The sequence below is a fragment of the Ptychodera flava genome, chromosome 19 (assembly GCF_041260155.1).
Source record: "Ptychodera flava strain L36383 chromosome 19, AS_Pfla_20210202, whole genome shotgun sequence".
In the NCBI taxonomy this organism is placed as follows: Eukaryota; Metazoa; Hemichordata; class Enteropneusta; family Ptychoderidae; genus Ptychodera; species Ptychodera flava.
Window position 1 is genome coordinate 39199682 of NC_091946.1, and position 70594 is coordinate 39270275.

The window sequence follows — 70594 nt, forward strand, 5'->3', positions numbered from 1 at the left end:
CTAAAATATTCAAATAAAACTTATGGAGGTTATTCACACAGACAACGGTAATTACAGAAGTTTCAGCGTTAAATAATTATGACAAATTTTAATCGTATTAATATTTTACTGTAGAGTGACGATTCGACGTTCAACAGAGAGCAGTTATTGCCACACTGTTCGATATCAGTCTGGAATTGCATAAATATAAATTAATCAGTCAGAGAACCAGCAAATCAATCAATCAGTCAATTAACCAACAATCCGATCAATCGATCGGTCAATCAAACAGTTTAGCCGAAACGACGCCTCAAGTCTTGTCACGTAAGCCTTTTTGTGTTCTCTTGGTCCTTAATGCCTCATATATAGATAGATAGATAGATAGATAGATAGATAGATAGATAGAGTGATAGATAGAGTGATTAATTGATTGACTGATCGATCGATCGGTACGTCGATAGATGCATAGATACATGGATAGGGAAGAGGTGTAGGCCCATGTAGGCCCTATTATGCGAGTAAAAATATTTCAGTCGTAACTCGACAACACTCTAGATTAATGCACAGTGATATATTGCCATATATTATTATGTGTTTGAAAGCATTACATGTAATGAAAGTACTAGTCCTCAAACTTTATACGGACAGCAGGACATGCAGCGAGGCTAACGTGCAACGATGCAAGGCTAATCACAACCGTGCCAACGATGATGGCGCTGTGCACTCATCGCTGACGTGAGCGGGTACGCGTACGTCAGCAATCAGCTGCCGTGTGCAGACTTCGTCTGCAGTCTGTGCCAACACACAACATGATCAGCGATAAGGTCGCTATATTGTATCACGTGGTTTGGGGAAAACCCTGACACACAACCTCCAGTCTGACATTTCGACTCAGTTACAGCATTTGCCCCTTCAGTTCTTGTTCGTGTTTCACCAGAAAAGGTAAGCGGACATCTTTATTCCGATCGTTCCACGCAGGCAGCGACAGATTCATGTGACCAAAGCCAATCAGGGTAAAGCCTACAGGGGTCTACGCTATGCCTGGTTTGACATTTATTGTCGTCTGTGTTCACCGAGTTTCTGTTATTTCTTGTTCTTTGGTTGTATCATCGACTGGAAAGAGCCGGGGTTAAACATCGCTAGAATTTATCTCTGTTTCGATTTGATTTGAATAATATGATCGAATCCAAATACTAAAATGATATATCCATTGTCTATTCATATTTCACATCTTTAAGACACCAACTTCTGGTAAATTGTGTGTATTTTGCCTATAGGTCGAAGTTCAACTGCAATGGGATTCTCCCGAGTTATTTGTCGTCTTGTTCACATACTCCGCTGTCTAAATAATTGGCGGCCCACTGATCACAATTATCCAGGAAAAGATCAGCTTTGTACAGTATTTATGAAATATGAGGATTAATAAGAAAATCAGATTTGTATATCGTAACAACAGCGTTAATTACATGATTAGATGATATGTCATGTCCTGTAGCGGAAGTGCAACCTTTGTGCTGATATGGGACGCCGGACGGCAGAACTGTCACGATAGAGGTATAATTGTTATTGTATAAAATGGTAATTTTAATTACTATTTAATTGTTAATCTTTCATTATTATTTTATCAAAAGGAGAGCTAAGAATCGAGTCACTATGAAGACATGGCAAGAAAGAATGAACAAAGAGGAGTACAAAAACTGGCTGAAAGTAAGTCAAGCATTGCTGTTATTGTGTCAAGGCGTTGAAAAATTGACTACAGAGGTCGTTGACAAGTTCCATGGAGAACTCGTCAAGCAATGCGCCAGTGGTAGCCAGTCTATATGTACTGATGTATCATGCAAGAAGTCTAAACAAAATCAACGGCCATCCTGCGGTTTTTGCAAAAAGTTTGAACGGGAAATCGTTGCTGAACACAAGAACAAAGGCAGTATACACTGGAATAATTTTGACTGGAAGAAGTGGCCAGTAGTGGCCTGGGAAGTTGCGAAGGTCTACATGCCTGGAGGTCAGAAAGCGGCTGTTTGTACAGCGTCTGAGACGGACTCATCTGCATTGCTAAATTTGATGTCAAATTGTAAGAAGTTTCACAGTCATATTGATAAGAATAAACCAGGAAAGGTATGTAAGCACATTAAGCATCCTAAAACAAACTTTTGGTCAAGTACATATCAGTCTGTATAAGATAGCAATGTGCAAGAAATTTTATGGTCAGTTACATCTCAGGATGTCAATATTATTTAAATTTCACCACCATGGTTGTCCCAAATCCATTGTTTTCTATGGTAAAGTTGGACCTGTATACAGGGAACTGGGGGTGAAAGGGTTAAATTTTCAATCACAATGAAGCCATTTTGAAAAGCAGTGTTTTTCTGATAGAACTGCCATTGCACATTCTGAAATTTTTAATTTTTTCTTTTATTTTCAATCATTTAAGTTACATGGTTTAGTTCACTAGGTTGTTTCACTATTTCATTTCAATGTCAGGGAGTGCATCATTAGGTCATTTCAGTTTCATTTCAATGTCAGTGTCTCATTAGGTTGTTCATTGTTTCATTGAAGGTTATTGTATCATGAGGTTGTTTCACTGTTTCATTTCAATGTCAGTGTGTCAGTAGGTATTTTGTCGCGTCTTATTTCAGAGTTATTTATCATTCACTGAGACCTTTATTGAAATCCAGATTCCTCAAGGGATGAGATCTCAATAAAGGAATACATTACATTGCGTGTCATTGCATTGCATTGTGTTACTTTATGTTACATTACGTTACATTATATTACCTCTATCCCTCTAGAGGGGCTGTGACATTACATTGCATTACATTACATTACATTGCATTGCATTGCATTACATTAAATTACATTACATTATATTACCTCTATCCCTCTAGAGGGGCTGTGACATGGCATTGCATTATATTGCATTGCATTACATTACCTTACATTATGTTATATTACAATACATTACATTACATCACATCACATTAAATATCATTACATTGCATTATACTACATTACATGATAAGTAATCGCTTTGTATTCAATGTACCATAGACCGTCAGAGTGACTGGTCAGAGGTTCAACGCAATTGAAAAATATTGTCTGTTTGTTTTAGGTTGTACAGTTGAAAGATATCTGTTTGTTTCAGGTTATACAGTTGAACGATAATATCTGTGTTTTTAAGTTATACAGTTGAAAGATATCATCTGTAAGTTTTAGGCAATACAGTTGAAAGCTATCATCGTTTTGTTTTAGGTTATACAAGTGAGAAACAAGACAATGCACTCAGCTCAGATGGAATTTACAAATCATGAAATGAAAGATCACATTAAAGTCATACTTGACCTTGTACATGAACTCAAGAACCGACCTGAAGCTAAGCAAGCTGCCAAGACAATATCTAAGGTAAAATGACAACTATGCAGTGTTGATCTCAATCTTTTTGAGGCATTGTATATTTTGTAGATCATCCACTTTTTCTAAGCAGGAGGAGAGGTGACTAATATCAAGGGTAACAATGTCTTAAGATTAATCCACTACTATTTTACTGCAGTCGGAGGAGGAATATGATTTTAATTTTTCACTACCAGTAATACTTTACGTATAGAGAACACAGAATAGTATAGTATAAAAAAAGACTGTTATCATAACTTCAGCCTGTACATTTTCTGTTAAATGCAAAGTCAAACATTGGAAAAGCAACTTCACATCAACTTAATATGGTAAAAGCTTTATCATATCGATTTTCAAATTGGGTCTTCCAGTATTCTATGATTTAATATTGAGAGACATTAGACTTTTGAGGGACATCAGTGTTTTGAGGGACATGAGATTTTTCAGGGACATCAAAGTTTTGAGGGACATCAGAGCCTTTAGCGACTTCTGAGTTTTGACGTACATCAACAGTTTGAGGGACAGAGCTTGTAGGGACATCAGAGTTCTGAGGGACATCAAACCTTTTAGGGACATTAGTGTTTGAGGGACATCAGAGGTTTGAGGAACATCAGAGTGAATTGAGGTTCATATCTCTGAAATGAATATCAGTTCCTGCAACCAGAATTTCTTGACTGCTTTAAACTTGTAGTTCTAGAAAATTTGAGAAATAAAATCATCAGTGATTCATTACCACAGGAAATGAGATTGCTTTTCACATCTCCCAAGGCAGAGTCAATGTACCAGACAAGTCAAGAAATTCTGGCTCTGCAGTCATTATAAACACAAATTTCACAAAGAGATTTGAATACCAATGTAACATGCTACCATCATAGCTAGAAATTTTGCTGCAAGTCAATTTGAATTTTTCACGTCATGCTTGCTAACAATTCGTGCTGTCAAATTTTTGATTGGTGTCTTCATTCATAGCTTAGAGATGGAAGCTTTGTCATCACACAAGAAGTGGAAAATGAAATCTTGAAAGACAGATTTGAAGAGTTTGAACGACGTCTAGGGGTACTTGAAGAGAAATTATCATCAGAGGTCAGTTTTAGGAAATTGTAACTATTTTACATGTCTTGTAAATAGTTACTGTTTTACATGTGTCCTTACACGTGTTTTCACTTTAGCTTACTTGTAATTAAACTAATCAGAAAATAATTAAATTAAACTGAGTTTGAAGTCTCTATTTGCTTCGTATGTTTTGCACTGTTATCTAAAATTGGAATATGAACCATAATGGACCCAGCCCAGTATTAAGTAATTCATTGTCATGTCTTCTTCATTTCTAAATGTGTAACTGTATTCAGGAAAAGACTGCATTCTGGATTGTTGTAAGCCTGTATCAGGGATAGTTTTGGCTTTATACCAAGTAGAACCTGATAAACAAAGGCACTTTTTGATAACTTACCAATCATCTCAGGTTTCAAAACTGATTTGATATTAATTTTTTATTACTGACTGTTATAGTTTCCTTCAATAACAAAAAACAGTACATGTTTCCAGTCAGTACAAATTTATGACTCAGATTTTTATCAAAAAGTTGTTTATCTTCGGCTTGAATGCACTTTTTACTCACTTGAATCATGTAGTCTTGTGAAAAATATTTCACAATAATAGCGGTATTCATTTATTATTTTGAATTTGTAAACACAACATAAACAAGGCAAGGGCAAGTCTAAGTAAACACTGATGTAATTCAAGAACAGACTGTTTTCAAATTTTTGATTAATCTCAAAAAGATTTTTAACTTTAGAAGATAACTTTTAGCAGATTGAAAGGAATTTTAAAAATGCCCAAACAAGAGGATATGGACTTTTCTAACAAGACATTGATTGTTTCTTAGTGATATCATTCAATTGATTGCCTGCCCTCAGTGGATAATTGCCCTTGCATTGAGAGTTATCTACTACTAACAACATAACAGTATTAGGAGCTGCTGACAACATTTTAATTTAAAGAGAAAGTATCGAGAAAAAGTAAATTTTGATAAAAGGTTCACGTATATAGAGTGCTTTAATAAGATCTTAAACCTGTTGATACAATTTACCAAGTATGTACCTCATCATGAACAGACTCCTATCTGTTTCTCGCTGTTATCTTCACGATACTTTGTCTTTACCAGTAACATTGAAAAGGGCAAGTAACAACATTGAAAAGGGCAAGTAACAACATTGATGAGGGCAAGTAACAACATTGATCAGGGCAAGTAACAATTAATTGATCAGGGCGAGTAACATTGCGTAAAAATAACTTAGATCTTCACAATTATGATGCAAGATACATTTAGTTAAAGACTGGCCTTTGTCATTGCCGAGATGGAACTACATTTTTGAACTTCAGAAATGAGTGACAAATGGTCTTCTTTTTTCACATTTCAGATGCAAGAAGCCATTGAGAAGTTTCAGAATTTCATCAATGGAAACTCTGATTTGAAAGAAATATTTGGGACTGATTTGAGTTCACTTGAGAATAGGGTGAAAGATCTGGAACACACAGTGCAAAACCTAGATGAAAGACTTTCAAAAGTAGAGAAAGGTATGTCATTTAAAGGTTATAGGTTGAGACGTTAAAGGTTTCACAATGGTTAAATTATACACAGGATGAAAAGTTTAAGTTGTGGATATAGATTAGGTAGATCGCTATTCATTGCACTGTATTCAATGTCTAAAGAAAATCTAAATGTTACAAAAAGGTAGGTACAACAAAAAAATGTTTCTCTCAAGTTTACAATGACCAAAACAATTTAAAACTCAAAATTTGCATTTGATGTAAATGTTCTACTGTTATAAAGTCATACTCATTAGCAAACTTCATTTTATCACCAGAAGAAGACTTGTTGATTTGCACCTGTGTGGCTGTACAATACCTCTCCAACACTAAGACATACACACAGACACCTCCCAACACTCAGACATATATACAGACACCTCCCAACACACAGACACCTCCCAACACTCAGACATATATACAGACACCTCCCAACACACAGACACCTCCCAACACTCAGACACACAGACACCTCCCAACACTCAGACACACAGACACCTCCCAACACTCAGACATATATACAGACACCTCCCAACACACAGACACCTCCCAACACTCAGACACACAGACACCTCCCAACACTCAGACACACAGACACCTCCCAACACTCAGATACACAGACACCTCCCAACACTCAGACATATATACAGACACCTCCCAACACTTAGACATACATACAGACACCTCCCAACACTCAGACACACATAGACACCTCCCAACACTCAGACGCACAGACACCTCCCAACACTCAGACATATATACAGACACCTCCCAACACTCAGACATATATACAGACACCTCCCAACACTCAGACACACACAGACACCTCCCAACACTCAGACACACACACACAGACACCTCCCAACACTCAGACACACAGACACACAGACACCTCCCAACACTCAGACATACATACAACACCTCCCAACACTCAGACACATATACAGACACCTCCCAACACTCAGACATATACACAGACACCTCCCAACACTCAGACATATATACAGACACCTCCCAACACTTAGACATACATACAGACACCTCCCAACACACAAACACACAGACACCTGCCAACACTCAGACGCACAGACACCTCCCAACACTCAGACATATATACAGACACCTCCCAACACTCAGACATATACAGACACCTCCCAACACTCAGACACACACAGACACCTCCCAACACTCAGACACACACACACAGACACCTCCCAACACTCAGACACACACACACACAGACACCTCCCAACACTCAGAGATACATAAACACCTCCCAACACTCAGACACATATACAGACACCTCCCAACACTGAATATGTGCACTTCACAACTTTATTTTTCCTTGCACATTGATTGACTCAATTGTTTGTATTTTTTCCTAATATTATAATTATTATGTTTTCATGATAGGTGGCAAAAGAGCAGCGCCGTTGCCATCAATGTTCAAGAATCATCTACAGCAGTATTGCCAGGAGAATAAAATAAACCTACCTGAGTATGAATCAATACCAGCTGAAAATGGTAAGACATTTGATCATGTTCCGATCTCACAAAGGTCATAAAGTCTCTGCATAAAGCATGTACATATGAGTAAATGTGAATTCACATGCGGTAATATTCCAAGAAAGAACTCAACAGTACATCATTTAAATTCTCTTGAAAACCATAAAATACTATCCTGAATTTCACATACTTTGATTTAAACAAACTGAAAAATATCCACACGTCATTCCATTGTTGAAATAGAGTCTTTGAAGTAATTCGAGGGTCATTTCAGTCTTGTAACTGCTATTGTGACTACTATTTTGTCTGTTTTCCATGAAAATAGTTTCATATCAAGTTTATTCCTGAAAGTAAAAGAATATAAATGGAGAAATATATGAATGTATTGCATAACTTTACCACAACTTTACAACTTTAGTGGTATTGATAAATTAATGTATACATCCTTGAAGGCCATACATATGATGAAAAACAGGAATTATGTAGATGAACAAAAGCACATGAAAGGGAAATTACAAGCACAATGATTATTGTATCATTTTAAAGTTCTTCTCAGTAGTTTAGATTTCAAAGAAAGCAATACATAAAGTAGCAATGAAGATGCTGTGTTGTATCAGTTTAGGTACGGTCACCACACTGTCTCAGTAATGTGACAGTACAGGGCTGCTATTATCTGGTGAGGTCATTCCAGGTCACACCCACTTCCATTTGCAGTGCACTGTGTTAGAAATGTGGCAGTTTATTTTTGAAATGCGACATGAAGTTGGAAAGAAAGATCAGTTTGTTCATGAACTTTTCTTTTAATGTTTGCATTTTTGAAGCTGATTGAGTGGCACAGATTGGTGTGGGTGTATAAATTGTAGATACAGTACAGGAGTTGTTGTACAGGTACTGGAGCCAAGCCTAGCTGACCTTTGATTGACCTTGTCTCAAACAGTAGCCTATTACCATAATGCTGCTAATTCATGGCTGTATTCAATTCAGACACAAATGTAAATATAAAGCAGTTTCAACTTTTGGAAACTAATGTATGCTCTTAACCCTTTGCACCCTGACCCCCTGGTACTCTATGACGTCATCGGACATTTCTGTCCGAGCCGGGTTCAAAGGGTTAAATCATCCACAAAAGAATGAAGTTAAACTTTGATCCTTCAAAACTGAATCCTTTTACCATTATGATGTGACTGAGACACCACAGTGTTATCATTGGTTAGTGTGGTCATATTTACAGAACATAACAGATAAACAGGTCAAACAATATCAAGCCTCCATAACTGTACCTTGTTACAATTCACACTTTATGATGTTGTCATACCAACATACATGTCTGAATGTTATTGTGTGTCTGTTGGTGCCATACATCAGCATTAGGTTCATCAGATTGGAAGCAAATCTGGGACATTGATTCTGAATGGTATATGGCATCAAGTGATCAGAATCGTGATTTGGCTTGAATGATAAATGCTACTTGATAATATTCAAGAACTCGGGTATTGTCAGAATTACTGACCACATGTAACAAATCTTGCTACAGATATCAGTCATACAAATATTTGTCAGTTTTCAAGGTCATTCAGCAGTTTCATGTTAATTATTCATTTTTATGTCCAACGAACTTATGTGAAATGTATCATTTTAAAATATTGACACTGGAATTTGATGAAACTTGTTATATATATTGATGATACAAAGATGTGACAAATTTGACTAAACTCTGTACAGGTCTCTGATGTGTCTGCATTATAATAGTAACTGTGCAACTCATCAAAATACAGACACATCACTTTAATACAATGCAATGTTGACCAAACTTAGTGTAATAAAGTTTGTATCATACATGCATACTTTGGTGATGACTGTTTTCCGAGGGACATTCAAAAATTAGAGGCAACATGGATACAACCTTACTTACTCGACCTTACTTGCTCCTCACTGTAATCAGGGAAAGTTGGTTGCTAAGGAGTGATGACAACCGTATCACTTGTTGATATCATTCTTAAGTGTTGTAAAATTCAGATAGAGACATGAATTCAGCTGTCAACAATTCTTTAAGGTGTAGTTTGAATCCAGACCAATAAACTGTAGTTGATTGCAAGATACTGAGAAAAATATCCGGTATCTCATCCCCTTGAACATTTCTCTTAGATTGCCATCTTACTTCAAGAAACATAGTTACGTAGTCTAATAATTTTGCTAAACTAAATGCAGGGTCTGGTAATATCATAGAACAAAAAAGCGTTAATGATAAAGGTCAACCAAAATCTGGCCAAGTTCAATAAATTTTTCAGTTCTGTAATTTGAACATTCTGTAACAGGTTTCTACAGCAAGGTCACTGTTGATGGGAAAACTTACAAGAGTAAAGAATTACGAACAACCAAAGTGGACTCTGAACAGGATGCAGCAAGGGAGGCACTCAGATCTCTGGGCAGGTTAGACCAGGAAGAGGGCGCTACATCTGATGGAAATGCTAAGCTGCCTTTTGACGGTAAGAACTTTTCAATAGCCTCTGATGTATTCTTATTTACAACAGATTCATCTGATGTGCACCATACAGGTTAATAATCTTTTATCTATACTCTACCAAGATGATATTGTCCACACAGCATTTGCCCTGACCATTAAATGCTGGAGATTGAGGGCACAAGATTACCTTTTACCCTTTGAACTTGAACTAAAAATGTTTTCCAGGGGTATGTAGCCATGTTCCGAACCATAACCCAGACATTTAACGTTTCCAGTCACTGATGTGAAATGCTGTCTGTATGCTGAGTTTAAACTGACCAATTAGTGTACACATAGATAGCTGTGCTGTCAGTGACACAGAGCTCATCAGATATTTTCTCCAAATCATGTGGTCTGAAAACATTTAGTCATTTGGGATGATCTGTCTTTGAGTAGATCAAAGCATGTTGAAATTTGTCATGCCTATGCCAATTCTGGGGGCAATTTTCACATGTTTGGTAAAAATATCTTCTCTGATTCTGCTAAGCTGATAGCTTATAAATTTAATAACAAGAGGTTGATCTTGTTCAGATATGCAAAGATTTGCATAAATTTGCACGTGGACACTGTAAAAGTGAATCAATTATAGTGTGTCACCACCTGGTGAAATAATGGATGAGAAATCTGAACTACATGTATGATGATTGAGTACAGTACAGGTATATCAACCACTGGGTAGCTAGTTTAATTTTACCTCAAGTAAACATGCAGTTTTTACTACATAATTAAGGCAATATGCTTGTATGTGAGGGAATCAAAATTTGTTCATAGTGGCTCAAAACCTTTCTTGTACTCATAAATGTAATATTTGAGTCGCAACGTTTCAATTGCTGTGCCCTCAGGGACCATTAATTCAACTGAAGTTTATTTCTATCACACAGAAGATACCAACTACATAGGAATTCTACAGGAACACTTTCAGAAGATTGGACTTTCAGTGCCTGACTATGAGTCTAACAAATGCAGTGATAATCCCGCCAAATTTACTGCATGGGTTGACGTCTCACAAAAAGATTCAAATACAAAAAAGCGTTATCAGAGTGAAGACATGCACAGTAATGCTAAGCGTGCTAAGCATGCTGCTGCTAAAACAGCTCTGGAAGCATTGAATATTCCACTGATCAAAAATACGAAGTCTGGCGATGAAAGTCCAAAGTGTCAACAAATCTCATCACCAAACAAGGAGAAGACTGCTACAGCAGTGACACTTCCTGATAAAACATCAACAATTTCACCAATAAGTAAGGACATTTCTCTATTAGGGAATAGAAGGTTTAGGGCAAAATCAAAGGGGATATGCAAATATACAGTGATATGAATGAAGATTGCCATTGTCGGTTTATCTTTTACATGAACACTACAATAAATATGCACCAGGTAAACATTTTGATTATCGTGTACAACTCCAAGCAGTCTTAAAATGGATGTGAGGTGAAACTTAAGGTAAAGGGCGACGAATTCGGACGCGCACACGCTTTAGAACATTTCTGCGCAGATTTAACTCCAGCCTGCCGCAAATGGGTTATTGTGTAGCGCATGTATTTAACATCACCTGTCATTGTTGAAATTGCGCTTTTACCTAATTTTTTGACCCAGTCTCTTAGAAATACATGTGACCTTTAACCTTGTCATATTTTGACCCCCTAGGAAGCTGGTTTTTATTCAATATGAGTGCAAAATTAACATTTCTCTCCCATTTACATGGCGCATATTACCCATTCACCTGGAGATATTGTAAAAAGTAGCGTGGTGACACCCTTTGATTAAAAGTGTAAACTAAATGGTATTATGTCTTGGAGTTATCCTGGATTCTGGTCTTACGATGTACCCTCATGTCAACAATATCTGCCGCTTAGCTATTTTTCACTTACGACGCATTGCAAATATTCGCAAATATCTCTCTAGATCAGACACGGAACAGTTGATTCATGCTTTTGTGACATCACGCATTGATTCATGTAATTCGCTTCTTTATGGTCTTCCGAAATATTCAATTGATCGCCTTCAACGTATCCAGAATGTAGCTGCCAGAATTGTAACTCGCTCAAGAGTCACTGAGCATATCACCCCGATTTTGTTTCAGTTGCATTGGCTGCCTGTGTCTCAACGTATTGTTTTTAAGATTCTTATCTTCACCTATAAATGTATCCATTCACTCGGTCCAACTTATCTATCTAGCATGGTTAATTTGTACGTACCAACCCGTAATCTAAGGTCCGCTGACCAATTTAAACTGTGTCAAAGCAGGTCGCGCACAAAGAAATATGGGGACCGTGCGTTCAGTATTGCCGCCCCCTTTTTATGGAACAATCTTCCAATTGAGGTTCGTCGCTCCCCAAGCCTGACAAGTTTTAAATCAAGTCTTAAAACATTTCTTTTTAATTCTGCTTTTAACTGATCTCATTCATTGTATTTTTTTGTTTTTGTTTTGTTTTTAATTCTTGTAACCTTTTTAAAATTGATTGTATTTTACCCAGCGTCTCTGATCACACTATTTGTGTGGATTTAGTCGCTTTATAAATGAATAAATTATTGTACTTGGGCCTCAGCCCAAGTACATTTGTTTTCATTCCGTGGGTTATTATGTCAGGATTTTATTCGCCAAGTTTGGTCAAAATGACACCATTCAAAGCGACAGGAAGAAAGTTCGAAAATTATGTAGTGATATAATCGATACTTATGTTAAAATTTCTTTACAAACATCATGAAAACTATACATTCGATAGATATGGATCGTAATTCTTGGTATTTATTAAAATTAACTCATTTGCTAAGCGTTTTATACTTGCTTTCTTTAGTTTAAGTGAATTATATCACTTTTATTTATTTCTAACGACTCCATTTTAACGTCTGTTTCCATGGAAACGAGTGTGGTGACCCCCATTTTTTATTTCATTTTTGCACTTGCACAACATCCAAGAATATTTGTGCAAATTTTCAAGAAAATGACACCACAACGTAATTTTGACGTAATTCGTAGTACTTCACCTTAATTGCAAGACAACGATTGTTTTGTTTAATTGTAATCTATTGCAATACAGTTTGCTTAAATTCAAAGAAGTTGGCTTGCTTGCTGTGGCCTGATCAACACTACAGAAAATGTACTATAAGTCTTTGTCACTGCTTCAGAATTGGAATTTCATATTTTTGATAATTATCGTACTACTACAAATACCAAAAATATATCTGTGAGATCCTGTTTATAGATACATTGAACAAAATACACATATTACTGTTTTCATGACATACAGAATTTTTCCTTGAATTCTCAGAATGTCATCCTCCAGCAGATGGTGTTAATTTCAAGGGAGCACTTCAGGAATTCATCAAAAAGCAAGGAATCACGGATGAACCAGTCTATGAAGATATATTAATAAAGGAACAGACCTACACAGCCAATGTCAAGTTTAAGACAAAGTTTGCCATCCAAAGTGACAGATGTTCTAAGAGTAAGAAAGAATCTGAGAGTCTATTGGCTCAGAGAATCTTGACAGAATTGAAGAAGCCACCATCTGAGAGTGCCAAGGCTAAACTCAATGAATTGGGTTCACCCAATCCAGTCTATGAAACCTATGAGGTTGACTGTCAGGCAAAAGTCAAAGAATTTATGAGCATTATGCTCTATGCAAAGATTACAAGCATAAATGAGATTACAATCAAGGGGAAGGAACAGTTTACAAAAAAGAAAGAAGCCCAACAAAATGCTGCCAAAAATGCCGTCACGTTGCTCCGAAAACTTCATTTTGAATAGTGCAGCAGGTGTGATTAACTCAATTGTCCTTTAGTCCATGTACAAGATCAATTGTTGATTACCTTAATCTTTATCTAGTGCATGTACATGATCCACTGTCTGTCTGCCTAAAGATATGTATGGCATTTTCTGAAAATATAATTGAGGCAAATGGTCTGAATGTGTTGTCTATTTACAAAAAAGTATACTTAATTATATTTAAAAGAAGTGGATATCGTATTTGGACATAGAAATACTGAATCGGAAACTTTCAATATGCAGAGCAGAAAAAGAAACTATTGTTTCCAGTGTTGCAACAACGCTAAGATGATGAAGAAATGTTTACATAACTACAGTAGACCTGTAAGTTGTCTCTCATATGTAACTACAGTAGACTTGTAATCTGTTTCTCACATGTACATAGATGAATAGATAGTTGGTGAGTACTTCCACAGAGAGAAGTTTCTGTCCTTGACATTGTAACTGTCATGTAATAACACCAACTGGGACTAGCTTCTAATAGTGGCATGAAATTTATGTGACACTTCCTTCCTGCAAGTCAATTTGCTTGTAAAACAGAAAAAACTTACATATCTTCTCACATGAAATGAGTTTTATTAAAAATGTCTATAAGTCCTATATTAATGTACCAGTGACCTCTGACCTCCATGTTGACTGTCTTTGTTTACAAAAGTTCTCAAAATGTCCCTGTGAGTTACCAACAATGATGTAATCCTCTAGATTTAACCAGTGGAAACTTTGTAGTAATTCCTTACCTCAGACTTTTCAAATATGTACATTGGTAATGTGATTTGATGTCTCTAAACTAATATTCTGACTTATAGGTCATGGTTATGAGTCATAACAATGTATTTGTAACTCACCTAAAAATCTTTCAAAGATATTTTCATTTTAATAATTTAGGACAATTGAATATTTCCAATGTCTTAAGTGATTTATAACAAGCATGTCTAAATTATTTGCATAGTAACTCAATCAGATTAAATGTAACATAAATCCATTTGAAATTCTATCCATTACATTGTCCTGCAATATGTGCTAAGTAATATATTTCCAATGAGAAGTGATGTTTGCAAGTTGTACTTAATGTGTGCTTTTAATATAGATTTGAAGTAAGTTACTGTGAACAAGGAGATAGAATTTGATATATTACATGGGTGATGCAATACATTGATGCGTATAGATAGTTGATGAACTTGTTACCTGCTTTTGCTAAGTAATAAAACCGAGATGTTCTGCTCAAGAGAAATTTCTTCTCCCTTCTTTTTAGCTTCACTGTCAGTGATGCGAAGCTTATCTAATAGGTGGATGTGTGATGGCGTCCAGCGTCTGTTGTTTGGCGTCTGTCAAATTATTACATTCCAGTCTTCTTCTTCAAAACAGCCAGTCTGATTCCTTTAATATTGTTAGTACAGGTCTCTAGGGGTGACTTTAATCAGATTAATCAATTGAATAAATTGTGATGAAATATGCAAATTTTTTAAAGGCAAGTTTTGTCATTTTTGGTCAAAAATTCTTTAAAAATCTTCTTCAAAACTGCCTATCAGAGAACTTTAATATTTTGGACATATGTTCCTAGGGATGAGTTTTTTTCAGATTTGTTCACATTGTGCAGACATATGCAAATTTGTGTTTTTAAGGCATTTTTGTCATTTTTGGTCAACAATTTTTTCACCAAAATACAACTTTAATATGTAGTACACAGGTTCATAGGGATCATCTACATGTGATATATTGAAATTATGATGAAATCTGCAATTTTTTATTTTTAGGGCAATTTTAGCCATTATTGGTCAAAAAATTTGTTTCTCCAACACTGTTCACAAAGTACAAACTTCTATGGATAGAAAGCAAACCATTTCCAATTACCTATCCTATTTTCACTTAGTTTGGTTTTAGGATAATACGTGCTGCTGAACAAAAAGGAACAATGTTTTCTTCATTAATTACTTTCTGCCCCAAAATAAACCAGGAACTGATGTAAGTGAGTATAATACATTAAACTCTGAGCTACTCATGTGGCTTGGTGACTTGGTGACTGGGAGTCTGTCTCTGTCCAGATTACAAAAATGAACCAAAGATAGGATTTGAAAAAACATTAACAAAAGCCCTGGCTGTCAACACTCCAGACTCTCAGGCACTGAGAATTTAGGGATTTGACAAATTTGAACTTTGACAATAGAAATGTGTTAAGATATATCTCTGTACTAACATAAAGCCTAGCGAAAAACTCACAAAAATGTCTTGGTACAAAGCTGTAAATGGAGGCATGTATTTACTTTGTTTACCTGTCTGACATTTACTTTGTTTACCTGTCTAACAATGGCCTTGAAAAGCCACTGATATAGTTTTACATACAATGTTAGGATAACTCCCATTGGCCCCTGTACACAATATGTCCATTTCAGCAATCATTTTGTCCATTCACCATTACTCTACCCAACCATGGTGTGTTGGCAGATAATAGGCGGGTAAAAGTGTGATATTTGCATTTCCTTAAAGTTTCACCAGTCAACTTTCCTTTCCAGATGATTGTCTGATCTTTATGTACGTATATAAATGAAGTCTATTTTTATTTATATAATAATCAGGAGTTAATAGACAATTCAAAGTATTTTAATCTGTTCAAAAGATCAAAGTTGTCACAAATGATAACATCGAACGCCATTTTGCAAATGGAGAAGTGACATCACAGTGATCTTGTTTACATTTTGTTTCCTTTAAAATCATAATTTTTGGAAAGGAAAACAGTGTGTGCAAAGTACGCCATTGAACTGTGAAAATATCTCTTCAAAGTGTCATTGTGTAATTAATGCGATGTGTCAAGATCTTGATGAAATTTATGGCCATCAAGCAGACATGCTGAGGTTCAATGTCAATGTGGAATGTTCAAGAAGAAATTAAGACCAAGCAGTTGTAACTATCAATGTTTTCTATGTGTAATCCATCCTTTTCTATTGTCCATGCGTAGATATAACGCTAACATTCAAGAAGTGATATCGCCACAAATTGATGATGATATACTTGTCATAGACAAAAGCACAGTAGCCCAACAATGGAAAGTAGCCAGTAGAAACGCAAACTCCATGTGGACATTGCAGTGACATGTTGGAGGGTGTTAGACAGGCCAGAGGAACAGTAACAGCACAGGGACACGTTATCTTCAGAGTCGTGCCATGCGCACATTGCAACTTCTGACATATTTGGATACTATGAATAGTTGTACACACACTCTCACTCATAAGACAGCGGCAATACACTTAATCTTGAAAATACTATTTTTACCATCAGATGGAAATACATTTATTAACATGGGGCCCGAGGGGCACCGACGTCCTTTGTGCCTCCTTACTGTTTATTATTTGCCATAAATGTGAAATCTGGCAAAAAGTCAAATTGTTTGGACATAAATGAAAGTTAATGTGAAAGTGAATCAAGAATAAGAGATGGAACTCAATAGGATCAACAATATCTAAAACAGGAAACGGTGAACTTATATGATACAGAAGGGGAGAAAATTTAGCCACAAACTATTGTAATATAATGGACAATGGCTAATCTAAACCAAATTACTTAAACTGGATTGTTGGCATTGATTACACATGTATTTATTGTCCATCAAATAGAAAATAAATTTGGGCCATTGACTAAAAAACATTTGCTTGTTACACTCACCACACTTGTACTTAGTATTTGGAGTGTACACCTATCTACAATACAATGATAAAAAGTTTTGACTCTGAAGGTCAACAGTGCATCTTTAATGTATGAGACTAAATAAGCTTACCCCTCAAGTATGTATAGGCCAAAACAATATTTAATTTTGAATTATGTAGTGCAGGGAAGGACATAGAATATGGTGAAAAGCAAACTAAATATAAAAACTGAATATACAATTATATGGAAATGTTGTTTTACAGTCATGAGTATCTAGTGTGTGCCGAGAGACATATTAAAATTGGATAGTATCATCCTGACCAGAGTTTGTCTGAGTGGTTGTTCCTTCTGATTTTCTGACACGGTGATAGGTACAAAATATTATGTTATTCACCATAGTTAAGCAACATAGCTTGCATTTTGTTCACAGTAGAACGAGTTTTACATGTAAGATAACTTTCTCATAAACTGTAAATTCTGGCTTGTGGCAGCTCAAACGTCGCAATACTACATTTTTTGATATGATATGGAGTGACTTGCACACATATGCAATATGCAGTGACAGTCGATATATTCATAGTAAGAGTCTACTACATTCAAGCATAGTGATGTTGACAACTACATGCATGCCAGTGCACGATTTCAAAGTAGCCAGGAGGAAATTCTAATAGTCTTTTAGTGGAAATAGGCCCTATAGGTATTAAACCACAGTGAAACAAACAACATTAGTTATCGTGACCTTGCTAAAGTGCAATCTCGGATCATGTATGATCTGATGATCATGCCAAATTACCATGTCGGATTATGCCGTGATTCTGAAGTGCGCGTAAATCGGTCAACATAAGCACACATAGACTCTCGCCAGTCGCTTGTACTGCTTGGTCTCGCGTAGCTTTCGGTATTTATACAAGCTCGTGCCTTCGGCACTCGACCTTGCGCCTTCGGCGCTCGATCGCCTACGTTGGATTACTACCGCAAGTGACTCCGGATCCGGTCAAAAGAAGGCACGAGGACTGTCGACAGTCTAAAGCACACACTGTCTTCAACAATGATGCTTCGGCGCTCGATCGCCTACGTTGGATTACTACCGCAAGTGACTCCGGATCCGGTCAAAAGAAGGCACGAGGACTGTCGACAGTCTAAAGCACACACTGTCTTCAACAATGATGTCAAAATCAATGCACAACTGTCGAAATTACCCAAAATAAGCAACAGAAAACTTAAGGTTATCGCTGTGTCGAAAGGACAGTACATCAACATAAAACGACGCTAGTTTGTTATGACATGGAGGTAGAAGGACAGAGCGAATTCTCTCGCTCTCACCTCCATGCTCTCACCCAGCTATACTAACGGGCCGCCGGTGGGATTGCCTCGCTAAAGCAATGGATTCGCCGGTAACGAAGGAGCGTTTCGTGCCAAAAAAATACATGACAGCAACAAAAATACAATCACCGTGAACTTCATATTTAAAAAATATCATCAAATAAATGCTAAAAGCTTCAAAACGTCAAAATTCGCACAAGACCGAGAAACAAGACAGCGTCGGTTTGATTTTTCAACCTTGCAATACAACGCTACCTTGTTATATGCGCATGCGCATATTAAGGAGAGACCCATTTGATTTCGGGGGGGGGGGTATGCAGGAAGTGGGTATGGGAACTTTTTTTGTCAGAGAGACAGCATTTTTTAATTTCAACTGTCACACCTGCATCAATTTTTTTATCAAATGGAGTAGCAGTGCAATTTTTCAAATTTAAGCCAGTGTTTCACATATCACAGGATGGTTTTATATATTCATTTTACATTCCAACGAATGAAAACAAAATGGAAAGTCTAGTATATATACAACTTTAAATTATAGAACACTTTTTTGGCAAATCAACAGTGATCAGTACTATACCTGCTTTTCTTATAACAGTCAATTCCTTTTAAGTTCTCAGGGGAGATGTTATCTTTTGTGGTCAGAGAAACATGGCTCACACATTGTATTTCATTATATTTGTTGTTCCTCAATTTTTCTTTGACAACTTGTAATCTTTCTAACATATTTATGTTGAGAGAATAATATATTGGTTTTTACACTAGTTTATTGACTCCTGTCTTGTGTTTCAATTTTCACAATGTACAGAAGTCAAATAGTCCCATCTAGATATTGCCTGTACCATTGAGATATTGCAACAGAAATCCAGAAATATGATTTCTTGGGTCAGAAAAGGGAAGGAAAAATCGAGTGCACTGAGGTGTAAAGTAGTGAATGCTTATATCATAAGTGCTGGGGAAAAAAAACACATGAGAATTGCTTGTGGTAAAAACATTTGCGCTGCCTATGGCAGCATGCTAGCAAAGAACACATGAGAATGAATTTCCAAAATTTTGCTCATTTCAACTGCATTATGACAATTCCATTTTTATTTATTTCTGTCTGTTATGAGAATTTTTTTTTCTCAAGCCATTACAGGCTTATTTTTTTCTTTTATTTCACCTGGTGACAATTTTTTTTCTCAAAATCCTCCATACCCCCCCCACAAATCAAGTGGTTCTCCCCTAAGTGAGTCCCTGACCTATGCGGGCCAGTGGATTACTTCCTCAGTAGAACTGATATGCCTGCCGGTACCATCATTCTTCAGTCGATCAAAGGCGCCTTTCGTACCAAAAAATACACGACAGCCGCAAAAGTGCATCACTGTCAACGTCATAACTATAGAATACATTGAAATGCACAGTGAAACGTTCACAAAGTAAAAAATGTGCCCACATCGAGAAACAAGATGGCGTCCGATTCGATTCTCAACTCAGATTTTGTCCTAGAGTTGTGCGCATGCGCAGACGGTAGCTTTAACGAAAGCGAGTCAAAATCAAGTAAATATAAAATAAAAATGGATAAAAATATTGTTTAAAAATTATACAAGGCATGTATCACCAAATTTTGAACATTTCTGACGGCATTTCAACTATACGAACACCCATGCCAAATATCACAATAATCAAATCAGTGGTTTTGAGGAAAAATTGAAAATAGTGGTTTTCACAAAAAAGCTAAAAAAGTGACTTTAAAATGATTCAATCAAAAAAAGAAAAAAGACCGTTTGAGATACATGCCAAAATGACCACCAGACCAAATTTCAGAAAAAGTTACTGAAGCGTTTCCGAGATACCTGCGTCCACAGCATACGGCCCACTGTATGCAACAACAGAGGCCGCGTCATCACATTAGTACTTTGGGCCAAAGGCCCAAAGGACTAATAATTAATATGCTATTATGAACTAGCAAACATTGAAAACAACCGTTGTACAAGATTGAGTCCTAGAGTTCGAAAGTGAGTGCTCATATTTATGCAACCAACAGTCGTCATTATTTATGTAGCACATCATGTCATATGTTTGGAAAGATTATTAGCCCCTATGGCTTACAGGTCATAAAGATTTAGACTACCAAGCTTGGTTGTCTGTTGTCTTGGTGTCATCATAGCACTGGTTTTGTAAAGATCTCTTTGTTTTTTCCTTTACCAAGTCATGTATTGTCCTTTGTTAACTGTAAGTAAAGTTTCATCACTATACTGCTTCTATATTCTGATGCGTTTGATTGCCTACTGCCACAGCAAGCAAGGGTAAGTCAGCTTTGGACTCTCACATGTATCACAAACACATGAAACAAGGTCTGGTTGTATGCATTATCACATGCATTATTACTTGCACATGAAACAAGGTCTGGTTGTATGCATTATCACATGCCTGTGAAGCAAAACCTCCTCTTCTCCATCCTTAACACTACAATTCAAATTATCTCTGAATGTGATAAAATGGTTGACCATTTGATATCAATGATCAAAAAAATAAGAACAAAGATGAGATTATGATAGAAAAATCTTTTATTCATAGATATTTCTGAATTTCCTGAAAAGAAACGGACATCCTGTGAGTGCCAGCGTTGAGGGTAGATCTAAAGAAGACACAGACGCATCAATCCTCAAGAGCAGAAATTATTGCTTGTCTAAGGGTGCCTTTTAAGGAGGAACAAATACAAACATACCCCCTAAGAGATTGTTGAAATGTACAAGTTTTGTGTTTGCCCAGTACTCTTTTGTCTTGCCACACAGGCCCTAGAGATCAACTTCTCAAAGTCTCAAGATATAATTTGTGAAAGTTGAAAGACACTATGTAAAAACTCTAAGGTCAGCCCTAAAATATTAATTTGGTTTTCATTCAAATGCTGGAGACTGCATTTTATATACTTTAGTATTTTGTTTTTATATGTTTACTGTTCACAGACTGTGGCTCGCTATCACAAGCAAGGATCTTGCATGAATAGGTGGTCGATTTCTTTTATGCTACATTGCACATTGCTTGACTTGACTTCCCTAGAAAGCTAAGCAGAGTCTCGATTTGCTACATGCAAAGTAACCATCATGGTGAAATAAATATAAAAGGATGCAAAAACTGGCTTGCACACCAACTCGTGTCATCAGAATGGCCAATAGAGTTGTTCTTAATTTTAGAACATGCATTGTTTTCTTTGGTTAGAATGGACTTACACAGAAGCAACAGGTGAAATATTTGATGAGTCAGTCAAATCTCTTGCACAGATTAACATTGGAAGGTGATGAAACACTCTCTCTACAAAAATGATGAAAAACGATCAAAGAAAATTTAAATCTCTATTGAAATGTTTTGATGTGATTGGGTGATATAATGATAGGCAGAGACTAATAGAATCTCACACCCCCAAGGACCTGGGATCAGATTTCTCACACGAGTTGGGGATATTTTGTCTCACACGAGCCGCAGGCGAGTGTGAGACAAAATATCCCCAACGAATGTGAGAAATCTGATCCCAGGTCCTTGGTGTGTGAGATTCTTTTCCTCACATGACCACAAAATGCGTTAAATTCACATTGGACATGTACAACATTATCCAAAATCGTGACAAGTCTGTCGTCTGCCACTGTACTTTGACCTGCTTACTTTGTAGTTCTGTCTGTGTGTTACTCGTCGTGCCATTTTGCACGTGGAACAAAACAGACTGTTTATCATCCAATCAGAGCTCGTGTAATATTTACTGCAGAGTGTGGGACGGTTTCTGAGAGTGTGGGATCGATTTTTCCCCACACTGTCGATTCCGCACTCCCAGCGGCCAGGAATGTGAGAATAGAAGCATCATTGTAAAGAGCTGTTCAATAAAGGATCATAATCATCATAGCACATTACATCATCATTCATTGGTAACTGAGGAAACACGGCATCTTTTAAGAAAGAAAGTGAATTTTTGAAAGAAACTTTATTACAATTTTGCAGTACTGATAATTTATTGAATATCTATAATTAAGATGTCAGCATGAAAACTATCGGTATTGCCAAATAAAAAATTACAAGTAATGGCAATGGTTCATTTCCAAAATGCACTTAACGCCTTTATCCTGATATTCTTGTAAAAAAAGTTCCAGAGTACCATTAAATATAACAGGGCTCTATCAAGCTTTGCTGGTGATCAACTACAAATAAGCTGAACTTGACAGTGATCACATATCAATAAGTTGAACTTGACAGTGATCAGCTACCTATAGGCTGGACTTCACTGTGACCAGCCACCAAAAGACTGAACTCAACAGCTGGATATCTTCAACACTTCACGGAATTTTATCCACAGTTTCTAATATTTCACGCTGCAGTGATAGAGTTCACTGTCACAACTTTTTAAATTCTTTGTACCTCACACATCAAATCTTGTAAGGTCCCTATAATTCATATGAGTCTAAAACTGACGGTTTCACAAACACCCTGCAATGTATTGATATTACACTGTTTAGTGGTATAATATCTGGATATTACACTGGTGGTACAATATCTGGATATTACACTGGTGGTATAATATCTGGATATTACACTGGTGGTATAATATCTGGATATTACACTGTTTGGTGGTACAATATCTGGATATTACACTGGTGGTACAATATCTAGATATTACAATGTTTGGTGGTACAATATCTGGATATTACACTGTGTGGTGGTAAAATATCTGGATATTACTCTGTTTGGTGGTTGATCTTCTTGATGATGTGAAAGTTATAACGTTGCACTCAAAACTCTTCCCCTGTGCATAAACATATGATATGATGGACGATTGCTCACTGTCTCAAAAGATCTGCATGGAAAGAAGAAAACAGTGTTGTTACTGGAAATAACAGTTTCTAGGATAGTGGGTCAATGTTTATGTTGAACCCAGTTGTATAGAAAAACTGTAACAGCTAGCTTACGGTAGAGACACCCAGCTAATTTTATTGGTGTCTGGTCTATGCATGACTAAATCATTACATATTCAAAGGTGTTCATTAAGACAGCCTGGTTGACATTCACTGTGACCTCCTACATATTTTTCTACAACGGTGAAACTGAACACATGGATTTTCTGTTATCGAATCATAAAACAGTTTGAAGACCTAACAGAGAATGAATATGTATTTTATAACATGTATATACATTTCTGAAATTAACAGCTTTTCATGCTTTTGAAAGATGTGAAATTCTTCTGCTAAATATTTGAAAAGTGAGATCTTCATATTTGCATTGTGGATACAAACCTGTTGTCCAAATCTGCTGAAGCTTTTATTTCCCTGAAATTGCCAGCAACATTGACCACACCGTATGTCGTGAGGAGAAGACTGACTAGGCACTGTAGGAATATCTGTAAAATAGATCCAAAAACACTGACTGCATTGTATATTGAAAGAAAACTGACTAGGCACTGTAGTGATTTATAAACTCACAATTAAGCTTTGAAGACTATATTTTTTTTATCAATAATCATGAAGTATTTCAGGTGAAAGACATGGCCTTTTGTGCAGTCAATTCCAACCTGTCAACTACAAAACTTTGGACAAATTATCTTTGGTTTTTTTGTTTCCTTGTGCTTATTGTAACTGCTCCTTTTTGCTATGTTATGTTTTCTGGTTGTCATGATTACGATGGTGGTAGCAAAATCCCACTTTCAATATTTTTACACTGACAATTTCTGAAAGTAAACAAAAAGTTTTTGACATATATATTTTTGCACAATCTATTACTACCAGAATTCGATATTGAGCTTTTACAGGATGAAGTATTACCATTGAATGCCAAGAAGCTAGGAAATGCTGTGATTTGCTTTAAAGGGGAAATTTACCCAGCCTTTCTTAGTTAATCAGGTCGTTATTTAGTGAAAAATAAACAAAATAGCGTTGCTTTCATTCACTTTCACTTGCGCGTATTAGCGCAGTGGCCACAAGCTGAACGCACAGAAACCGGAAGTGACGTATCAAACTTGCTAGTCACAGCGGGTTCAAAGCGAGGTCACTTACAGCCAAGCTCTTCTACGCAAAGTAAAGGATGCGTACGCGATACGCAAACCTCAGCGCTCGACTGAAAATCACGATGGCGAAATTAATCGGCAATAACTTCAAACCTGAACGAGCAATCGATGATCCAAGACTGACATCGTCAGAAAGTTACAGCGACTCTAGTTCGGAAATAGACTATTCTAGCTCCGATGACGAAGTTCAAATTCCTCTCGGCGATCAATCATGCCTGTCGTTGTCAACCTATGGGATGCATGTGTTGCGTCTGCAATCGCTGTGAAATCATGCCGACACCGAAGTAATGCCAATGCTCTAAAGAGATCAATATTAATTCTAAAAGTGCAAGCATTTTTGATGTGTTACAGAACACCCTGATGTAGCCATGATTAGTCTAGAACCAGCGGTCCTGTCTACAGCATTCCGTTTCTAGTGCCTGAGCGTACGCACAGACCACAGGCGTGATGTTTTCTGGGTAGTTTCTATAAGCGTAGTTTATTCTACGTTTCGACGTTCTCTTCCGTAGCCTAATCACCAAGGTAAGAAATAGAATTATCAGGCCTGCCCAGAAAACTTCACGTTCTAGTCGAAAAATAAACACAAATCCTACAGTCAGTTACCTCGTTCGACGCGGAAGGCTCTCTACTGTCCAAAAAACACTCTCATGTCACGATTAAATGACAACTTTAGGAGAAATCTGCCGCGTTTTGACAAACTAGGCATTTCTGGCGTCCACCGTTGTAATAACGCAACTCATTATCATAATTGTACGCCGTCTGTATCGCTGATTGGTCCGTGAGCAACGCCATCAACGGCATCAGATTGAGATTCACCACTTTCTATGTGCAGACACCGTTCATTATGATAATGAGTTGCGTTATTACAACGGTAGCCATCAGATACAACGATGTTGTCAAAACGCGGAAGATTTCTTCGAAAGTTTTCATTTTATCGTGACATGAGTGTGTTTTTTGGACAGCCGAGATCCTTCCGCATCTAACTAGGTAACTCAATGAAGGATTTGTGTTTATTTTTCGACTAGAACGTGCAGTTTTCTTGGCAGGCCAGATAATTCTGTTTCTTACCTTGGTGATTAGGCTACGGAAGAGAACGCGAAACGTAGAATAAACTACGCTTATAGAAACTACCCAGAAAACATCACGCCTGTGGCACAGACCCATACGTACAAGCAAAGCACTTGGGGCTGGATAGGCCCCGGACTGTTTTCTTTTAGGCTTTTAGTTCAGTAGTTGGACTTGCAACTTGCGCTAGAAAGCAGCCCTTCTCAAAGTGGTATTCGCAGAAAACTTTATTTCTGCTCAACTTAAACATCAACACCGAGTGCTTGGCCCCTATATTCTGTAGCCATTCTATACACTGTAAGTGGAAACCCTTACAGTTGCACACGTCGACTGCTTCAATGACCAAGTTTACGACGTCACTTCCGGATTAGTACACCGCTGTTTGTTAGGTAGTGAGGGAAATGGAATAAAATTGACTCGAAAGCCTTTCAATGATCATATCAATTTAATATTCCAAAATTAATTTTCAAGGTAAATTTCCCCTTTAGAGTAAATGCCAAGCAGCTAGTAAATGCTATTTGCTGTCTGAATGTCTCTTCATTGTCTCTGCAGCTGCACAGTACAATAAATTACCCACAATTCTCTATGATTTGTATCCTTGAAGGTTACTTTTCTAAAAACTTTTTCATTTCTGCATGTAAGCACTAATGTGCAGCATCAGAATAAGTTTTAAATAATATCTAGTAAAAGTACGTTTAGATATATCAGTGAAAGTTTCAAAATAACCGTTAAACAACCAGAAAAGTCACATTCTTTAGGTACTACAAATGCCATGCTTTTTGGGCAGCAAGTTATGACGAACTGAAGGGGTCATTCTCTGAGAAAACTTAGAATGCAAATTTTTTTATGTCACTTCCTTTGCAAAAACTCAATATCCTTTTGTTTCATAAAACAGGTGCAACTAGTCTCCCTACTTTCCGTCACATTATTCTGTATGGCTGAGGACACAATCTGTGGCAAATTTCACAAAAATGCTATCTCCTCTCTCAATTATGCATAATTTTCCAAATTATTTAAATTGCGAATTTAGAAGAATGGTGTGCACAAAAGTACGTTTTCAAAATTTTGATAAATAGTCTGTGAATTTGTCTACACATGGGAGATATGGTAGACTTCACTCAGGTATGTTCGAGGATACAAAGCATAATGAATTCTGGGAAATCTACAGTACTGTGAGCTGGCTGACTCAGATACAAGCATAATGGTGTGAGAGTTACGATTGTACCTTGAAATCTACAACACAAGAAAAATTTACATTATATTTCCATAAACTTAAAAGTAAAATATTTAATAAATCTACTATGTATGCTTACATCTGCTGGTAAACTTGTGAACTCTTGCTCCGTTAGTCTCAGATAGGTTCTGTCTGTTAAAAATAAAACAGTAAAATCAATATGTGATGTAAAAGTCATATCTTGCAAATGGCCGGCAACTGGACCCTTGACCGTGAATCGCTGGTAAACTAACGGGTTTCACGAGAGCAATTTTTTGCAGTCTGTGAGCGATTGAGTTATTCGGATAGGCATAGAGAGGAATCGTGTTGATTTCAGCCGAAAATAGTTAGAAAAGGTAGTTTTTCGTGCGAGGTCCGAATCGAGACCGCGTCCGCCGGATTTTCCTATGAGAGTCAAAAGGGCTGTGTTGGGCGGCCGAATAACGCCAGGAACACAGCACGGTACACAAGGCTATAGGGATGGTGCTCATGACCGGAATATTGATGATGCCCTCGCCGAATAGTACTTAACTACAGCTGTAGCCCTGCGTACAGGTCTGTGTGTTCCCGGCATTATACGGCCTCCACCACAGGCCGTATAACGCCGGGAACTACGGGCTACTACTACTGCTGCATGACAACGTAGAACTACTATACTTGCTACTTCTAGAAGTTCTCGCATCTACCTCCATGCTTACATGTAATGCCGACATGATATGTACAATGTCTAAACATTTCAAATATTACATGTGCAAACTTGGTATAAATGATAGACAAAAGATATTCCGAACACTCGCGACATAAACACGAGCCTCTCAAGCCCATTGCTGCGAATCCGTAGCCTCTGCCACTCGGGTAGCTTGGTCATTGGAGTGGTAGCAGAACACGTCAAGGAGTGGCAGGGCTCGTTTTCGCAGCAATCAAGCCCATAGATCATAGACTGTACTACTAGTACTACTAGTACTAGCGGGGACTCTCCACCGTCCAATGTGGTATGCGTAGAAAATACGTTACTGGATACTGAACTTTCCAGGCACCTAGGGCCAATGTCTTGGTGTGTTTTACTTACGTTGTGTCGCTGAATATGCGGCATGTGCAAGAAGAAGGAGTCCAATGACCACGAGCGCATGGTAAAGGTTGGCCATTTTTGAAACAAGAATTAAGTTAGCATACGGTGCAGATGCTATTTTCAGATTCGCTACCTAACAGGTAAAAATAAAAAAAATTCTGGTCACTCTTTGTTTTTATACAGTATAACTGACACATCACTGGGAATTTACATGCTTACATGCTCGTGTGTCGCATAGGCAACACTAAGGCGATAGGCGATCATTATTATTATCAATCACGATAATGTGAGTACGAATCTGAATTTAGAATACGGAAACGTACGGAAGATAGATTCGGTTTCAAATTAGGTTTCGGATTTGATCTCGTTTGCAGAGCCAAGTCGGAAGTATTCTTGACCGCGGACATCCGGGAACTTGCGGATTTTTACGTCATTTTTGCGTCACACTGCCGTGAGAACAAATATTGAAGTGTGGATTTTTCAACATTTACAACAGTATTCAAAGTTTCAACATTATGTCAATGATAAACACTAAGTTCTGTACTTTGTCACATAATTTCTGCATTGTTCACTGTCCTGTACAGTCAAATCCCATTTCACCTCACTCGCGTGCGTGAGGTGAAAGTGACGTCACTCCGCGGTCAAGAATATGCATGGTAGCTCCTGGAACGGGTGGACCATTTGATAACCTTGGGGTCGGGGGGGGGGGGGGCATCGTAAAAAATTTCGGGGGGAAAGATTCGACCCAAGGAAGGCAGAAAAAAATAAGAAAGATTGCCAGCAGGCATGTAGTGAAAATAATACATCCAGATAGTCTGTTTTTGCCTTTTCCTTCTTTTGTAAGTAACATTTTTAATTTTAAGCGTGCCTTCGGGGCACACCATTTTTATAATATCATTCAATGTCGGCGTGCCCTATGGGCGCCTTATTTTCATTTAAAATATCTTTCATATTTTGGCATACCTTCTGGTCACGACATTTTCATAGTTGAATTCGTAACATTTCATTTCATTGATGCACTGATTTGATTAAAATTTTATTTTAACTCACACTTTTCAGTGCTGAAGTGTTACATACCCAGTATTGTAATTTGAAACAAGTAGCATTATTTATTTTTTGAGCTTCAGGTTGTCCATTTCACCGGGATATACTGTGTCCACTGCTGTACCAGGCTTACAGTATCATGACTTTTCAACAAAATTATTTGTTCTTAATTAAGTATCATTTCCATAATTAATAATTTAATAAAACTTACAATAACTTCAAAATCAGTGATCTGAGTGAAGCGAAATTGTTTAGGCACCCAACAGTGCAATGGCAATAACTGTTTAATCAATGTACGCAATTGATACATGATTGCTTAATTGGAATAACTGAAATTAATTTGATGTGGGCTTTTGTTGTCAGTAAATAAAATGTCATTACTACATCTGCTGTTGAGGGCGCTCTACCAAAGCAACTCAGGCTGTACAATGAGCTCATGGCGACTGGGACCAGTCATATTAGTTTTGCGTCGATCCGCCACCCTATAGTTGTCCTTTCCAAGTCATCTATCATGAATATGTCCATGATGTTGATTATTACATCTACAAAAAGCCCGGGACAAAAAGTTACAAACAAATATCAGAAGTTTAAATTAACACACATATGCAATGTATATGAACACACGTGAGCATTTACAGTTCATATCTGGTGTTAGACAAGGTACAACAAGTATACTGTCAACTCTTCTTTGCTGAATTCCACATGGATTGATTCATTGCTGGAAAAAACTTACAAAGTTGTGTATCTAAAAGTATGTTCAGCTTAGCTTACTTTTCAGAATTTATGAAACCATACAGCAGTTTTCTACAGATCATAGATATGCCAGACATTATCTCTAATGGTTATACGAAGGTCTCTCCTCGGCTTTATATGCCTGTAGCGTTTTCATGATCATCTTGGTACCTTGCTGAACGTCCATCGATCTCGGTTTGCGAATCGGAGTACATTTGAATTACCTGTGTAAAATGTTCCTGACGCGGTACTGATGAGTTCAAATCCAAGCCTTTTGATGTCATTTAGTATTGGCAACACACCAATGTCACTGATCGGGTCTCTGTGTTGAGGATTGGGAATTATTTGTTGGAACTGCACGCCATAAATTGCGCAATACTTCTCCCATTCCGGTGTATTTATCGGTGAATCTTTGGCAAGGCGGAGATGAGACATTAGCGTTGGCATAGCTTTTATCACGTCTGCATGTGCGTATATCATAAAATCCCAATCGTGGCAGTACTCATCACGTTGATTGTGAACAAGTTCTACGAACTGTGCACCGTCTGGCTGAATTTCAGCTTCCCTTCTTCTGTGTTCCTTTTTCACCGCTTGTTTTAAGTCGTCAAGCTGATAGAAGTCCGCTTCTCTGATCAGCAGCTTATAATCTTTGAAATCGTCAGGCAGACAGAGCTCTGACAGTCTGAGAAAATTGAGAATGTGGCGGAAAATTTCCCCGTCTCTGTCGATCAAGTAGGTTCCCCTGTCGTCAGTCTGGACCGGTACGCGCCCACTGAACATAGCTCCCAGCATGGAGTCTGGGTAGCGTGTTAACGTCGTCAGAGAGGTTGTGTAGAGCTTGCCTCCAACGTCAAGTCTTATCATACGGCCAACTGTAGTTTTCAACTTGTGTTCCATTGTAAGTACTTCCGCGTCATATGCTTGGAAAAATATATGATCACAACCCTAGCGTTCTGCTGTAGAACACGCATATGTTAATAGAAAAACGATTGCATTGTGGGATAGCAATTTGGCATTAATTTATTGTAGATGAGAGGAAAGCAAATATGACGTTTTGCTTGTATGAAAAGACTGTTTAAGATTTACATGTCAAAGGTTTTACGACTGACTCTTACGAATCAAAATGGCGGACAGTATAAAACGCACAATAAGTGTATTATGTGTGCGTGTGTGTGTGTATAATTTTATGTGTTTTTAAGATCTGTAGGAAACATTGTGTTGTAAAAGCTATTTTACCAGATTTTCAACGACTCTCTGCTGACTTCCGCCTGACAAATTTTAGCTAGCTTTCGTTAAACCGCAATTTAAACTTATTATTTTGTATATCACGAGTCTAACAACTTTAAATTTCCGTCCGGCTTAAATTTTGTCATTGTTATCGATTTTAGAATGTATTGCTGCTGATAGACTACTACCTATACTGTAAATCATTCATTAGATGAAACAGTGCAAAAGACAGAACTGAAACCGCTCTTTAAATATATTTGCAGATACTATTTTACTTGCTTTAGATCAAAAGTATAATGTCTTCTGGTTTTTACTTAATCTTATGCAGGTTTGACACTGTCAACTATACAATATTCTACTCGTCGATCGTTGAATATCGTTGGTCTTTCTGGTTGTGCACTCAAGTCAAGTCAGATCTTTCAACTCAAAGTCAGCGTGTTCGTATAAATTCTCTTGAATCGTCTTTTTGTCCACTTGATACTGGGGTACCTCAGAGATCGGTGTTAGGTCCCGTTCTTTTAAGTTATATTCTGTTCCGTAGGGAAAGCTTGCTAATAATGGATGTCTTCATAGTTTTTATGATGATTCTACAATTTATGTCTTTCACCAGGAAAACACCACTAGAATGATTTCAAATATTGGAAATTGCATTTCTGATGTCAGATTTGAGATTTCTGCTAACCTCCTTGAGATTTAAAAAGAAGATAAAACTGACTCTGTAATTTTGTTCCTTCGGGCCACCCGTCAGACAGAATCGTTACAGGAATCTGAGTTTGCGATCGATAGTAAGGTTCCCGTTCGCTATCGAGATCTGACACAAGATCTGACACAGAATGAATGGTTCATGCTTTTATTACATCTTGTATCGATAATTGTAACTTTCTGTTGTACCGGAGAATCAAAATATTTAATGTATTCAGAACATAGCTGCAAGAATTGTAACTCGTTCACAAATCACTCTCCATATCACTCCTGTTCTGTACCTGTTGCATTGGTTACCAGTGACACAGTGAATAGTGGTTAAAATTTTAGTCCCCATCTTTCAGTGCATGCATGGGCTTGTTGCATGTTATCTTTCAAATGTAAATCGCTTTATATTCCAAGTCAAAATATATGTATGTGTGTGCGCGCGTGTGTGTATTACTATTAATTCCAGTCGTAACTTTATATATATGTATGTATGTATATATATATATATATATATATATATATATATATATATATATATATATATATACATACATGCATACATGCATGCATGCATGCATGCATGCATACATACATACATACATACATACATACATACATACATACATACATACATACATACATACATACATACATACATACATACATACATACATACATACATACATACATACATACATACATACATACATACATACATACATACATACATACATACATACAAGTTACGGTAAACTCTGAGCATCTGGGGAACACTTTTTCTAGGGTTTGTGTTAAATTTTAAAAATACTATTACTTGAAAACTGAATTAAACGATAATAAGGAAAACCGAAACTAACTTCGTAAATCACCATTGCAGCAAAATTACTTCGAAAATCACTGAAGCAATTTTTGGAACACATAGGAAAAGAATTGTCTCTTGTAGCGTGTCAGTAGCCGCAGCAACAAAATATTTACACATCTCGTTTCTGTACACACCGACTCAATCTAAGTGTTCGAATACAATCCTATATGTCCAATGTAATGCATACTATGTTCTGATCGGGGTCGCCGAACCACCACTTGCCTCGTTTTCATCTCACAGTCCTAGCATATTTAAGGTGAACCCGCGTGACCCGACATATAAGTTACCGCCTCCCACGTCTTTGCAATAGTTTAAAAACGTATAACGAGTTGTCAAGCTTAAAATCTTATGATTTAATATTAGATAATATAATATTGGAGTAATCCCGATTTTGCCATAATTGGTATATGTTGTCGAACTACAGGCACCCTGACTAGTGAAGTATGGAAGGATACCTTTGTTCCATGTTGTCGAGCTTCTTCATGTTACGTTTTACAAAGGTAAAACTGAATTCTGTTCGTTACACCTGAGGGGTCCTGAATATGATTTGCATATATATACCTGCAGCACACGATCGTTAAAATATCGTCAACGTTTCCCCCAGCCTGTTTTGCATTCCACGGTCTAAAAGATATGCAAGGCCTTTGCATTGGTACATACGCTACTGCCCTCTATATATAGTTAGACGAACGCGACCTCGTTCGACGAACATACGACGCTCTATTAGGTCGACAACTGTCAGAGATCTGCTGTCGATTTTGCGGCCGACAAATCAGGTGAGTTCTTTCGAAGTCTAGTGGGAGTGCAGGAGCCGCTTTGCGAACATTTATATGTCAGCAGTGGCCCGGCTATCTTTCGTGTTATAATAGTGACGGTGGGTGACGCCTTGATCGAATCAACGTAGCCGAATAGGTTGTGCAGTAAACAATCTTTATACTGTGTTTGGTGGACGTTTGAGTCGGTTCGTCGTGAGTTCTTCAACACATTAACAGCATCTGTTGGTGATTTACTGTTCAAAAAACCTTGAATTGCATAGGCTGATTTGACAGGAGAGGTGCTCGAAATATCTTGCGGCTGTAGGTGGCGTCGCTGCACGCTCGAGTAGCACGCCCAAATGAGCAATAACGAACGATATGTGAATGTACACGGAGATGATTATGCCAATGACCCTCCCATTCAATGAATTCCAGTGAACAATAATTACGATTTGACTAGTGCTCAAATGCACGACATGACCTCGGCCTAACAAAAGGGACACTTTACGATCGGTGCCCTCCCCTTCCCCCACTAGTTTTAATCATTGAGCACGCGTTACGGTAGGTGGAGTGACTGTGGTTTCAAAAACATCCCCATATATGTACGTACCCAATCATTAATCATTTCGGTACTATGTGAGCTCCCTCCATAATTGAATCGCAGCCGCTGTTCTAGATATGGTTACATAATTTACTGCATGTTTCATATGGATATCTACATTGCTGTTTCCATTATACAGCATTGGAATGATGGCACTAAGCATAAAAGGACATCACTGTTGTCTCTTGGTGCGTGATTTATCATTGCATTCTGTCGACCAACACGTGCCTAACATATTAATACTGTGATGTGTGTTGAGATACATCTACAAACACCCTACGATTTTGAAGTTTTACAACACAACGCATGCGCATTGAGTTAAGAATATTTATATATTAAAAATCTACCAGTGAAAAGTCAGCATAATAATAAATGAACTGCTCAGTATAATAGCTGGTGTTCGCCTAAAGGTATTAATTTTACGAAGCAAGCATTTCTTCCAGACCAGGCATTAATATGAATGGTCCCTCCATCGGCGGGACGTATATATGCAGTCAGTGTGTTTGCAGTCAGTGCGTACATGGAGGTAAGCTTATAGACGGATATTATACCTCCATGTTATGTGGTAACACAGCACAACGGTTATAGAATTTCTCAGTGTGGCGCGACCAGAAATGTCATTTGTGTATGCACTGTCCCACCGTAAACTGCGTGATGATGAACACTGCAGGTTTGTGTGTATTTTGCAAGGTATAGGAGCCGAACGTGGCTATGGGCATGGCTTAGAATTGTTTATTTAGACAAAAAGACAGTTAAGGTATGCCATACCTTTCTGGATGTTATGTAACCTACTTACAAAAGCTCTTTGAAATACTTTGAAACAAGGGAAGCGTTCATGAATAGAGTTAGCCTATTAGGGGTCAACTCCACAACTTGTCAAATTTTCACAAGGGTCGAGCACAATATGACCCCTTTAATTAGGACCTGACCCATCCTTTTAACTTCCCAAGGATTTTTCATTTATCGATGTGCATATTACAAGGTTGTGGTAAAAATATCTGGCCATATCGTACGACTACTAAATGTTGTGCGTGCAACAGGTGGTCAATGACCACGCCGCATGTGGCTCTATGCATATCAAATCTATCATTACCGTGGTCAACTACGTGACCTTCAGGAGAGGGTGGCATTTTGTCCTTTCTAATGACTTTTTAACTTGTAATCTAATATACATACGTAGAATATCTACACAAATATACAAAAATACTATACATATTATCAGATTACAACAGAGTCTTATTCAAGAAATGTCAAGCACAAAGTTGTGGTGTGAGATATAAAATCAGGTGTCATTCAACCCTGAAAGGGTTCATTTCTTTCTGGAGACAATAACCATGCAGGAATAATGTCAATAAGACTATAGACCTACTACCTCGTTGATATGACCTATAGGTCTTCTAAGTAGGCAATATTTTCCTGAGTGTTAAACCTTCCAATGGCAACATTATAAAACAGGAGCCGAGGTTCATTTTCACTTCATTCATATTTCCATGAGCACTATAAATTGAGAAAACCCGAAATTTTAATATTTTAGGAGCCAAAACAAAGTATGAACAGGGAACATTTGGGAACCCAATCCAAGTATGGGCATTGGGAACCCAACCCAGAGTATGGGCATTGGGAACCCGATACAAAGTATGGGTATTGGGAACCCGATACAATATGGGCATTGGGAACCCAACCCAAAGTATGGGCATTTGGAACCCAACCCAGAGCACAGGCGACCCAATAGGTTCTGAGTTTTTCACACTGTTTTCTCTATCATTTTCTCTTCTTTCTTCATGCTCTGAATGATCGGAATAAATAAAATAAATGGTTTATATAACCTAACCTAGCCTCTGTGACTCTTTATTTATTTTACACTCCATTACAAGGACGTATATCTCTCATACACACATGCTGTAATTAATTAGTCAACACAACTAATTATGCTAATCCGTGGACTTATCAGAGGTTGGTCAATATCGGAAAGATAGTGATGTTATGTAACCATTCCTATCTTTCGCGATGTTGACCAACCCGTAAAATCCCTGATAAGTCCACGGATTAGCATAATTAGTTGTGTTGACTAATTAATTACAGCATGTGTGTATGAGAGATATACATCCTTGTAATGGAGTGTAAAATAAATAAAGAGTCACAGAGGCTAGGTTAGGTTATATAAACCATTTATTTTATTTATTCCGATCATTCAGAGCATGAAGAAAGAAGAGAAAATGATAGAGAAAACAGTGTGAAAAAGTCAGAACCTATTGGGTCGCCTGTGCCCAGAGTATGGGCATTTGGAACCCAACCCAAAGTATGGGTATTGGGAACCCGACACAAAGTATGGGCATTCGGAACACAACCCAAAGTATGGGTATTGGGAACCAGACACAAAGTATGGGCATTTGGAACCCAACCCAAAGTATGGGTATCGGGAACCCGACACAAAGTATGGGCATTGGGAACCCAACCCAAAGTATGGGTATTGGGAACCAGACACAAAGTATGGGCATTTGGAACCCAACCCAAAGCATGGGTATTGGGAACCCGATACAAGTATGGGCATTGGGAACCCAATCCAAAGTATGGGCATTGGGAACCCAACCCAGAGTATGGGCATTTGGAACCCAACCCAAAGTATGGGTATTGGGAACCAGACACAAAGTATGGGCATTTGGAACACAACCCAAAGTATGGGTATTGGGAACCAGACACAAAGTATGGGCATTTGGAACCCAACCCAAAGTATGGGTATCGGGAACCCGACACAAAGTGTGGGCATTGGGAACCCAACCCAGAGTATGGGCATTGGGAACCCGATACAAGTATGGGCATTGGGAACCCAACCCAAAGTAGGGGTATTGGGAACCCAACCAAGAGTTTCGGCATTGGGAACCCAACGCAAAGTAGGGCATTGGGAACCCAACACAAAGTATAGGCATCGGCAGCCCGACACAAAGTATGGGCATTGAGAGCCCGACACAAAGTATGGGCTTTGGGAAACCGACACAAAGTATGGGCATTGGGAACCCGACACAAAGTACGGGCATTGGGAACCCGATACAAAGTATGGGCATCGGGAACCCGACACAAAGTATTGGCTTTGGGAACCCAAACAAAGTATGGGCATTGGGAACCCAACACAAAGTATAGACATTGGGAACCCGACACAAAGTGTGGACTTTGGGAACCAAAGACGCCCAAGAAACAAGGAAAGGAGACGAAAGAGAGAAAACAACGCACAAAAACGTTGAAAAACAAGGTGACGAGAAACCCTTGCTCCTTCAGTTACGGTTTGGTCGGCCTCTTAAACCCTAAATTAAAGTTTGACCCCATTATGTCAATTTTGTGCTTACCAGACTGTGGGTGATCTATGCTTTGAATGGATACTCATTTCGGTGTGACGTCATCGTTGTGTTGGCTCCCTACATTAGTACTTACTTTCACATTGATTGTATTTCCTCCATTTTTACTGTCTAGGCAAGTGCAGCTAAGACAAAAAGAAGATGGCAAGCGTTAATGACATCGATGAGAGACCAACCCGTGTGGCACTTTGGACATACCCACGTACACGTTCTTTGACCATGGAGTTTGCCATGGCAACGCAGAAGGATACCGCTGTCTATCACGAAAACTTCTACGCTGCGTATCTTTTCGGAGATGACGATGGCGACGAGGAGGAAGGGCTGCCTGAATTCGGTTACAACGAAGTCCAGTCAAACTTTGAGAGATGTGACCCGGATAAATCAGTTGTGTTTGCCAAAGAGATGGCATTCACGCTGCAAGGCAATTATAATCTATTACCCAATGGTTTTGTCCATACTTTCTTGATTAGAAACCCGGAAAAATCCATCGCATCTCTGTATAAAGTTTTCAGCGGTACCGAATCACGCCGACCAGACGAGAGAACGGTGCAAATGTCTGGAGTAGACGAACTTTATGAACTCTACAAGCATGTGGAGAAAGTAAGCGGAAAGCAACCAATTATAATTGACTCCGACGACCTCGTTCGGTTTCCGAGTCAGATTCTACGGAAATACTGCTACGCAGTGGGCATTAAATACTCAGAGAGCATGATGACGTGGAACAGTGGCGCCGAAAAAGTGGAGTCTTGGCCAGAACCGCTGCAAGACGCAACGTTTATGTACGAAGACGCCTTGAAGAGCACCTGCTTTGACTTTAACCTGTCGTCTGTTGGCGTAGTCAATCAAGTCAAGTTGCCACCTATTGTCAAAACGAGCATTGAGTCTTGTAGACCGCTTTATAGAGAAATGTGGGAGAGAAGAATTAGGCCTGACACCAAGGAAACTGAGATTTAAGAAAAAGTTTAATTCTGAAAAGATACAAGTAGGTTTTGGTTGACGACCTTTGCATAACAATACATATAAATAAACACAGCATTCGTTCTATGAAACTGTATTATCAGAGCTTTTAAAAGCATTAATTTCGATCCGCGCAGTAGCGTGAACATTTTCAAACTTGTAAATTAATGTTTATTCATGTTGCACATTTTTTATTGTGGCTCCTGGACATTTGGTCTCTATTTGAAACTTTGTAAAAATTTTAGATAGGCCTATAGTAATTATTTCAGCGACATTTTGGCGCAAAAATTTATCTCTTTCAAAGAAAATAACTTTTTATTTTTTATACAAACGTCATATGGGAACAGTTTTGTGATCAAAGCAGCGCCATCTTGCGCCAGATAGTAGCGAGTAAAATAGTTTGGTAGGAATTCAATGATAGCTTTTTGGTTCAACATCGACTTTGCAAACTTCAGAATCGATCGTAGTTGTGTGTTTTATTCAGAATAAAATATGCAACTCACGACTCACGATTTGTTGAAACATTTTCACATTTGAACAGGTCAAGTGAAAGAAATATCGTGGTCACTTTTCAGCATGTTGTACATTTTTAAAAACATTTATAACGAAAATGGGTTTCTATGTTTTTTTTTCTAATTTATATCGTCATAAAACTTTGAAAACTAATAAATACTACTTTTTCCGTAGCGATGCAAAGTGAGTACAGCTATAGATTCAAATCACTTTGACTCAAATGATTGTAGCACCTCTGCTCATGAAAGCCGTAAATTAAATATCATAGAAACATTAAGGAACAATGTATTCATAAACCCGCGGTTGAAGTTTTTATCAAGACATTTTGAGTGGCCATTCGAATATAATTTCTAAGTTTAACATATCTGTACGGCGAATTGAAGTGATAAAATTGAATTTTATTTGGATCTTGTGGTACTTCCATGTTTGGACGTAGAATAGCTGGCCCTGCTTGGATCTGCTTAGAATTTTCACAATCAGAAGAAGTATACTATAAATTTTGTATTTTTGTTGGTATTTATTCATTAATGGAGAATTCGAGCTTCTTCAAATGACCTTTAAATTCCGTGTTAAGTGTTCTAATAGGGAGATATTGGTGGTCTCGATGGTTATGTTCATTCTTAAGGTTCATTTCTGTCGGTACGGTAGTAAATGTGCCAAATTTTTTCTTCAAACCAAACCTTTTCGTCTCAACCAGTTTTCATGCCAGAAATATCGAAAGAACTTAGAAAAATTACGGTAACTATTCCACTTCCTCCTCAAGCTTGATATCATTTTACTTTACATTATGCGCCTGTCTGCGAAAAAATATTCAATGTATAATTATAAGTACTGACATAGTTTTGGATGGTCGCATTTAGGGAGTATGAAATTACGCCCCCTACGACAGAGGTGAGGAGTGTCACACATGTGCTACAATGCAACCCATTCCTGTCATATCTTTCCCACCAAACGTAATGAAGGTTTTTTCTGTCTTGATTAAATGTAAACAGATAAGACTTATTTGAATTTTACTGTTGTATTTTTTACGTTTCAAAATTTGAGAGAGTTACCGCTTTGACCTTCTGGCACGTCTGCCATCAAGTCAGAATGATTCCTAAATGTTGTTATTATTAATGTTTCACTACAAAGTCCATGGAAAATAACAAAATACATAACGTCTAATTATAAAATTTAAAAAATGAAGGCATGACTATTGTATTATCTTCAATCATCATCATAACGACGATGTCGTCTATCAGAGTCTGCTCTGCCCTAAACTTACACTTTACGATTAATAGTAGACGTACATCTTGCTTGTTAGAAAAACACGTCAATTTGCATCAAAGGTTGACTCCGCCTTTCCTTTCTTTTGTTATTTATATACACATCAATCAATTTGAATTGTAATGCATGTGTGTACAGGGTTCAAGACATTGCATACCTGGCAGTGCCACGCTAGGGTTTGAACAAATCACAGCCACCAATAGGCTTCAAATTAGCCTGAGAATATCTATTCATGAATATTCCAAAATATGAACCATTACTCTCAATTAAACTTTTGATTTCAACAAACTACTTTTTGTCACTGAAATTATTGGTTGCATTAATTTTACACTATGGCATTCATCAGCAGGATAACCCGAAACACTATGACATTCACCAGCAGGATAACCTGAAACACTTAGACATTCATCAGCAGGATAACCTGAAACACCATGACATTCATCAGCAGGATAACCCGAAACACTATGACATTCATCAGCAGGATAACCCGAAACACTATGACATTCATCAGCAGGATAACCTGAAACACCACGCACCAACAGGATAACCTGAAACACTATGACATTCATCAGCAGGATAACCCGAAACACTATGACATTCATCAGCAGGATAACCCGAAACACTATGACATTCACCAGCAGGATAACCTGAAACACTATGACATTCATCAGCAGGATAACCCGAAACACTATGACATTCATCAGCAGGATAACCCGAAACACTATGACATTCATCAGCAGGATAACCTGAAACACCATGACATTCATCAGCAGGATAACCTGAAACACTATGGCATTCATCAGCAGGATAACCCGAAACACTATGACATTCATCAGCAGGATAACCCGAAACACTATGACATTCATCAGCAGGATAACCTGAAACACTATGGCATTCATCTGCAGGATTACCCGAAACACTGTGACATTCATCAGCAGGATAACCCGAAACCAAAATTTCAGTGACAAAAGACTAGTGTGTTGAGATCAAAAGTTTTAATCAAGTCAATAATGAGCTTCCGACACAGATAAACTTCCATGCAAAAATATGAACTATTGTTTAGGGTTTCTTGACAAATTAAGGGAATTTTAACCATTACTCTACGGCATGTGAACATTTTCCTATTGAGACATTGCCTTTGTAACTGACCCACTTCTAGGGTTTTTGAATGAAAGTCAATTTAGGGATTGTTTTCGTGAAAGGGTTGCCGATTCAGGCGCTATATACCCGGCCATATTTCTATGGGAGTACCACCAGGGGTGGTGCCCGATGTTTCGTGCAACTGAATGCGGGACAAACATGGTGAGGGTGTGTGTAGGTTCACGTTGAAAGAGTGTCTTAAAGAATTCACAAGCATATACTTTTCTGGCCCCGCCTACCTTTGAAAGGCCTTAAAAACCTTTCTTGGTCAGATTTCAAAGTTGACAGACGTCTGCTACGAGAAGACCTCTTTGTTAACGTTTATCTACTAAAACGTCGAAAGCTATGAAACGAAGGGTCGAAGCTATACTGTTACATGGTTTGAAGAATTTCGCTCTCAAATCAACCATACAGAACTTCGAGAATCCATTAGTTGAGTAAGTTCTGTTTTCCATGGATACCAGAAACTAATTTGTGGATTTGCTGTGTTAGTAAGGGGTGTCCATTGCCAAGTTTTGTCGACTACTCTTTGAGCATATTTCAAGATGGCGACAAATACAACTTACCAAGTGATACAAAACTGAGAAAGTACCGACTGTGTCCCTGAAGTCGAACAAATAATTATGTCGATCTTAAATCGTAGACTGTAATTGCCATGACAAGAGTCTGTCGTTTCCTAGGTAATAGATCCTAACCATTATATCGAAAGATTTCCAAGACAGAGACACTGATTGGTCCCAGGTTACCAGTGGTTTTATTCGACAAAAGTGAACAAGAGACTTATATCGTGTAAACAATATCTTACGAGTTTTTGAATAAGACAGGTCATAGGTCTACGGTGTGTTCTACACTGCTCAAGATACTCTGTACTGGTGACGCCCGTAACAAAATGTTCCCACTCTCTTCTTTAATAACTCGTGTGGCTGCTTTTGTCTGGAGACCTAATTTATGGATTGGAAATTGCATCTTGGGAAGAGGTAGTTGGAATAAAATATATAAATTTTTGCTTTTCGAAATTTGCTGTGTATTTTGAATGGGTTGAAAGAATTGTACTGCTTTTTTGCACTTTTCAGTCTCGTTCAGTCTCGTCATAAATGTTAGTCTCGTCATAAATGTTAGTCTCGTCATAAATGTTAACCCTTTGAGCGCCAAAGTAAACTTTTCTTGCCTTTATGACATGTGCCCTAGTCAATTCTTTTCAGATTTTTGCCAAAATTTTGATGAAAACTTGTACCTAATGAAATGTGATGTCCGTTTGGTCCAAAATAATCAAAAAATTACAAAAAAATTCATAAAAATTGTAAAATGTTGCACTAAAATTTTGGTGGGAAAAAATACAGCACTCAAAGGGTTAAGTCTCGTCATAAATGCAAAAAACAATCACAATAGAGACAGCAGGTAGGAATGTTAGTTCCTCTTGTCTCTTGTCTCAGCTAAGCTCTACGCTAAGATTTGCTATGACACGTATTGACCCCATGACTATATGATGTTAGATTCTACATTTAATTCTGGACTTGGATCCATTGCCAATAATAGCAATGTACATTTTACATAATACAAGGGATATGTCGACAACTGAACCCGAGCCTGAATATGGGACCTTACAGTAAAGCAAGCAAGCCTACAACTGACGTCCATACACGGAACTGACAACTAAAAACATATTATGGAACTAAACTGTCCTTAATGCAGTAAATCTTTCAAAACAGTTCCGCTTTTCAAGGATGTAAATTTGTTCTGAAAAGAAAAAATAACAAAAACTGTTTTCGTTTGTCTTGAGTAGCGTTACAGACGTACAAACTGTATTTATGAGATAAACTGTGAATTATCCAAAGAATAAACTGTAAAGGATGAACTGTGAATTATTCAAAGCAAATGTAAATGTGTCCGAATAACATGAAGTAATACATTTTATCGTTTTCAAGTTTTTTATCAAGCTCCCTTCAACTCCATAACAAATGTTTAATTTAATGTTTAATATTTTAATCGTTTTTTTCTTTCCTGAACTTTGCCCTTAATGTAATACATACAAATGCTAAAGACGCATCGTATTTAGCCATCTGAAGGTAATTTTGTGTTTTGAACCCAAACAGCCCACATTGCGGATTGTCAGTGTTTTGTTTTCATCTCTTATCTCTCTCATCTTACATCTCAGCTATTCGCGTTTACGTCACATGTAAATAATCTAGTCTTTCGTACACATATAATTCTAATGTCATGGCAACGCGCGGCAGGTTATTTTTTTGGTAGTTTTGGCGGCACTTTGGGGCTTGCCTTCCAACGCTCATGCCCTGCGTTCGCATAGCTGTGTCCAATCATAGGATTTTTCAAAATAACGTCGACATGTGAAACTTGTTCATCATCTAAAACAACCGATTCGTACTGCAGTGTCGGTACTTCCATATTCTTTGTGGCTTTGTTACGTTTATTGGGAGGTAAGAGAGCTTTGCGTCCTTGCTGATGGCGATTGTCGCCCTCACATTCGTTGACAGTAGTCTCTGGCTTTTTAGTATGTTTAGCGACCGAAATGTACTTGTGATTATAACGGTTAAGTTCTACAGGTTCATACGATGTAGCGACTGTATGTTCTTTGTCAAGCTCATGATTAGTAATTTCACAATTCAAGTTTACGTACGACTTGCCATCTTCAAGTTCATTTCCAAGGCTACCGTTCTCTTTCTTTTGATCAAAATTTTCGTAAGTCATACCAGCTCTGTCTTCGCTTTCAATCTCGTTGTCCTGATTGTTGGGGTCAACATTTTCGTAAGACGCATCACTGTCTGACTCAGCGTCCCCCTTTTCGTCTTTCCATGAATCCCCGTCGCCCTGTTCCTCAACATTCCCGTCTTTGGAAACATTTTTGTAGTATCCCTCTTGAAAACCCGTTTCACCGACAGCAGGCTCCGTTTCCGTTTCGGCTGTCGTCATCGACGATTTTCGACGGCGAAATATGCAGATCAAAATAATGGCGACGACAACAATCACAATGACTGTGGTTGCCACACAACCAACAATTATAAACGTAGTTATATCATCACCATCATCATCCCCAAAGTCTGTTGTTGTGCCGAGTGATGATGTCAGCACTGATGACGTTACTCTATCTTGTGACGTAACAACAATCATCGTCGACGGTTCGGTCAGATTTGAGGCAGATCTGTCACCAACAGTTGTTGAGGACAGACCCACCATGTCCGTTACTTCTGACTGTTTCCACTCTGTTACTGACCTAGTGTATATGGGATAACAGTTGATTCCTACAGATACAAATTAAGGAGAAAGAGGATCATAAAACTGAAATTGAACCTGGTAGTTACCTTATTTTAAGCTTGAATTTTAACAAGAAGGATTTGATGTCACACATTTTCTATGACGATAATGTTGACCATTATAGCTAGAGACAACATACCTCGTGACGCCATGTTTAAAAATCTAAAATAAAAAAATGGCAGACTTTACTGGGAGGAGGAGTTTAATATATCTAATATTCTTCTCCCGCTTTTGCTGCCCTTAAAAATATGGTCTGACAACACAGGAAGTAATGGTTCAATAAACATGCATAACGGTTTCAGTTACTACGAAAGGGATTGCAAACTCGTTTTGCTAAATCCATTGATACAGTAATTGTAGAACGACACGGCGTGACAGAAATACAGTGAAACGAGATAAGGTCACTTCTACCCGGCGTTGGCAAAGAAAAATCTTGGCTGGGCAATTTAGAAATGACACTAGAAAGAGATTATCCTGAGTCTCTCTCTCTCTCTCTCTCTCTCTCTCTCTCTCTCTCTCTCTCTCTCTCTCTCTCTGACAGTGCGGCAGTGAATTCGCTGAATGAACTAGTGTCAGTTCATCTCAATGATCGACAATCAATCACTCGGAGAACATGAAGATGCATATGAAGCGTACAAACCATGCCTTTGGCACTATTTCTGTCTGCAATCTGTGCGATATATCAGTTATTGGATTGACACCGTACCTTATCTTACTCAACTGTGCTCTTTTCTCGCTTTCCTCTTGTCAAGTTGGCCCTATGAAGTCTTGAAAATCTACTATCGTACGATTCTTGCCTGTGATTGTTAAACTGGACACGAGGAGTTCACACTTAAAATAAACAAAGCGATAAAAATAGAAAAGTTTCAGTACCAACAACTTCCCTATAACAGTTCCATATCGCGGGTTTCGGGGTGCCCTATGAATGCTACGAGTATCAGAGGAAACACGGTACAAAGCGTTGCCAGCAAACTGCACAAACTGCGTACATAGATAAGACTTCTCAGATTTATGTTTTTGATAATATTGATTCGTCCATCACTCACACACGATGATATTCTAACACATTTTTGTCTTCGATATGGACATAAATAATTGAGCAACTTCGTACAATTACTTTACTCGGCATTACTTCCCTACTTCTCACAAAAAAGAACATATCTAGTTTTGTAACGGTACGGATTCTATATTTATTCTTTCCAGGTGAATGTGACGTTAACCGAAACACAACAGGCCACGTGACCATTTTGAAAGGTGTCAGAATAAATTTGAGGACAAGCCTTGGATATTATTTTATCAGTGAAAACTTTGACAGATGCTAAAAAGAGCCAATGACAAAATGTCATTAAATTACGTTTAAAATGATAGATATCGAGAACGTTGACATAATTCCTGTAGTAGAAAGTAATGTATATTAATGATCTAACCCACTACTATTCGGTCAGAATAAATGTTACAGGATATATACCTCTGATTCTACGACCTTTGTACGCTGACATCGCGTATCACACCCACGCCTAAATGATCGACTCCGAGAAAAGACACACAATTTTTATCGCACAAAATTATCAAACAGAATTGCCAAAATGTAGGGTAAACTGGCGATAGAATAAGGAAGTCAGTGATATTTTTAATCACACCAGTTGTGATTTGCCGAGATTTTTTACGTAATTTGCCGAGATTTGACGCATTTGCCGAAATATTTTGTTCAGTTTACATGAGGTCTTCGCAAACGTAGGCGGAAGTTCATGAAAGCATTTCATCCAAATACAAATATGAAAACATTGGCTGATGAAGTCTTCGACTTAGGTGGAACCTAACGACGAAAAATGTGTTTCTGATACTGAGTGAGAAATAAACTTCTAATAAACGTTCGACCTACCTCTGTGAATATGGCAGAGATTACAAACAGCATAAAGCAGACCATTCCACGCCGCCACCAGTTCGATAACGTCAGACAAGAAATGTCACTATACGGAAGTTCAGACGAACACGTTGTTGAACGATGGATTTATTTGTTTGTATGTAAAGTGCCATAAATTATCATTATAAAAGCACAATGATAAAGCCTCGTACACGTTGGCAAACAGCCTCATCTTGGCTCCGCCCTCGCACGGCTGATTATAATACTAAATAGTTTCAAGGAGTCGTCACCATGGTATGCAGGCTGTTTTATCAAAGTTCGATAAAACCAAAAATTCTTGATATTAACATTGTAAGTCGATGTCATAAAAGTTGAAGTAAAATAAGAGCGTGTCTTCTGGTGAATTCAAAGTAAAAATAAAATTTGTGTACGTATTTGAATCGTTACACGCTTACGTGAAGCAATGACGTTGAATGAGACACTCCCTTTTCATGATACGATTGACCTGTGGTCAGCGATGACTTGAAAGTACGTAGGAAGACGGAACAAAAATAAAACAATATATTGACTTATTGCATTGTATTTAACAGACCAATTTTGCTATCAATACAGTAAATTTATTCAGTCGATAACGATTTCAATGGAGAAGAGAAGAATGACAAAGCGTTAAAGGCCCATGAGCTGCAACTCTGCGAAATTTGTCAAACCTCGAAGTACCTCCAATGTCCTCAGATATTCATTGCAATCTTCAAATTGAACATATAGTCATTAACTATGCCTCAACACTATTTGCCTGAAGAATAAGCAAGAAATTGAAAAAAAAATTGTTCATTTTAAATTTCCCACCACTTTCAAAATCTTGCCATATTAGGAGAAAGACGGAGATTTTTTTGTCAAAATGGAGAGAATCCCTTTCCCGTCCTTCCAGTCGGTTGAACCATGTCGTATTTGTAAATATTCAAAGGTGTACGTGCGCCATTTACGCTGTTTATCATGTAGTTGCATGGAGGCGGCCATATTTGGGTGCGGCACTCGTTTGTTATTTGTTTAACTGAAAACTCCCCCATGCAGTCCTACAAAGTAGAGAATTATACTTTAGTAAACATCTCTGAGTAAAAATATTTCTATGAACAAATTTTAATTTAAATATTAAATCATGAAAATAATATCAAAGTTGCACCTCATGTGCCTGTAACGGAACGAACACACAAATCCACTAATGCGAGAACCAGGGATTAATGAGGGCGTCTTTCAATAATCTTTTTAAAAATCGCCGTAATTTGTATTTTACGTTGACGTGGTTGATCTTGTTCAACGGACAATACTTTGGCCAAAGACTGCTAAAATTGAACAGTTCTTATAAATTTACAGGTTAAGAGTTCCAATTATATGATTTTTGGTGACCTGATTAGAAGAAAGTTTCGGCGATGAATTACCACACTGTAAAGAATTATCATTATCTTTCTCTATATTAACTATTACTTTAAAATTGCATATTCTATGCAAAAAAAAACTTTAGTAATTTAAGATATTTCGGCTACAAGTCTAATGAGTTCGCAAAATTGATTAAACTAAAGACAGCCAGAGTGTACAATATGTATGTATGTATGTATGTATGTATGTATGTATGTATGTATGTATGTATGTATGTATGTATGTATGTATGTATGTATGTATGTATGTATGTATGTATGTATGTATGTATGTATGTATGTATGTATGTATGTATGTATGTATGTATGTATGTATGTATGTATGTATGTGTGTGTGTGTGTGTTTGTGTGTGTGTGTGTGCGCGTGCATGCATGCATGCATGTATGTATGTATGTATGTATGTATGTATGTATGTATGTATGTATGTATGTATGTATGTATGTATGTATGTATGTACGTACGTACGTACGTATGTATGTATGTGTATGTGTGCGTGTATGTGTAGGTAGGTAGGTAGGTAGGCATATAGGTAGGTAGGAACACCTGAGCAATGCTATACATAGCTGTGGAAACGCAGCTATCTGTTGGCGGGGTTGCGTGCGTCTTCATGTGGGTCAAAGGTCAACCCCGCGTGGCGGGGTTGACCTTTGACCCACATAAAGACGCACGCAACCCCGCCAACAGATAGCTGCGTTTCCACAGCTATGCTATACACTACTATTAAACTCTCAGATTTAACAACAATAAACACGATTGGAATCAATTTGAGAGAATTGGTTCTTAAAATAGTTTAAAGTTATCAAAATTGATAGGTACCTTGTAGTTTAAAGTTGAAATATTACAAATTAGCCATGAAAACATGTGCATTGCAAAAAAAAAAGAAAGAAAAATAGATGAACTTGCATTTGCTGATTAAATCAACGTTAATACGATATCCAATTATCCTAACTTAGTTCCAATGGTGTTAACAACAGACAGAGCAAAAACACACCGGCTATGCTCTATTTTGTAAAGTTCCTCAAAGCTGTCAATTTCTCTATCTGTTCACCAAAGTCTTCTGTACGTCTTCGTGTTCAACCCAGTCTACGTGCATCTTCGTGCGTCTTCCTCTCTTTGTAACTACAAATATAACAATTTAGAGTTTTGGCAAGACTGAAGGAGGATAGGTCCTTGATAAGCTGCAGTATAATTTACCAATTTACTATATACGGAGGGTTATTTATTCATGACGACATGCAATCTTCAACAAGCCCTGATTAAAACAATTAAAAGGATGGCTTTAGTGTTCTTCTTCAGATGTGTCTACTTGTTCGGTGACATGGTCTTGTCTTCTGCAGGACTGTCTAGCTCGTCGTTTGTACAACTCTCCTTCGATGAGTACCCAAATACCAAGAATAGGAGCTTCCACGCACAAATTGAAGACTAAACTGACACCAGATATGAACACATACATTGCCAGAAATAGGTAGATCTGGGGAAAAAGAAGAAAAATATTCTATCGATGTGCGTTGAGTTATGTGAGGCTTAAAAATCAGTTGACTGATATATTGGCGCCTTTCGCTGAGCACCCATGAATTGCACTTGCACCCGTTTACGGCTTGCCAATACATATTGGGCACGCTGTAACGGCTGTGTCAAGTGTCATGGATGGGATTTCAGTGTTCTTTATAAGTAATGCAGATCAGAAAGGAAACTTGAACACTGATGCAATACTTGCTTCGATTTAGAGAATATGTGCAAGTGAGAGGTGACTTTTGATAAACTTACAAAGGAGAATGTCGTGTAGAAAAATAGCTTATTCAACGAATACATGAATACTGCCATCAACGGTTTATGCCAAAGGTAAGATGTGAAAGCTGACCGTCCAAGAGGAATCCAAAGCTTGGCCATCAAATACGTCTTGACGGGTCCTATCAGTATATTAAATAAATATCATGAACATGGTCATTGTAAATGCTGCCATGGAAAAATGTCAGTGAATAACCATCCCGGGGTTCAAATTTTCTATGTTCATGCTTTTGTTTTGTCAAATTGAGTGTTTTCAGAATTCATTGGTGTTTGCTTTATTTCTTTTAAGGAGAGAGCATTTCACATACGACATTCTGCCACAATTCTTCATTTAACCCTTTTAAAGCATAGACACTGAACAGACTGAGTAAAAGTTAATGTATGACAAAGGAAAGTATTTGTGTTTAGGGTGGGGTTAGTTCTGTTTCAATATCGTGACAAATTCCTACTCTATACGTGCTAAGGTCACGCTATTGAAAACGTATATATGCATGACACATCACTCTTCTTGTTGGGCGGGAGTGGGGGGTTTAAATCATAATTTCATCGTCGGATATATATGTCATAGAGGTAGAACGGTGTTTCATACAAAAGATTTGGGAAGATCACACAAATTTTGCCTTGCAATAATCAGAACTCTTGCCAACGCTAAAGCTCTGTACAAGCATACCTCCGTTGCCAGTCACACAAGCGAATATTATCCAACATATAGCTGAACAGAATGCAGTGTGATAATACGTCAAGTATAGAACAGACTCCCATTGTGGCATTGGTGTTCCTCTATACGTGGGCCAGATGCCGTATATGATACTGACAGCAGCCAACGTTGAAAACGTCCAGCCAATGACGTTGTAGTACTGCAAAAATTAAGTTTTGGAAATCAAGATTGGGATAATGATCTCATTAGGTTTGCTAGTCAGTCAGGTTGCCTATTTCAACCTGAGCCTATTTCTGTTGATGCGGTTTGAAATGGTCATGGTTGGTGCAGAAATAGGCATGGACCACAAAATGAATAGTAGATTCTGGAAATGCGATAGTTTGCAGAATAACATTGATAGAAATCTTTGAAGACATGGATGTTTACAAAAACATATTGGATCGTCAGCAGGGTACAGTTTTTATTGAAAATATAGAACAATGCAAACGCCAGGGTTCAAATAACGACTTGAGAAAGGTCACCAAGTGTTAAAATTCAAATTTCAAAACGAGATTTCGAAGACATGATAGCACTTACCCATCGTAATTTAAATTTCCTTTCTTCATTGACAAATACTAAGTATCCAACAAAATGAGAAACCAAGAAACTTGGCCACCAGTTCCAAAATTTATCAATCAATATATCGTGGTACATCGATCCAAAATGTTTCATATAATTATCATTGTATGGCCTGAAATACGAGAGAAATCTTTACTAAAGCATTAAATTGGCAGACGGTGAAAAGTTGACCGAAGATGTCTTCATTTCAGACAACGTTTTGTTGATGTGTTGTTATCACTGTGAAAAGTTAAACAGGGTCCTCGGACTCTGAAAGATATCAATCTCGGTCACTTGAAAAAAGGACCGTTATTCAAACAAGAGACATTTTTGAATTTATTAAAAACATAATAGATACTGTCATCACCATAGCAACCATCACTATTAAGAAGTATTTCAGCTGCTAGCATATTTCACTAATTTAGATAAAACAAGATAATTAGATATAGTGACAAAATATATTTTCAAGTAGTTGTGTCAAAACGAGCAGCAAATAGAAGCCGGGAATGCATTGGTCGTTTCAATTCTTTGAATCGCAGTCACATTTATCAACTTAAGACAGTCCGTTTATTAAAGATTCCTGTGTTTCCAACGATCTCGTTTTAAGAGCCGAACTACGATGTAAAATGCCACTTGTGAAGATTTGACAAAACAAAACGTCATGTTTATTGCACTTCTCAACTGATTTATTCGACACTTTTTGGGCAGACAACTTCAGGAAATGTCAGTTCTGTAGTGGTTGCTACTATTGCAATTGTTGTCGGTATAGTCTGTGGGGAATTAGTTAGCGTCGTGTGCTGATCGGTATTTCAAGAAGCATTCCCAAATTCCTGGGTCCTTCAGTCGTTGTTGACATTAAATGTGTTTGTGGATTTAATCCTTTGTTCTCCTTTGAAAGTCGTGCTGATATATCATTTGCTCAGTGATAAAGCTGTCAAAAAACTTGGCACGTTTAAGTTCCATATTGGTCGATAATACAACTCAATAGGTCTTATACTAGAATGCAGTACGTCGTTTATACCATACCCTTGAGCCCGACCCACTGAGTGCCCAAAGTACGTTGCCAAGGCAGCAATGACGCATGAGCAGATGATCGTAATGGCGCCACCTACGTAGAGAGCTTTCTTCCAAGACCTGCAATGCAAAATTTAATACGGAATTCTTCGGATTAGAAGTTGTATATTTCACTGTCTTTAATGAGGGTTCGTGTAGAGATGGTTTCTCCATTACTTTTATTATTGAGTTTTCACATTTTAGTTAATGTCAGTTGTAGTGCGTAGAGAAGAGTGTCAAGAGATGAATTTTGTCAGACAACTTCTGTTCTCTACTCCGTTGACAATACTGATTTTGCTTGGGTTGCTACGAAACCAGAGGTCAAGTTGTTTTAATTTATGGATGACAGGTGATTGTACTCAGAGATATTATATTATATCGATGACAGGTGATTGTACTCCCTAGATCGTTTGCATGTTAGGGTGTGTGCACCTTGTTTCTCAACTATTGTCATCTGTTGTTTGTGCACGTGGTGTTTGACGTATGATAGACAGTGTTTCTGAATTTACTATTTTCATGAAATAAAATCTTATTTCACTGACCTATATACATCATCATCTCCCAATTAAGAAAATCCTGACGATTTTGATTTTTTTTAATTCTGCAAATATTCCAAAAATTGATGAAGACAAAGTTCATCTCTGTGACGGCCTCTTTATCCAAGGATGAGATCCATAATGCCATAAAACGTGCTCCCAAAAATAAATCACCCGGCAGCGATGGTCTGCCACCAGAATTTTACTTGTTTTTCTGGGAAACAATTGGCGATGCTTTGTCAGCCTCTTTTAACTTTGCTTATAAGAAGGGTATATAACCGAACTCACGGAAAAGAGCTGTTATAAATTTATTACCGAAACCACAAAAAGGTCTCACCCATCTACATAACTGGAGACCGGTGTCACTGCTAGCTGCTCCTGTACGGTCGCAGAGTCGGATAGAAGGTATTACATAGCCGAACAGTCAGAAACAAACCATTTCCGGGTTTGCCGATTACACCACCTTAACACTTAGGTTTAAAGGTCAAGTTTCTATAATATTATATATTCTGTATATTTTGGAACAATAGGTTTATTTTAGTTGATGATAAATCAGTTTGTTATAAGAACTTACTTGATGATGCTAGTGTTATATGTATATCCGTGACCTTATTGATGATGAAAGAAACTTTATGACGTATGATGATTTTGTTAGAAAATATAACATTTCAACTATAATTTTGTCAATTTCTTGGGAATTATCGATGCTTTACAACATTGTTGGAAAGCTTTAGTCCTTGCTGATAAATCCATAACAAACATAACAGTTTGTGAAAGAAATGTAGATTTTGGTAAAGGGACATCCAGGATTTCTATAAGCTTTTACTGAAGACAAAATTTGCACACCCCACTTCTTTAGCTAAATTTAGGACTCTTGATTAATGTTAAAGATTCCGAAATAAACTGGAAACATATCAGGAATCTCCCATACAAGATTATCATTGAAGAAAAACTTCAAGTTTTCCAGTTCAAAATTCTCCATTATATTGTAGCAACAAACAGCTTTCTGTTTAAAAATAAGATCAGACCTGATAGTAATTGCAGTCAGTGTGGTCAAACAGAAACCTTGGAACACCTTTTCTGGCATTGTAACAATGCAAAGTCTTTTGGGGCATCTGTACAAAATTTGTTTAAAATAATTCTTGAAAAAGATATACCATTTTCGTGTAAATCTATAATACTGGATGCACCAAGTGAAGGTAAATGATTTAACCATGTTATCCTTATAGGAAAATACCAATTGTATGCAAGCCGACACACCAAAGTAAAACCGACTATACATTCTTTCATCCAGAAAGTCAAGCAAGTAATGAACATTGAAAAACTTATCTTGTAAAATGGGGTAGATTGTCCCCTATGTAATGTAAACTCTTTAACCTCGTACATTTCTGTTCTTCTCGTTTTGTTTGTGATTGTAGTGTCTTGTATTGTTTTGTGCTCAATCATAAAAACCTCTTCAGCTCTTCAACTGTCAGTTGAAATTGTAGAAACAGTTATACTGTCGATCAGTTGTAATTCATTGGTTCATTTCTTAGTCCAGATAGAGCTACTCCATTCTGGTTTACTGTAATTAATCAATGAGTCACGGTTACTTTGAAACCAAAGCTAATCGTATGTTTTGTACATGCCATGTGTCCGCTGACTTGGTACGCTGACTTGTGGCACCGATGTGAAATGTACAGTAACTGTACTTACCTATGGAGTAGAAGCACAAACGGGGCACTGATGAAGTACATCTGCATCTCAAGGGCAAGCAACCATGCCCAGGGTAAACACTGCAATAAATGATGAACAAACAGGACTTGTTAGGGAGCGTTCAGTTAAATGGCCGACGACAGAGGGCGTTAAAATCCAGGTACGGGTGTTATCACCTGAAATTGGAAAACTGCAAAGGGGTTCATGTTTGTTATTTTCGCACAGAATGGGGTCACTTTATTTTCAAAAGTGGTCAACCTGCCAGGAAGCCTTGTTTTATCGTAAAAAGATGTATAAAGGAAGATTTTCCGAGTGTTTTCTTTATCAGAAGTCGGTACACGATGGTCTGAATACTAGATAGCACATGCATTTTCTGTCTTATTAGCTTCTTTTATTGGTATTACCTTAAAGACTTGTCCTATCACTTTGCCTTTATCTGCACAGTGGAATTTGACTAGCGTTAGCTAAATCATAAGTGTAGGCTATAAGACATGGCTTAACCTGTACCTTATGCGTGCACCAAAATATGCCAAATTAACCGCAAGATACCTGACACCAATTACATTTAAATCCATTGGTGGATCTATATCACAGAAAGATAAATTAAGCATTATTATTTCATTGCACTATATTTAGTTGAAGTTTCAACATCAACTGCAGGAAGAATTTACCCACGGAACATGGCTTAGGCAGGAAAAGTCACATTGTGCAGGTTCAATACAGATAATGCGTATTGTGCTTTACAGATTACGAATCTTTTATTTGGTCCTGGAGATACGGTGTAACAATTGTGTGTATAAATCTACCTATATATCAATCAATCAATCAATCAATCAATCATACAGTTTGTCTGTCTGTCCATATATATATATATATATATATATATATATATATAATATATATATATATATATATATATATATATATATATATATATACACCTGTCCGTCCTTCTTCGTCCATCCTTCCCACCCGTCCATCCATTCATCCATCCATCCATCCATCCATCCATCCATTCATCCATCCGTCAATCCGTCCATCCGTCCATACACTGTTAAAGTGACGTGTGCAATAATTACACGGTCGGTTGGCACTCCGGGAAAGGGTATCATATTGTTCATATAGATCAAATGAGTCCACCAGTAGTCGTTGCATGCTTGTTGTCTGGGTCCGTAGAAGATGTTCCAGTATGGACCTTGAGTGTAATCGACCAAAAACATGACACCAAACAAGTTCAAGGTCACTGGTATCGTAATGAATAAATAATGCTTCAAGAAGTAAGGTACCCAGTAAATTCTTCCATATTTCTTCAACTCTTTTAGTGTCAGGTACGCTTGAGTGGTTGCACTATGAAGTAAACAGACTAGGTTACTCAGCAGAAAACATTTAATTACATCAACAAATATCCTTAAATACAATTTTTTATTTCATGATAATTTTGGGACTGGGCTTTGAACACATATCGATGAAAGAAAATGTTCGAAGGAATAAAAATGTTTAATCACAAATAAGATGTTCGAAAAGGTCGAAGGAGATGACGTCATGTTAATTGTGATTGGCTGTGTTATTGATGTCACATTTCGACTTCTAGATGTGTCCTCTCATGTAATAAGATGAATGATAATAAATCACTTATAACACGGCCAAATCGTAAGGACCACTTTCCTTCATGCCGTTAAAAATCCGGTGAGTGTATTTTCAGAGTAAATAGAACAATCAAATATCCAATCAAATGTCCAACTTACAAATTAACAATAATTACGTCAGTCACCATAATATTCAGTATCGGTTGGAACCAAAGCTTAGACCCTGCACTTTCCCAGAATCCAATGGGGTTTGCTGAAAGGATTCAACAGTAAATGGTGATGCAACAGTTGACGTCACAGTAACGAAGTTGCCTATGGTGACAAGCTTTTGTGAAAGACGTTTAGTGTGTGTGAACCATCGGTTTATGCAACTTGAGCTGAGGGATAATATTACGCTGATCTACAGTTCATTGGACTTGGTTTGAAACATGCGAAGTAAAGAAGTCTTCATCGTCTCGTGTTTTGTGAAAATTTAAAATATAACTTTCCAAAAACGTTAACACGGAGAATGGGAGTCATTTTAGTGTCAAATACCGGTTATGTTAAGTTTATTTGATTTCCTAATAAGATAGTTCTGTAAAAAATGATGCCAAACTGAATCATTAGTGAAATGTGATTTTAAGTGGAATTGTGAAGAAAAATAATTCAAGATTCCTTGAGAAAAGGAATGAGCAAAATTTATGAAGTATCGAGGTTGGAGATACCTTAACAATTTCAACAGAATTATCTGCCAAATCCTTGACAAACGGTATTTCATTCGTTCAAGCATTGGTTGTGATTAAGTTTTTAGTTTCTGTTCTAATTTCGTAGTTAGAAATTTCATCAATTTAAGTTCACAAGCGAAGATGTTCCGATTTGTAGAGCAAATAAGGCTTGTTACTGAGGCTGTTCAGATCAAACCTTGAGAAACCCAATAGTAATCATAGTAAAACCTGTTGAAAAGCCCGCACTCAGCTGAGATGTGTTACATACCTGAATTGCTAGAAAGTTTTCATCATTAATATCATGGCAATAACTCACCGTAGAGGGACTCACGATCATTGATTCTGTAATCCATTGCCAGTCCCGTTATCATCGCCCACTGTACGCCAAATACGCGAAGAAAGCCATTTATTTGAAGTATACCTGGCCCGCCCTCTGCCGTCAGTTTGTTCCAGTTCTTGAACAACGAAAAGTTTACCAAAATTGCCTTCCACCAGCCTACACAGTCAATGAAAGAGTGAAAGAAAAACTGAAAAAGATCTTCAAAGACAACCCTTGTTTCAAAATGTCTTTCCTGGACAAATTTATGTTCTAAGGTTTTGTTCACAGATATAAAGGGACAAACGAGAGTCAAGAACTGTGAATACACGATACACCATATTTGTCGTTTTACACCGTTAGTGAAACATTAGAACACTGATTAAGTCTGAAATACATTTAGTATAATATATATGAATTACCAAGTTGGAAACTCTGTCCCGTTCTATTTTCCGTGTCGATTCGTTTCTTCCCAATTTTCTGCATGGTTGTCTTGGTTACCACATCATAAGATGTCGACAGTATGACAAGAATTAACACAATTCCGACAAAACATCTGTTTAAGACATTAAAAAATTGTGAATATCTTTACTGGAAAAGGTATACATTTCTTTGTAATGAATTGTTGTGAAGTTTGTCTGCAGAACATTCAATATTTCTTTATGAAATATGGACCAAATTATTAGACCAGATTATTGGACCAGCTTCTTTGAATAATCTATACAATGGCCAATCTTTCTTTCATAATTTACCTATAGAGAACAAGATACTATTTTCAAGTGGACATTGATGTAAATCAGTACTTACATGAACACTACAGTACCAGCGTCAATTGGTTTCTTTTCAATGCACGATGACTCTACGTTCCAAGAGTACACAGATTCACTGACCACTGAACAAAAATATATAATAAATAGATAGATAGATAGATAGATAGATAGATAGATAGATAGATAGATAGATAGATAGATAGATAGATAGATAGATAGATAGATAAACAAATAAAAATATTAATAACAATAACAACAAAATACTACTACTACTACTACTACTAATTATTATTATTATTATTATTATTATTATTATTATTATTATTATTATTATTATTATTATTATTATTATTATCATTTTCATTTTCATTATTATTATCATATTTATTTTATTATTTACAGATCGAAGGCGAGTTACACATTTAATTGTAATTTCTATCAGAGCCCCCTAAGAACTCGATTAAGAACATACGTAGAAACAGAAAATGCATAAAGCAAGTCAGTGCAAGACAAATAAGAATAACATCTTAATTAACATACGTGATAAACAGAAAGAATCTAAGTCTCAACCACCATTTATAAATGTTATCATAGGATAATCACGTACTTTTACTTAAATTAAAGTTGTTTTTAATCGAAGGAAGAATTTATTCCAAGGACTTGAATAGTGGAAAGAGAAATATATTTGACCTGGGGCAGGTTTCAACCAAGGAAGATGCCATTTACCCTGACTGGGGTTTGAAAAAACGAAAGCGAATCGTTGACATTATTATTTGCCATTTTATAGAAACCACACTGATAATTTTCCGTTCTGTACATGGGAGAATAACGTGTAGGCGTCATTGAGTTTCTATTTTTGTAAAATATGTGGACTGGAATTATAATAGATAATTATTATTCAGATTCGTGCGTCCAGATACATTTTATATTTCTCCCCGATTGATTATTTTTCAAATTATCTAAGTAATAAATTGGTAAACTCACTGATTTTGATAATCTCAACCACGTCTTCGTCTGAGCAGGAATCCGGAAGGCAGAAGCCGAAGCGAAAGAACAGTAACTCGGTACTCTGATGAAAATAATGGAAGTTGACATAAAGATATACGTAGAGACAAACCAGATGAAATACGGACCAACAAATGCATAACAGCTTGTTGATCGAAATTGAAAATGTTAAAGATTATAATTTTATGAAACATATAAAGAAATAGTGAAACATATAAAGAAATAGTGAACATGAAAGAAATAGTGAAGCTTATTCTTCTGAAGTAGACAGTGCACAAAGTTGTCACCAATAAATGTAATCTGCACATGCGCATTTGCCGATGGATTAAAAGTTGAGGCGTTTTTTGAATTGTTGTCATATTCCGCTATCTCCCCATTTTCTGTTTACATTCTCTGATATATCTTCTGTCGTTGATACACACTATAGAATCTAGCTTTGATATGACCCCAGGCAAACACCTCGAATTGAAAATGCTTCACAACTGTCCCCGTTTCTGTGTCTCACTGTCAGTATTTGCACTATGTGGGTCTGTAATTGGATTGATGGGCTGATGTTATCTCAGTGTCTTTCATAAAGTGACATGCATTGTGTCCTTTTACTATCGCAATTTCAAAGTTCATTTGGTAAACTATCTTTAAGTTCAGGATGGTCCTACTTAAATTTGTAAATCTCAAATGTCCCATGGACCTGGTAATGTATTACCTTGAATGAAAATGATTATTGGACCAGTTTAATGTCATATTTAATAATTGCAAAGTAATTGTCTGTCTTCATAGCAGGAATCTAACAATATTTAACCTACCGGTACATCTGCATCTTGCTCTATTCCAACCAGGCAGTACTTCCCCTTAAAGTTAGACGTTGTTGGTGTATCAAGCACGGCTAAACACTGGCTGAATGTTCCTATATCCTGGCAGCTTCCTGTTACCATGAAATCTTTTGCGATGCCTCCATTGGCAGAAAACACTGAAAATATGTGCAGAGAGTTCAAACTGTTAAGATGTCTCAAATGTGAATAGGGACTGCCTTCACATCAAATCTTAATAAGGATTGCCTTCCTATGTAATCAAATTAGGAACCCAGGATTATTTAAAGGCGCAAAGGGTTTTACGTAACATTGCCTTTGTCACTCGACGCCCTCCTTCCTGCAAAGGAAGAATGGAAATCCGACGAAAAAATTACAATTTTAATTCTCCCAAACAGGAAAATTAAAATTAATTATCGATTAATTAGAGTCCAGCGTTTCCCCAAATTAAAAGTTAGAAGTAAAAAGTTCGAAAATGTTGCTTGTTGCCTGGTTTTTGAACAACCATGACGTATGGTCAGAGGGAATTTATACATACAGGTAACTAACCCCTTCCCCTTTATGTCATGGTATTGTTTGTAGAGCGCGTATTTATGGGCCTTATGTAATTTAGTCTGACACGAGCGCACACCTGTAGGAAGGCATACATACATACATACATACATACATAGATACATACATACATAGATACATACATACATAGATACATAGATACATAGATACATAGATACATACATACATACATACATACATACATACATACATACATACATACATACATAAAATTTTGTCGAAACTCTTGTACATCAAAGCGAGCTCACAAAACTGTCATTTAGCTCACGTTTAAATTTTTAACAGTCTTTATAAAAGTGTTAGTTCCTTACTCTCCAAACTTACGACAAATATTATTTATTTAGTTATAAAAAATTATGAATGGCAAGTGCGTACAGTTGAAAACTTACTTTGGAGTGCGTAGTGTTCGTTCTTGAGTAGATCTGCTGTATATTCAATCATATCTTCAGCACATTCAGTCGACACATTCCGATATACATCTTTATCACCAGAGTTCTGAGAAGACTGAACCGGCAGATTAAAGAAGGATTCCTCGATATTCGGCAGCGACTTGTAAACGTCAGCGCGAAGCGTCTTCATGTTTCGTGTCCTGCTTAAAAAGTTAGCCAGATTTTTTTTCTCTTGGCCGAATTCACTGGCTCTGCTCATGTTAATGAGAACGGCCACGACGAAAAAACTCTTACAGAGAACCATATTTTTCTGACGAACAAAACTGTATTTTGTTCCAACGTAAAACCTTGCCCTTTACTCGAAAGTTGAGCGCACTTTCGTTACAACAAAAGCACGTCCAGGGTAAGGTATGTTCCAAGTTTGAATGAGTGGTGTTTCGCTGACGTCATACAAGATTTGTGTACAACATTAAACTAATTGCCCTGTCAAATTTAGCATACATGCCATGTGATTATTTACCTATTGGTCAGACGTAAAGTACGCGTGACTGTATTTTAACAATTATGACCTCTATCGGCGTCAGACACGTAAAGAACTCATAATTTATTGGGTTATCAAGTTAACGGCAACTCATTCAAAGCAGATAGTTCAAATTGATCATTTTAGAGAATGTTTGTGTAAAAAATCACGGTCAAAATTGCATGGCAGGGGAGAAGGTCCTTATAGATACATATTTTGTGGGTTGATAATTACGATCTCATTTGTTTTTAGCTACAGAGAGCAACAGGGGCAACATTATCTTTTTCAATTCTTTTAAAGGACAAAGTCGGCCATTTTTTGAATTTTGTTCGATACGAGATACTACTTATATTGTTTAATATGTTTAAAGATACTGAGTAAATGGGTGACAATGCATATATTCGACCCCGGTTTTAGACACGAGACATGAAACCATCGCGAAAATGAATTAATGGTCATGTCCATTAATTCATTTTCGCGATGGTTTCATTTAATTTGTCTAAAACCGGGGTCGAATATATGCATGGTCACCCATTCATTCAGTATCTTTCAACATGTCAAACAATGTAAATAGTATATTGCATCAAACAAAATTCATGAAAAATGGCTGACTTTGTCCCTTTAATGTAAGTTATCCAGCTATGATGTAAACCATTGTTACAGACTTCTTTGCATGTCAAGTGGAAATTTATGTTGATTTGTGACTTCTGCTTCGCCGTTCTGCGCAACTTACTGTTCAGAGATGATTAGGAGTGTGCATGTGAAAACACGAAATCACTTCAATCTTTACTATTTACAATGTGAAATGAAATATTGTGTTTATTTAAATGTTGGTTTAAGGGGCTAATGGTTAAAATGCAAAGTAAATAGAAAGATTGGGTCATATTTCACAAGTAATATTTTATAACATTGTATTGTTCTCAATGATAAGGTATTTAGTTAAATAAGTTTGTGTCAAGTCACGGTTTTCAGTACGAATGATGTGTAAGCAAAGAATGATGAAAGGTCTTTACAATCAGGTTTATTTTACTATTTCAAGCAATATACTGTTTTCCATTGTGAATCTTCAAAGGCTAACATGACCACATGTAAGAATATAAAGTCAGTGGAATACGGTGGAATGCACTGTGTGGTGCAAGAAATAAAATAATCGAATATTGTGGTCTGTGTTCACTTATAAAGTGCACTTTAAGTCTATGTTCACCTATTAAGTACAATTTAAGTCTATGTTCACTTATAAAGTACATTTCAGACTCAGAGACAAAAGCCGCCTAAATCGGTTTCAAAATTATGTCATTCCTTTGATATTACGAATATGTTCTGAAATTAAACAACATAGTACGACGGTCGCTTTACTATCATCTAAATGATAACATCGTTTGTAAGAGACTGTGAAACGTTATTTGGAGTTTTAACAATGAGCTATCGAATTCACTGCAAAAGATAAAATTGACCATTTATTTATTTATATATGATCGAGACAAGTATACAGCTATTGCAGCTGTAGTGATTTGAAAATAAATTGGTTTGCTACCTTTGAATTTGCTGTTTATGTGACCAACACTCAACCCAAAGTTGGAGCTAAGTAAATGAATTATACATGCTGATAACACCATAGGCAAGAGGTAGGACAATAAAGTCACATGTCTATGCAGTGGGTTAGCAAACACATCACATTCGATCAAACTGATTTATTTAGATGCGCACATGACAGAAGACCTGAACAGTGGAGTGCATCAGTTACAAATCCTAAGAGATTCGATAAAAACAGTTTATATCACTTTGTGTCAATTTTACGTCTGATTTTAAAACAAATACGGGTTCATCTACTGCCTAATCCTTGTCTTTTGAAACAATACGAAATGTTTTCGACGATAGAAAGAGTCAGTAAACCAACGATGACACCATTAATAAATGTGTTTATAACGTTGACATTGACATGGTAGTGCTATTTCTTCATCTTTATTCAGTTTGCAGAAATTTAGCTCTAGGCCTACTCCCTGCAAAAGATTAACATTTTCATTAGCAGTCTAACTGCAGCCACTCACCGATCGTTACACATGGAGATATTGAAACGAGGCAGGGTGGGCGCTATTTACTCAGATAATTTCATTGGTGGTCTAACAGCAGCCAATCACTGACGGTATAACATTATGTAAGCTATCGAAATGAGGCAGGGTTGGCGCTATTTACTCAGATAATTTCATTGGTGTTCTAACAGCAGTCAATCACTGACGGTATAACATTATGTAAGCTATCGAAATGAGGCAGGATTGGCGCTATTTACTCAGATAATTTCATTGGTGGTCTAACAGCAGCCAATCACTGACGGTATAACATTATGTAAGCTATCGAAATGAGGCAGGATTGGCGCTATTTACTCAGATAATTTCATTGGTGGTCTAACAGCAGCCAATCACTGACGGTATAACATTATGTAAGCTATCGAAATGAGGCAGGGTTGGCGCTATTTACTCAGATGCTAGCCAATATGTGACAATGTCATCATGCACTTGATACAAATATCTTGTAACTTTCACATTTGATTTTCAATGCATTGCTAAAGTACACATGGAAATATGTTGTGTCTTTTCACCAAGGCTGATTTTTTGACATATGTGCTAGCTTTTGGTTCGCTTATTCGGCAAAAGTCATTTATAAATAATTTTTTTACAAAAACGGATAAAAAAGTGTCGGAAGTTGCAGTTTAGGACTTCGTTATGTTAATGTAGTTTGAATCATGGGAAAAAAGCGCCAAGGTTGGCGCTTTCATCACGTGATATAGCAGGGACTATCTTCTTGATGGTATGCCATTGCTATTCACACCAGCCTGAGGCTGTACGTATTTATATAGCTATTGTTTATGTTTTGCAAATACGTACAGCTTGGCGTGAACGTTAGCGAGCAGACAATGCCATACCCATGAGAAGATGGTCCCTGCCATATCACGTGTTGAAAGCGCCGAGCTTGGTGTTTTTTCCCATGATTCAAAATACATTGAGATAATGAAGCCCTAAACTGCATATTCCGACACTTTTTATATGATTTTGCAAAGGGCAGTCCCCTGGGGTGGGGGAGGGGTGGGGTTCCTTGTGCAACGGTTTATCTTATTTTATTTTATTAATTTTGAATGTGAAATTTCAAATAAGATATCGACTGCAAACTGTCTAACTGCTTTCTCTATTGCCTACAGTTCCTTATCTCCTCTCCAACCAGTGTACATACCACTCTAATTGCTCCGCGAACATTGCCAACCAGTTAATTGGCTGTGCGTATCAGCGGATTAGCTGATTAAGTCAACACTTCAGCCGTCCCACACGTAGGAGTTTTACGTTGTGAAATGTTTCACTAAGAGGTGATCAACTTACCAACTCAAATACTGTAAACGGGATTTCATGTTCTCCAAGTCAAATATGGTAAACAAGGCTTCGTGTTCTTAATGACTTTAGTAGTCAAAAGATCACAAAGAAGTATACTATCGCCCCAGACTTGACGAAAAGAAGGACAATGATCGTGTAAAAAAGAGTTGATTTAAATAAACAGACACTTTAAAGGCACTTTTCGCGATCCCTGGGATCGCCTTTGTTCTAGTCTGTAGGGGGATTATGGAGGTGTGATAGCCTTTTGTTTTCCATTGAAATTGTAATCTGGTGGTTAAATTTTCTGATGAGACAATCTGGTGCTAACAAAGGCTTTAACAGAAATCTTTCAGTAACCTCTATCCTTATCAGTTCATCTTACGATGTCTTTTAGCGGTCAGTCTTCTGTGATATAAATATGGTAGCTTTCTATAGTTAATTCTGATTCAAGGATAAGGTTAATTTAGCAAATAAAAAACACACAAAAGAAAAAAAGAACCAGATAGCATAGACAACTGAATAATGAAACTACTTTTCTATTCACAAATATCATTGCCGGTATCAATACAATTGAAATCGTGGTGATACGATTTCTATCTTAATAAGGATGTTTCACGCGATGATCTTTATCGATTGACGAGGAATATTCAGAGAGAGAGAGAGAGAGAGAGAGAGAGAGAGAGAGAGATTCTTTAGATAGTGTATTTTGATATTTGCTCATATCTGTCCGTTGCAACAAAGAAAGAGATGTTTACTTGAAACGATGATAGGGTTAGTGTCTGAGTCGCGTGATCAAGGTCTACTCCATCGTATGGGTCAACTACCAAATATTGATTTTAAGACCGGCAAAAAGAAAAATATTTATGTGTATCTATTGCTCTCAGAATAGTAGAGAACGCCAGGTCAAAGAATTTCTTTGGAGTGTTTTAGATAACGGCATCTTTTTACTATAAAATCACTTTGAGTGAAGTAGGCCCATCACAAAGTTTTAAAGTGATAAAGTATATATATATATATATATATATATATATATATATATATATATATATATATATATATATATATATATATATATATATTATAGACCGCATTGGTGATATATATATATATATATATATATATATATATATATATATATATATATATATATATATATATATATTATAGACTGCATTGGTGAACAATCTTTAATAAGTAATAAGCAGCAATAAGGACCCACTGCAATGTACATGATGGTAGAATTTTTCAAAATAGACAAACCGTGGACCAATCAGCGTTGTTGTTTGACAGGTATTTCAATTGTGAAACACTTTGCAATAGAGATTTGCAGTATGCATATTTAGAAAATAAACCAAAGCTAATGTTGTTGAAAATTTGCAATTGACTTAAAGCGGTCTTTACCTATTAATCGTTCATCTCAACCCCGTCTTTCGCTGACGACATAACTGTGATTACGAATAGTCACACAAAATCTGAGACATCGCGGGCTACATAACTGTAGCTTTATTTTCTTTGATTCTCTCAATTTCACCAAAATTATCTCTCACTCTTTACTCCTCAGTTCAAGAGTTAACACCTCTCTCTCTCTCTCTCTCTCTCTCTCTCTCTCTCTCTCTCTCTCTCTCTCTCTTATATCAGCGTTCCGTTCAGTCGAGCAAACTCATGATGAGAAAAACGTTAGGTGAAAGATCAAAATACTGAAGTAGTAAAGTAAACGTGGGCAACTGGGATGAAGTAAGAATTTTTACACCCATTTTATTCATTTATCTACATGAAGCGAAGGAAAAATTAACCATCCATGTAACTAAAGTGTGACCCTGACCTATATATGAACTCACGCGCAGCAGTGCATTGTCCTGAACTAAGCGGGGAAATTCCCTGCTGAGTCACACACAACATGTTTATACATGTACGGGAAATTCCGTGTGAGTCATCACCATCAAACTAGCCTATATAAAGGGGCCCCGTTGTCAGTCCGGCCGGCCGGTCGCGGAGTCTAGCTGATGTTGAACACGAAGTTAACTAAATTTCATATCCATTTAATCCATAATGTCTTAGGTATCTTTCCAGAGGTGGACTAAATCCTTCTTGTTTTTGAATTTCTAGCGCCTGATGAAATATGTCCTGAATAAGTTCTGACCCCGGAGCCTCTGTTGTTGCGCCTTTTTCTTGTATTTGTGTAAGCAGCTGTTTATATTGAACATAATAATGTTTATACTTCTCTCGTCTCTTTGCTACACCCGTTTTCCCTTGTATCACATCAATAATAACACCCGGTATAGGAGTTAAAGCTAAAAGAACTGGAACTGTCGGAATTGCCGCTATTACAGCAGAGCTTACAAGAATTCCCTTAGTAATATTGAGAGCCATATCAATTCGACCCATTAATTTATAACTTCGTCGATATGCAGCACTTGTTCTTTCTATGTAATGAGCCAACTGTTCAACGCTTTCAACAACTGAGATGTGCATTTTTACTGTATATGTAAGGGGGGATAAAAAATAATTGTAGTAATATAGAAATACAATATGGCAGAAGGAGGAGAAGATATACCACTCCAGGATTTCGATGATGCAAATTTAAATGATGATGATGCTACTGCTGAAACATTCTTTATAGACGATGATAATGCTCTTGCAGAAGCTGATCCTTTCCTGGCTAGCCCACAGGTTGATCGTTTGATTGGACAGAGAAGAGAACTTACACAAGATATGGCTGAACAACTCTTAGACAAATATAATATTACTAATCAGTATGCACGAGACGAATTGATTATGAATGCTGAGATTAAAGGTGGTGATCTGTATTATAAAAAAATCAGAGTTACAACAGATAAAGGAAGTAGATTTTTAGAGAAATCCTCAATAAAAAGGTTTAAAGGAGGTTCTGAATTTGTAAACAAAGTATATAAATATAGTGAGCCCGAATATGTGAGTCGTACATTGTATTCTGTAGATGTGGAAAACGATAAAATACCGGCTGAGAAGATGACGCCAAAAGACATGGGTATATACAAAGATAAACTGACAGAGTTACGGCAAGATGCTTCTGGTAATGCAGATAAAATACAAGCTTTTGAAAATAAAATCGAACAATGGAACAATCTAAACCCAGAATATATAGCTATTAATGATGAATTAAGGATTGCGAATATGCATCTTGGCGAGCTTAACAACGAAAAAGTTAAAATAAGGCTAGAGAAAAGAGAAGTTGAAAAACAGTTAGAGGAAATTCCTGTAGAACACACCCAAGCAAAAGTAAAAGCTGAAAAACTACTAGCTGAACTTATAACAAGAGAAGCTAAAGTTGACAATCGAATTGAATACGAACATGGTAAGATCAGTGGGGCACATGAAAGACTGGCTACGACTAGGTCTCTTCGTGATGTAATTTCCGATCCAGAATTGTCACTCAGGCTGAAGCTAACAGAGTTATTTAAACGAAATGGTATAACAATCGCTGCAATACTGACTGCCCTTGGAATGACAATATCGACAATTGCCCTGGCTGTGACTAGAGGAGGAGGGGGAGGAGCGGGAGCAGGGGGAGGAGGAGCAAACGCAGGAGGTTCAGGTCCGCCCAAAGTATATACAAAAGCGAAAGAAATTGTAAAGCAATTTGGCGAATGGTTAAAAACATTGGCCGCAAAAAGTGCTGCTGCAATACCAGGTTTAATCGGCTCCCTCGTCAGTTTTCTATTAAAAACAGCAGGATCGGTTGTCGGATTTGTCGGAGAACAGCTATGGATATTTTTAACTGGTTTAACATTAGTCATTATAAATAAAATTATGTATTAATATATGACACCCCTACGGCATCAACATGTTTGGTGAAAAGAATATTGCAAAGTTTCTTTCCAAAAATAAAGACCTGTTTGGTTTCTCTGTCGAATTGGAATGGTGCAAACTCCGGCGGGTAAATCGACATATCCTTCGAGCAAATCCAGGTGTCCGACTCAAAGATGATAATCTATATCATAACATTTTAGCTTTCGTGAAGGAATGTCAGAAGACTAACTTCTTTAAGCGACTAGAATTCATAGCTGTATTCCAGGATACTGAGGATGACCAAGAGGCTCATCATCTCCAAGAATATTGGGTCCTTCGATTGATTCGCGACACAGGCAATCGATTTATCTTTCAGGCAGACGGAAATATTTACGTAAAGATGTGATTTATTTTCTTTTTTTCTTCTACTATATACATTACACGAAAAATGGGGTACGATAGAACATTATCACCGACTTTCACAACCGAATACCGAATGGAACGAAGTCAGAAAGAACTCATCACGTGATTGCTCATAATCCAAGTGAGGCAGATCCAGGCCAGACACTTATCATACGATGTCCGAAGTTAGAAAGCGGAGTACTCTTAGTTCCAGATACTTTCGACCTGGTTTTTGATCTCGAAGTAATGGGAGATGAATATAACCGAGTAGTACAAAATGTTGCAAAAGTTGCAAAAATTTGGTGGAGCGTATGAAACTCACATTTGAGGGTCAGACACTTTTCGATTTGAATAAATATAACCTTATTGAATGTTATCGCGATCTCTTCAAACATAAAAAGGAGAGAACTAACATGACACTGTACGGAATTCAGAACGAAAATCTAAGAAAATTGAGAAGCGGTTCGACCGATGCAGATCAAAACGTCGTGGGCGATAAGTTACTTTTCGACACATATAAAACAAAATATGCTATTCGTCTCACTCACCCCCTAATAACAGGTCATGGAGTTGCATACCCAAAAGCGTTAGGGAGTCATATTGAATGGGAAATTACGTTGGCACCCGCCCCCCAATTACTTGTCAGTAATCAGGTTGTTACAACCATTATAAATAAAAAACATTCAAATGGAATACGAGACAATTTCTGACCTCGATCTCGCGAGGTCAACTGCTGGTTATTACAACGGTGGAAAAAGTTACCTTTACGAGCATATACATTATTTTAGAACAATCCCATTCAAAGAATCGGACACGGTTATCAATGAAAATATAAATGTACCACGACGTAGCATTAGAGGTATCGCTATACTCTTCACTAAAAATCAGAATCAGACAGAACTGAACAGTGAACTTTTCTTTAATCCATCCATTGAATCTGTGTCTGTATCAATCGAAGGCATTGCAAATAAAGTGTACGCTCAGAAGATGATACCAAGACAATTTTGGCGAGAGGTGCGACGGTATTTTGCTGAAGATAAAGATTGGTGTGAAATTGATATAGATGAGGCCGATTATTTGAAGAATAAATTCTGTCTGTTTATCGATCTGCGTAGTTTTAAAGATATTGAGTTTCATGGAAATGGTCTTAAAGTAATGAACACAAAGGACGGAATTCAACTTGAGTTCCTGAAGAAAGATACCGCGTGGGGTGGCGATGACGCTCACAATGATAATATATTTGCCCACATTTATGTTATCAGTGATGCCTAGTCTCTATGAAAATAGTAGATTAATGTCTTTACAATATTAACCATGACCCGTCGTCCATCCTATCGGCCATGTTTCTGCCAGCCATTCACCTGTGTCTGGATTGTATAGCTGCACACGTTTGATATCATTTGGCGCCATCATGATTTTACTACGCTTTTCACTACGGATTTCTCCAGCCTTTTTCCGTACAAACTGTACAAACTGTGCCGGCTCCGGCTTCTTCCCAGTTTCAAATAGATCTTTATAATCTTCAAAGTTTAAATGTTTTCTAACACAAACATCTTTCACCCCTTTATTTTTTTTCGTCTCCGAAGTTGGAGTTCGAAAAGCATACACTTTCGAGCGTATGCCGACAAAATCAAGAATAGGTTCACCATTCAACTCATCTTTAAATTTACCTATCACTTTTTTATTAATCTTCGGAAAGTTGGGGGCGGGGCCGATCATCCCACTAGTATCATATATAGACTTCTCACCATTCTTTTCAACATCTTCTCGGACTATATCATTGAAAGTTACGTCCGGGTCCGGGATCGGCACACTGTAAACAAAACTATCAGTATCCATGTAGGCTAATCGTATTCCAGGGAACTGGGCTCGAAAGTAATTGTAATGCGTCTCATACATAAGCAGCTTAGAAAGTTCCAGTACTGCGGCGCCGATGAAAACTGGTTTTACATATCTATGCTCATCCGTTTTCAGTTCCAGTAGGGCACTGTCGCAGGAATCGCCATCCTCTTCGGAAGTTATGAAAGTTATATGTTTCATCTTTGATTATACTTCTGAATCTTTTTACGTCCACTATCCGTGCCGTTCCAGTCCGAAACAATTTAAAGTCTCTGTACTTTCGAACATCTTCTATTGTCTTACCGAACATTGCATTATTCATCAGCTTATAGAAATTCTTTTCGAAATCTGTCCTCCCCTTTGCCCTCATTTTAGTGTTAAAGTCAATATATTTCGCGAGACATGGAGCTTCATCGAAAGCAAGCACCCGATAAATCTTTTTCAATCTCATTCCCATC

At 37.3% G+C, this 70594-nt stretch overlaps 5 protein-coding genes across 7 annotated transcripts; 2 read left to right on the forward strand and 3 right to left on the reverse strand.

The window, feature by feature from the left end:
- Positions 1-758: 758 nt before the first annotated feature.
- LOC139119493 (uncharacterized) lies at positions 759-14967 on the forward strand. The gene is made up of 9 exons (XM_070683345.1): positions 759-921; positions 1611-2097; positions 3232-3381; positions 4339-4452; positions 5790-5946; positions 7372-7482; positions 9780-9950; positions 10849-11208; positions 13240-14967. Exons 2-9 carry the CDS (start codon positions 1633-1635, stop codon positions 13716-13718), a joined length of 2007 nt encoding a protein of 668 aa, XP_070539446.1. The 5' UTR covers positions 759-921; positions 1611-1632; the 3' UTR covers positions 13719-14967.
- A 6259-nt stretch (positions 14968-21226) lies between these two features.
- Positions 21227-28216, reverse strand: LOC139119479 (ER membrane protein complex subunit 5-like). Its single transcript, XM_070683319.1, has 4 exons — positions 28068-28216; positions 27099-27151; positions 23954-24057; positions 21227-23517 (listed from the first exon to the last, which is right to left on the reverse strand). Exons 1-4 carry the CDS (start codon positions 28141-28143, stop codon positions 23439-23441), a joined length of 312 nt encoding a protein of 103 aa, XP_070539420.1. The 5' UTR covers positions 28144-28216; the 3' UTR covers positions 21227-23438.
- Positions 28217-33167: 4951 nt separating this feature from the next.
- Positions 33168-40352, forward strand: LOC139119481 (uncharacterized). Of its 2 annotated transcripts, none has more exons than XM_070683322.1 (2): positions 33168-33398; positions 37444-40352. In XM_070683322.1, the coding sequence occupies exon 2, from the start codon at positions 37470-37472 to the stop codon at positions 38280-38282; it is 813 nt and encodes a 270-aa protein (XP_070539423.1). In that variant the 5' UTR covers positions 33168-33398; positions 37444-37469; the 3' UTR covers positions 38283-40352. The 2 variants fall into 2 exon arrangements, with proteins under 2 accessions (XP_070539423.1, XP_070539424.1); XM_070683323.1 differs by lacking the exon at positions 33168-33398 and adding an exon at positions 34480-34504.
- Positions 40353-41939: 1587 nt separating this feature from the next.
- On the reverse strand, positions 41940-46495 carry LOC139119480 (uncharacterized). 2 transcript variants are annotated; one of them, XM_070683320.1, is made up of 3 exons: positions 46357-46495; positions 45181-45305; positions 41940-44461 (listed from the first exon to the last, which is right to left on the reverse strand). In XM_070683320.1, the coding sequence occupies exon 3, from the start codon at positions 44394-44396 to the stop codon at positions 43440-43442; it is 957 nt and encodes a 318-aa protein (XP_070539421.1). In that variant the 5' UTR covers positions 44397-44461; positions 45181-45305; positions 46357-46495; the 3' UTR covers positions 41940-43439. The 2 variants fall into 2 exon arrangements, with proteins under 2 accessions (XP_070539421.1, XP_070539422.1); XM_070683321.1 differs by lacking the exon at positions 45181-45305 and having other exon boundaries at positions 46357-46483.
- A 2034-nt stretch (positions 46496-48529) lies between these two features.
- On the reverse strand, positions 48530-60650 carry LOC139118311 (O-acyltransferase like protein-like). Its single transcript, XM_070681568.1, has 14 exons — positions 60249-60650; positions 59284-59447; positions 58460-58544; positions 57513-57597; positions 57128-57261; positions 56706-56885; positions 55845-55938; positions 55179-55446; positions 54100-54179; positions 51842-51949; positions 50795-50948; positions 50231-50417; positions 49540-49682; positions 48530-49243 (listed from the first exon to the last, which is right to left on the reverse strand). Exons 1-14 carry the CDS (start codon positions 60550-60552, stop codon positions 49052-49054), a joined length of 2178 nt encoding a protein of 725 aa, XP_070537669.1. The 5' UTR covers positions 60553-60650; the 3' UTR covers positions 48530-49051.
- Positions 60651-70594: the final 9944 nt, after the last annotated feature.

What these genes read in the sequence shown, in the direction of transcription:
- LOC139118311 (XM_070681568.1), bottom strand. Translation starts at nt 60,552, where the DNA reads ATGGTTCTCTGTAAGAGTTTTTTCGTCGTGGCCGTTCTCATTAACATG. An exon ending in TCAGTGGGTCGGGCTCAAGG is followed by an intron (nt 50,949 to 51,841) that starts GTATGGTATAAA and finishes CTCGTATTTCAG; the next exon opens with GCCATACAATGATAATTATA. An exon ending in TTGTGTGACTGGCAACGGAG is followed by an intron (nt 49,683 to 50,230) that starts GTATGCTTGTAC and finishes ATATACTGATAG; the next exon opens with GACCCGTCAAGACGTATTTG.
- LOC139119480 (XM_070683320.1), bottom strand. Translation starts at nt 44,396, where the DNA reads ATGGTGGGTCTGTCCTCAACAACTGTTGGTGACAGATCTGCCTCAAAT.
- LOC139119493 (XM_070683345.1), top strand. Translation starts at nt 1,633, where the DNA reads ATGAAGACATGGCAAGAAAGAATGAACAAAGAGGAGTACAAAAACTGG. An exon ending in CTGCCAAGACAATATCTAAG is followed by an intron (nt 3,382 to 4,338) that starts GTAAAATGACAA and finishes CTTCATTCATAG; the next exon opens with CTTAGAGATGGAAGCTTTGT. An exon ending in ATCAACAATTTCACCAATAA is followed by an intron (nt 11,209 to 13,239) that starts GTAAGGACATTT and finishes TTGAATTCTCAG; the next exon opens with AATGTCATCCTCCAGCAGAT.
- LOC139119479 (XM_070683319.1), bottom strand. Translation starts at nt 28,143, where the DNA reads ATGGCCAACCTTTACCATGCGCTCGTGGTCATTGGACTCCTTCTTCTT. An exon ending in TCACAAGTTTACCAGCAGAT is followed by an intron (nt 24,058 to 27,098) that starts GTAAGCATACAT and finishes TCTATTTTACAG; the next exon opens with ATATTCCTACAGTGCCTAGT. An exon ending in TCAGCAGATTTGGACAACAG is followed by an intron (nt 23,518 to 23,953) that starts GTTTGTATCCAC and finishes CTTTCCATGCAG; the next exon opens with ATCTTTTGAGACAGTGAGCA.
- LOC139119481 (XM_070683322.1), top strand. Translation starts at nt 37,470, where the DNA reads ATGGCAAGCGTTAATGACATCGATGAGAGACCAACCCGTGTGGCACTT.